The 72,089-nt window shown below is 37.1% G+C and overlaps 1 pseudogene; it reads right to left on the bottom strand.

The window, feature by feature from the left end:
- Positions 1-36,101: 36,101 nt before the first annotated feature.
- LOC111749873 (U6 snRNA-associated Sm-like protein LSm3) lies at positions 36,102-37,360 on the bottom strand (annotated as a pseudogene).
- Between the last annotated feature and the right edge of the window lie 34,729 nt (positions 37,361-72,089).

The raw sequence follows: 72,089 nt of genomic DNA, 5'->3' as shown, positions 1-72,089 counted from the left end.
CAGGCATTGTTTCATTCTGTTGTGCATATGGTCACTATGAGGCGAAACCGACTTGACAGCACCTAACAACACAACAACAGCTCTGATGTGTCTTGATCATCTAATTCAACAATGAAAATGTTAAAGGAATTACGTGGTTGAGAGGTCAGGTTCTGGGTCAGACTTCTACAGTTCCTAATTTTGAAGGTGCCCCTCACTCCTGCAAATTTAAAATCTATGGCAATGCACTGAGCTCTTTCTGTGCTTCATTGACATTTCTAAAATGGTGGATAGTAATAGTTGTGAGGACTAAATAAGATGATGCAAGATGCTTAGAGGGATGGCAAACATACAGTAAGTACTCAATTATCACTATTTTCATCTCCTAGATACTGTGTATTTTCTACTTTTGCAAATAAAATGCCAAGAAATTATTTGATGAAGGTTTCATATTTAATCTGTGTCATAAATAACATTTTCCACAAAGTCTATTTGAATCTCAGAATTTATGCTTGGTTTATGGTGATTCTCAGGCTGGTAGCATAGCTATTGACCAACCTGAAAGGCAAAAAAGGTGAAAGAAGAGAAGTCAGACATCTGGAAAACCCACAAACAGTGATCTGTTTCTGAATAAGCAGGGTGGATAAAAGTTGTGTTTGAGAAAAGACTGCTGCTCAGTGGATTTCATGTTGCAGTAGCAAAAGAAATTTTTGTAAGAGGCTCGTGTTGGGCTTATTTGTGGAATTATACTTAAAAAGTGCCATTTGAATTGTGGCAGTATTTTGCTGTGAAAGCTTGGTACAAGAGAAATAAATATAGTTTTCTATGAATATCTTTGAATGCAACAAAATGACATGGACAATTTTAACATCTTTACTGTAAACCACAAATACCTTATAGCTATTCCATATAACAGAAATATATATATTATTTGGATAAATGGCCAGTTCTTTCCAACAGATTTAAATGCAATATCTGTCAGCATTTAAGGCAGCTGCAGATGTATAAATTAAACACTCTGATCTGTTCTTCTGTTTATGTTGTCAATTTCCCAACAGATCCGCCTATTTAGCATTTTTCCACCTTCCCTATTTGTGATCAACACATAGCCTAAAAAGAGGCTTCTCTGAGATTTGAGGTTCTGCTCTGTCTTTTGAAGATACTTGTAAATCTTGTGGCATTCTTGTTCCATCTTGATTCAATTTATGACTTTCTTTTGTTTATTTAACAGCTAAGGGATAAAAAGAGTTGCTAAAGGGTTATTTAAATCAAAATTCTTCTTTAAAAACATTTTAAGCCTTTGTAACTCAAATTAATAAATTTCATTTTTCTGTGTAGTTAAAACAACTGTCCAAAACTCAGCATCAAAAAATTAAGTTTTACAAATAGCATATCCGGATTCTTTTGTTTAATACAAAATATTTTTATTTTATTTTCTTCCAATCGTGATATCTATTTATACATGAGATACTGCATGTTGAAATTGCTATGCATAGATGTAAACATACATCAAATTACCTTACAGTATTTTATTTAATGTTTTATTCTCTTGGTTTTCTCAGTTTCATAAATTAAGCTTTTTCAAATTCTGATTATTATACATTTTTTAACTAAGTATGCCCTTTCATGAGCACTTTTTGGCATATTTTGCTGTTATAAAAATAATGCTTTAGTCAGTATTTTTGTCATCCTCATAGGAGAAATCTATAAATTACCAGTAATTTATATGCATATATTTTGTTACTGGTGAGACTGAACAAATTTTTATATGCTACCAACCATTTCTATTTTTTCATTTAAATTTGTATTCATATCTTCAACAGATTTCCCCCCTGAAAGTATTAGTTTTGTTTTTTGAAAAAGCTGTTTATATATTAAGGCTACCACACCCTATTTTGAAGAAAAAAAGTGGTATAAATTAAAACATCCCACCTGCTGCCGTCGAGTCAATTCTGACTCATAGAGACCCCACGGATTTCCAAGGCTGTAAATCTCTGTGGAAGCCGACTCCAACATCTTTCTCCCCTGGAGCCTCTGGTGGTTTTGAACCACCGACTTTTTGGTTAGCAGTCAATCGCTTTAACCACTGCACCACCAGAGCTCCTTCAAATTAAAACATAGTACAACTAAAATTAATATTACAAATTCCTAACCCTTTGTCCTCATGTGTGTTATAAGAATTTTATCTCAGCTCATTATTTGCCTTTCCATTCTCTTTGTTGTGTTACTTGGCATAAACCTTCTTTTCTTCCTTTGTTTTTTTTTTTTTTAATGCAGTCATGACTAACATTATTTTATTTTATGGTTTCTTCTTCTGACTGTATATATGAAAGGAAATCTACTAAAGCAATACCAAAGAAATAGCGACTTATGTATTAGGTTTCAACGGCTTTATTTTCATACAGTTCTTATATTTTAATTAATTCATCTTAAATACTCATTGGCTTAGTGATAGCTATTTACTTTCAGGAGATCACAAAGTGAGATCAGTGGGTGGGTGATTAGTTGGAAAAGCCTTTCTGGAGAAGGTCATTAATTAAAAATTAATTAGATAAATAATAGATGTAAAAAGCATTTTATAAGCTTGAGGGCACCCTTTAAATGTTATTTATCATTATTATCAATGCTATTAAAACTCTTTTGTTTCTTCTCATATCATCAGCAATCTATGCCTGCAGCACTGAATAGTAAATCCTTCTGTGTATTAGCATCAAATGGAGAAGTTACAAATACTTATGAATAGAATAATGAAAATCAGTATAAGGCATTCGTAGCAGGGCTTATTTTACTTACTCCTTTGCAATGGACAGGTATACGTGTAACCTAGGTTAATGATTTTGCTTTATATAAATTGTTTCATCTATCTGTACTTTTGTTTTTCTACATGTAACACTTTTTTTAAAAGGTGAAAGACTAAGCAATTTATGTGCAGGACAGCATTCAGAACGTTCATCAGCTGGTATCACACCCTGTATTTGTTTATCACCTTTGTTAGTGACAGGCAAAATGAAAGTCACTTGTGGATATAGATTGAATTTAATTAAAAATTGTTGTTGTTGTTAGGTGCCATCAAGTCGGTTCTGGCTCATAGCGACTCTATGCACAACAGAATGAAACACTGCCCAGTCCTGCGCCATCCTTACAATTGTTGTTATGCTTGACTCTATTGTTGCAGCCACTGTGTCTTTTGAGTGCCTTCCAACCTGGGGGCTCATCTTCCAGCACTATATCAGACAATATTCCACTGCTATTCATAAGGTTTTCACTGGCTAATACTTTTCAGAAGTAGACTGCCGGGTCCTTCTTCCTAGTCTGTCTCAGTCTGGAAGCTCAGCTGAAACCTGTCCTCCATGGGTGACCCTGCTGGTATCTGAATACTGGTGGCATAGCTTCCAGCATCACAGCAACATGCAAGCCCCCACAGTACGACAAACTGACAGGCACTTGGGTGTAATTAAAAACAAAAGTCATTAAATAACCCAAATATATTAACAATGAAATTTTACCAACGAAGGTGAAAATTGATATTTAAAAAGAAATGGTATTTATATTGAAGGAACCATGGTGGTGCAATGGTTAAAACACTCAGTTGCTAACCAAAAGGTCACAGGCAGGCAGTTGAAAACCACTTGCTGTTCTGTGGGGGAAAAGACCTAGGAATCTGCCCCTGAAAAGATTAACAAAAACCCAAAGCAAACACATCACTGCCATGGAGTTGATTCCGATTCATACTGACCCTCTAAGGACAGAGTAGAACTGCCCCATAGGGTTTGCAAGGCTGTAGTCTTTACAAAAGCAGATACCATATCTTTCTTCCGTGGAATGGCTGGCAGGATCGAACCACGGACCTTTTGGTTAGCAGTTGAGCATTTAACATTTGCACCATCAAGACGTTTAACCACTGTGACTCCAGGGCTCCCCCGTAAAGATTATTGTTGTTGTTGTATGCTGTTGAGTCTATTCTGACTCATAGCGACCCTATAAAACAAAGTAAAACTGCTCCATAGGGTTTCCTAGGCTGTAAATCTTTACTGGAGCAGATTGCCAGGTCTTTTATCCTTGGAACAGCTGGTGGGTTCGAATTTATGACCTTTTGATTAGCAACCAAGCCCTAAATCATTGCACCACCAAGGCTCCTTTGTAAAGATTACAGCCTTGGAAACCCTATGCGGAAGTTCTATTCTGTCTTACAGGGTCACTATGAATCAGAATCAACTAGACAGCGGATAACAACCTTTGAAGAACTTTTATATACTTTCATATGCTTAATCTCAAAATGAATGACTCCGAGCTTTTGTAGTTATTAATATACAAAAGTTAAGACATTTTTACAACTCTCTTAACTGCTAACTATAAAAATGAATCAATATTTACTCACACATTCACTTTGTACAGATACAGTTCTGAAATAGTAAAGATATAGTATATTTTTTAAATTTAATTTAAAATTTAATTCCCCAGTAAATAGAGCATATATTTGACTATATATCATATATTGCCCCTCTACAACTGGGATATGAAACCTCTTGATAAACATAACTGTGTTTTCATCTTTGTATGTTTCTCTCCACTTTCCAAGGGCTTACCAGCCCCCAGGAATTTGAGAGTCTGTTTTTTTCTCTAAGGTCTTTATAGCTGGCAAAACTTCCATCCTTAGAAAATAACTAACGTTTAATGGAAAAAAAAATAATTAAAATCTACAACCTCTCATCTTTAAGATTTAAGTGAGTATTATCTTTACAATTATCTTTGGTGAAGAAATTATTTCCCCAACTGCACTCTGTGAAATCAGGAACAATAGCAACCTGAATAATACTTTGCAAAATGCTTATACCTAGACTAGTTAGGCAGATACGATAAATGGTGTGCAAAAAAGCTTTTTTCCTCCTAATTCAGCAACTTGTGAAAATTTGAATTTTCTGAACTTGGTATACTCATCATCATATAGGGTCGATATGTGTTGGAATTGACTCTATGGCACTGGGTTTTTTTTTTTTTTTTTTTTTGAACTTGGTATTATCCTATAGCAATATATTGTACATGGTAATTATTTAAAGCTATATCAACTCAACAGCACCAGGTTTTTAATACATATTATGATGTCTGCTGCATGCTTTTTCTAATATTTGTGTCCCTAGGACCTGAGTCCCTGCTCGATACATAAATTCTGAACAAAATACTTAAACTTTTAAAATTTATAGAAAAATGGTTTTAACTTCTTTTTTGAAGTACCATCTTTTATTCATTGTATCCATGATTTTCAGCTAGATTTTTTTGAGGCCTAGCATATATACTGGAGCACTGGTGGAGTACTGGTTAAGAGCTTGGCTGCTAACAAAAAGGTCAGTAATTCTAATCCACCAGTCATTTCTTGTGAACTCTGCAGGGCAGTTCTACTCTATTCTATACAGCCACTATGATTCGGAATCGACTTGAAGGCAACTGGATTGGTTTTTTGGTTTAGAGCACATATTGATCATAATCTTCAGTCACACAAAAAGAGTTCCCCAAAAGCCTATACCACACACTAGGTGACCCACAATCAGGACACCTGAGCTGATTCTACTCAAGAATAGTGAATGGACTCATAGGCTCATATACTGGGTAACAGCTGAAACCAGCTAGTAACAGGACATAAGAGATTCAAAGGCTCCAACAATTAAGTTAGTACACTCTGGTAGCCCATCTGGGTGTATTGAAGCAAAACAAAACAAGAAGATAAGACTCAGTAAGCCAATATAAGATAAATTATTACAATAACTTATAGACGGCTCAGAGACAGCAGTAGATATCAACTCACATAAAGAAGCAGACAATTATTTCTTCTATACAAATCCCCAAATCAAAGAATCAAAATCTTTCCCAAATGAAGACACATTTCTGGAATTGCCAGAAGTAGAATATAAAAAAACTAATATACAGAATGCTTCAAGACATCGGGGATGACCTCAGAAATGAAACAAGGCACTCTACAGAAAAAAACAAGGAACACACCAATAAAGCAGTTGAAGAAATCAAAAAGATTATTCAAAAACATAGTGAAAAAATGAATAAGCTGCAAAAATCCATAGAGAGACAGCATTCAGAAATCCAAAAGATTAACAATAAAATTACAGAATTAGAAAACTCAGTAAGAAGTCAGAAGAGCACAATCAAGGAATTAGAATACAGACTGAGGGAGTTGGAGGATAAGGCAATTGATACCAATACCAAAAAAAAAAAAAACAATACAGTTGAAGAAAAATCAGATAAAAGAATTAAAAAAAATGAAGAAACACTAAGAATCATGTGGGACTCTATCGAGAATAATAACTTGTGCGTGACTGGAGTTCCAGAATAAACAGGGATAACAGAAAATACAGAGAGAATAGCTGAAGATCTGTTGGCAGAAAACTTCCCTGGCATCGTGAAAGATGAAAGGATATCTATACAAGATGCTCATCGAACCCCATACAAGATAGATCCCAAAAGAAAATCACCAAGACTCATTATCATCAAACTTGCCAAAACCAAAGATAAAGAGAGTATTTTAAAAGCAGCCAGGGATAAATGAAAAGTCACCTACAAAGGAGAATCAATAAGAATAAGTTCAGACCACTCATGGAGGCATGAAGGCAATGGGATGACATATACAGAACTCTGAAGGAGAAAAACGGCTAGCCAAGAATCACATATCCACCAAAACTCTCTCTCAAATATGAATGTGAAATTAAGACATTTACAGATAAATACAAGCTTAGAGAATTTGCAAAAACCAAACCAAAGCTACAAGAATTAACCCAGAACTCAAAAACTAAAGGAAATTCTTTGGTCAGAAAATCAATAATATCACATACCAACACAACACAAGATCACAAAACAGAACTCCCTGATATCAACTCAGATAGGGAAATCACAAAAACAAAATAAGATTAATTAAAAAAAAAAGGCTCAAAACAGGGAATCATTGATGTCATTATGTAAAAGATTACAATAATCAAAAAAGAGGGTCTAAATACAGGAGACATAGATCGTCCATATGGAGAGGAAACCCAGGCAATATAGGATGATACAAGTTAGGTTTTTACTTAGAAAAATAGGGGTAAATATTAAGGTAACCACAAGAGGTCTAACAATTCCATACTTCAAAATAAAAAACAAGATAAACATAACAACTCAGCAAAAATAAATTCAACTACTATGAAAAGGAGGAACACACATTCTACAAAGAAAAACTTCTCAGCACAAAAAAGTAAGTGGAAAAATGAAATTGTCAACAACACACACAAAAAGGCATCAAAATGACAGCACTAAACTCATGTAAAAAAAAACTCATACTTATCTATAATTATGCTGAACGTAAATGGTCTAAATGCACCAATAAAGAGACAGAAAGTGGCAGACTGGATGAAAAAACATGATACGTGTATATGCTGCCTAAAAGAGACATACCTTAGACTTAGAGAAGGAAATAAATTAAAACTCAAAGGATGGAAAAAAATATATCAAGCAAACAACAATCAAAAAACAGCAGGAGGGACAATATTAATTTTTGACAAAATAGACTTTAAAGTTAAATCCACCACAAAGAATAAAGACAGACAGTACATAATGATCAAAGGGACAATTTACCAGGAAGATGTAACCATATTAAATATTTATTCACCCAATGACAGGGCTGCAAGATAGATAAAACAAACTCTAACAGAATTGAAAGTTGAGATAGACACTTTCACAATTATGGTAGGAGACTTCAACACACCACTTTCAGTGAAGGACAGGACATCCAGTAAGAAGCTCAATAAAGACATGAAAGATCTAATTGCCACAATCAACCAACTTTATCTCATAGACTTATACAGAACACTCCATCCAACAGCTGCAAAGTATACTTTATTTTCCAGTGCACATGGAACATTCTCTAGAACAGACAACATATTAGGTCATAAAGCAAGCCTTTGCAGAGTCCAAAATATTGAAATATTACAAAGGATCTTCTCAGACCATAAGGCCATAAAAGTAGAAATCAATAACAGAAAAAGCAGGGAAAAGAAAGCAAACATAAATAAATAAATAAGTGGGTTATAGAAGACATTAAGGAGGGAATAAAGAAATTCATACAATGCAATGAGACTGAAAACACTTCCTTTCAGAACATTTGGAACACAGCAAAAGCAGTGCTCAGAGGTCAATTTATATCTATAAATGCACACATCCAAAAAGTATAAAGAGCCAAAATCAAAGAAGTGTCCCTACAACTTGAACAAATACAAAGAGACCAACGAAAGAAACCGTCAAGCACCAGAAGAAAGCAAATAATAAAAATTAGAGCAGAAATAAATAAATTAGAGAACAGAAAAACAATTAAAGAGTTAACAAGGTGAAAAGATGGTTCTTTGAAAAAATCAACAAAATTGATAAACCACGGCCAGACTGACTAAAGAAATACAGCAAAGGAGACAAATAACCTGAATAAGAAACGAGATGGGCCATATCACAACAGACTCAACTGAAATTAAAAGAATCATATCAGATTACTACAAGAAATTGTACTGTAATAAATTTGAAAACCTAGAAGAAATGCACGAATTCCTAGAAATGAATTACCTGCCTAAACTAACAGAAATAGAACAACTAAATAGACCCATAACAAAAAAAGAGATTGAAAAGGTAATCAAAAAACTCCCAACAACAACAAAAAAAGCCCTGGTCCTGATAGCTTCACTGCTGTTCTACCAAACTTTCAGAGAAGACTTAACACCACTACTACTAAAGGTATTTCAAAGCATAGAAAAGAACAGAATACTCCCTAACTCATTCTATGAAGCCAGTATATCCTTGATACCAAAACCAGCTAAAGACACCAGAAAAATAGGAAATTACAGACCTATATCCCTCATGAACATAGATGCAAAAATCCTCCACAAAATCCTAGCCAATAGAATTCAACAACATATCAAAAAAATAATCCACCATGACCAAGTGGGATTTATACCAGGTATGCAAGGTTGGTTCAATATTAGAAAAACAATTAATGTAATCCACCATATAAACAAAAGACAAAAACCACATGATCTTATCAATTGATGCAGAAAAGGCATTTGACAAAGTCCAACACACATTCATGCTAAAAATTCTCAGCAAAACAGGAATAGAAGGAAAATTCCTCAACATAATAAAGGGCATTTATACAACGCCAACAGCCAACATCATCCTTAATGGAGAGATTCTAAAAACATTCCCCTTAAGAAAGTGAACCAGACAAGGATGCCCCCATTATCACCACTCTTATTCAACATTGTGCTGGAGGTCCTAGCCAGAGCAATTAAGCTGGATAAAGAAATAAAGTGCATCCAGACTGGTAAGGAAGCAGTAAAAGTATCTCTGTTTGTAGATGACATGATCTTATACACAGAAAACCCTGAAGAATCCTCAAAAAACCTCTGAAACTAATAGAAGAGTTCAGCAGAGTATCAGGTTACAAGATAAACACACAAAAATTAGTTGGATTCCTCTACACTAACAAAAAGAACATCAAAGAGGAAATCACCAAATCAATACCATTCGCAGTAGCCCTGAAGAAGATAAAATACTTAGGAATAAATCTAACCAGAGACGTAAAAGACCTATACAAAGAAAACTACCAGGTACTACTGCAAGAAACCAAAAGGGACCTACATAAGTGGAAAAACATACCTTGCTCATAGATAGGAAGACTTAACATTGTAAAAATATCTATCCTATCAAAAGCCATCTATATATACAATGCAATTCCAATCCAAATTCCAAGGACATTTTTTAATGAGATGGAGACAAAAATCACAAACTTCATATGGAAGGGAAAGAAGCCCCAGATAAGTAAAGCATTACTGAAAAAGAAGGACAAAGTGGGAGGCCTCACTCTTCCTGATTTTAGAACCTATTATTCCGCCACAGTAGTTAAAACAGCCTGGTACTGGTACAACAACAGACACATAGACCAATGGAACAGAATTAAGAACCCAGATATAAATCCATCCACATATGAGCAGCTGATATTTGACAAAGGCCCAGTGTCAGTTAATTGGGGAATAGATAGTCTTTTTAATAAATGGTGCTAGCGTAACTGGATATCCATTTGCAAAAAAATGAAACAGGACCCATACCCCACACCATGCACAAAAACTAACTCCAAATGGATCAAAGACCTAAAGTCTAAAGTGATAAAGATCATGGAAGAAAAAAATAGGGACAATGTTAGGAGCCGTAATACAAGGCATAAACAGAATACAAAACACTACTAAAAATGTTGAAGAGAAACCAGATAACTGGGAGCTCCTAAATATGAAAAACCTATGCTCATCTAAAGACTTCACCAAAAGAGTAAAAAGACCTACAGACTGGGGAAAAATTTTCAGCTATGGTATCTCTGACCAGCACCTGATCTCTAAAATCTACATGATTTTGCTAAAACTCATTCATAAAAAGACAAACAAACCAATTAAAAAATGGGCAAAGGATATGAACAGACACTTCACTAAAGAAGACATTCAGGTGGCTAACAGATACATGAGGAAATGTTCTTGATCATTAGCCATTAGAGAAATGCAAATCAAAACTACAATGAGATTCCATCTCACTCCAAAAATTAATCCAAAAAACATTAATCCAAAAAATACAAAATAATAAATGTTGGAGAGGCTGTGGAGAGATTGGAACACTTATACACTGCTGATGGGAATGTAAAATGGTACAATCACTTTGAAAGTCAATTTGACACTTCCTTAAAAAGCTAGAAATAGAACTACCATATGACACAGCAATCCCACTCCTCAAATATATCCTAGAGAAATAAGACCCGTTACACGAACAGGTATATGCACACCCATGTTTATTGCAGCACTGTTTACAATAGCAAAAGATGGAGGCAACCAAGGTGTCCATCAACTGATGAATGGATAAATAAGTTATGGCATATTCATACAATGGAATACTATGCATCGAAAAAGAACAGTGATGAATCTGTGAAACATTTCATAACATTGAGGAACCTGGAAGACATTATGCTAAGTGAAATTAGTCAGTTGCAAAAGGACAAATATTGTATGAGACCACTATTATAAGATCTTGAGAAATAGTTTAAACTAAGGAGAACATATTCCTTTGTGGTTATGAGAGGGGGAAGGGAGGGTGGGAGACGGATATTTATTAATTAGATAGTAGATAAGAACTGCTTTAGGTGAAGGGAAAGACAACACTCAATACATGCAAGGTCAGCACAACTGGACTAAACCAAAAGCAAAGCAGTTTCCTGAATAAGCTGAATGCTTTGAAGGTTAGCAAAACAGGGGCAGGGGTTTGGGGACCATGGTTTCAGGGGACATCTAAGTCAATTGGCATAATAAAATCTATTAAGAAAGCATTCTGCATCCCACTTTGAAGAGTGGCATCTGGGGTCTTAAATCTAGCAAGCGGCCAACTAAGAAGCATCAATGAGTCTCAACCCACCTGGATCAAAGGAGAATGAAAACACCAAGGACACAAGGTAATTATGAGCCCAAGAGACAGAAAGGGCTACATGAACCAGAGACTACATTATCCTGAGACCAGAAGATCTAGATGGTACCCGGCCACAACTGATGACTGCCCTGATAGGGAACACAGCGGAGGACTCCTGAGGGAGCAGGGGAACAGTGGGATGCAGACCACAAGTTCTAATAAAAAGATCAGACTTAATGGTCTGACTGAGACTAGAAGGACCCCAGTGGTCATGGCCCCCAGACCTTCTGCTGGCCCAGGACAGGAACCATTCCAGAAGCCAGCTCGTCGGACATGGATTGGACTGAACAATGGGTAGGAGAGGTATGCTGGTGAGGAGTGAGCTACTTGGATCAGGCAGACACTTGAGACTATGCTGGCACCTCCTGCCTGGAGGGTAGATGGGAGGGTAGAGGGGCTTAGAAGCTGGCAACATGGGCTCAAAAAGAGAGAGTGGAAGGAGGGAGTGAGCTGTCTCATTGGGGGGAAAGTAATTGGGAGTATGCAGCAAGGTGTATGTAAGTTTCTATGTGAGAAACTGACTTGATTTGTAAACTTTCACTTAAAGAATAAAAAATTATTAAGAAAAAAGAGTTCCCCAAAATATAGGTACTTAGTCAGTTAATAAACATTCCCTAACCCCCATGGAAGGAGCCCTGGTGATGCAAAGTTTAGAGTGCCTGGCTTCTAGCCAAAGGGTCTGTAGTTCAAACCCACCAGCCTCTCCACGAGAAAAAAGATGTGGCAGCCTGCTTCCATGGAAATTCTATGGGGCAGTTCTACTGTCCCATAGGGTTGCTAGGAGTCAGAATTGACTCAACAGCAGTGGGTTCAGTTTTTTTGGTTTTTAACCCCCTTGGCTTACCTCTTTCAAAGTTGGGGGAAGAAAAAGAAGGATATTATGAATATGCCCAAATATACTCTGCACTGAGCTCATTCCTTCAGGCTCACACTCATCCACAACCAAGTTTTCTGCCTTAAGTCGGATATAGAACTTGCTGGCATCTCAGGGATGCCAGGGAAGTTCCAGGGAACTAGATATATAAAATCTACAGATTCTTCCTCCTCCAGAATTTGACTCTGCAGTATGCAAGCTATGACTACCATTTTTTTTTTTTTTGCAAATAATGCACTCACATAAATAACTTGCCCACACATGTAACACGTGGAAATGATTAAACAGTTCTGACATAGCATGCCCATACATGTCACTACATATATCATGACATTTCTAGAAGTGAATTTCAGCCTCATTCGTCCATCCTTTCACTTAACAGGTGAATCATGTCATTCCATTCATTTTCTTTAATCTCCTGCTTATGTGTATACAAATAGTCAGAAAATGTTATTTTTTATCATAATTGCATACTAAAGGTATACACCATGCTCAAGTGGTCATGGATCAAGTTTTGTCCTCCCCTCCACCCACAGTACTCGGAAAATTAAAAACCTAAATTGTGTGTTTCTTTCTATTAATTTAAGTTGATAATTAAAGTGCATTCACTCAACAGTTGAATGGGAAAACCTTATCAGATTGCATTCTCAGAAGTCACAGAAGAGGTCTGCAAGCAGCTCTGAGATACTTCAATAATGTTAGTGATGAGGAATTCATCTTTGAAGGCTCCCAGGAGTCAGATGATGATGATAACGAATAAATAATCTAAAATGGCCTATTTTAATATGAAAACACAGTTTCTTCTGGAGACTTCATTTTTTTAATTCAAAAACTGATTATTCAATATTATGCTTCAGTTTAAGATTTACAAAAGCAATAAAATATAAATAACATCTTGTTCTTTTAGTTTTAAGCCTAGGGTCATTTCTTACTAATTTGTAGTTCTTCATGAATTCAACATGGACTCCTATTACTCCATTCACAAGAATGACAATGATAATTTTTCAGGAAATTACAAAAGTTTAATTTGTTTATCATTTTTGATCTACTGGGAAATACTTTTGGCTTATATATCAAGTAATATAAAATCAATGTCTACCTTAAGTGAAGGAAGTTTCCATATGATCAGAAATAGAAATCAAAGTTAGCAACATGTAAATCAAACTGGCATAGCGCACTTATGAACGTAACGCGCAGGGGGTGGGAGTAGTTTGCGAGGTTGGCAAAAATGTATAACGTGTGTTATATGTGTAAAGATATGGTAACTAACATTTTTATTTTTATTCTGTAGGTGAAGGGAAACTTTTAAAGGAAATTTAAGCAGGAGAATTAAAAGGTCCAATTTATGTTTTTTGAAAAGTCAGTTACTATGGCTACACTATGGAAAATTAATTTGGGTGGGTAAGACACCAAGTAAAGAGGCCGATCAAAAGAAAAAATGAGGGCCACACTGAGACAGTAGCAATGTGAATAGCTAAAAAAGAAAAACAAAAAAGGATGAATGTGAGAATGCCTAGGTGATCACAGGAGAAGTAGGAGTCCATGTTCTATCCCAGGTCTTTGATTCTATTTATAATTTGCAAGTGAGCAAAGGCACACAAATGGGGAAGAGAGTTGATGAGACAGGTGATCACTTCAGTTTTAAATGTTTATAGAGGTTTGTGCATTGCAGACAATATAGACCTTACTGAGAGTAAACATAAAAATCACACGTAATCTCACTATCCAGAGAAAATCCCTATTTTTTATGTGGATGCATTTACTTACATTTACTTTTACATATTATATGCATATGTTTTAAACACAATTGTGATCATACTGCACAGACAGGCTTATAAACTGCTCTTGTCACAAAAATTATATCATAAACATTTTAGCTGATAAAGAATATGCCAAGTTGGATTATTGACTTGAAAGCCTATAAAGTAGCCCGTTATCAATGTCCAAAAAAGGAGCATGGATCTCAGGGAGAAGAAATATATTTGAAATTGATCATCATAAAGATAATAATGGAAATCTGAGAAAATTTTATACAATGTGCATAGAAGATCATAGGTTGAACTCTAATTCCTATCAATATATAAGGGCGATGAGAAAGAAGAGTTAGCGCGAGGTGGGTGAGAAGGAAGAGTTTGAGCGGTATAAGAGCCAGGTAAAAATGTCATAGGTGGAAAAGGGCTCATAAAAACATTCTTTTGCTGGAACATGACAAATAATATAATTTGTCCCTGAGCCTCAAGGTGGATAAAACCTAGGAATCATGTCCTAATGGCTTAGAAACAGAGATGGATTCCTTTCATTCCTTAATAGAGCATGAGTTTATATTGAATGTTTGTTATGTAAAACACAAGATACTTTTTTTTTCACTCATTTGGTTCCCCTAAAATATTATCACTTTAATTAAGAATATCATCCCATTTCCATCTCTGTGCTCCAGGTTAAATAATCCTAATAACCTTCTAGGCTAAATACCTCTCTAAAAAGGATGCATTTGGATTACAGTGTTGGTAAAGAATATTGAATATACCATCACCTGCCAGAAGAATGAACAAACCTGTCTTGGAAGAAGACTAGCCAGAACACTTCTTACAGGTAAGGATGGTGAGACTTCGTTTCACTGACTTTGGATATGTTATCAGGAGGGATCAATCCCTGGAGAAGAACATCATGCTTGGTAAAATACAGGAAGACCCTCAACAAGATGAATTGACACAGCAGCTACAACAATGGGCTCAAACATAGCAACAATTTTTAGGATGGCTGAAGACCGGGCAATTTCATTCTGTTGTACACAGGGTTCCTATGAGTCGAAATTGACTGGATGGCATCTAACAACAACAACAAATATATTGACTTCTCCTGCTATCTGAATCTAATCATTCCTAAAAATATGTTGCATAGAGGATTTTCACATGACAAAACTTTAATATACTTATTATTACCCTTCTACTCTGCAATGATTTTGTGTTGAAATACAAAGTAACAATGAAACCAAATTTAAAATATTACACATAAACCATTTAAATTGAACTCAGGTTGTCAGTGCTCCCAGGTATCTGGCAGAAGCCAATACACATGCGAGACACATGCGAGACACATCTTCAGGAAAAGAGGGGGATAGGATAGTGATAGTGAACCACATACTTAATGTAGGCATTTAACTTGATTCTATTAGAACAGCAAAATAGGAGGATAACTTTATCAATACACTCTCACCTCTACACATATGCAACTTAAATTTTTTGCTGGTGCACATGCGGGTTCATTAAGTGAGGTTTTAGATGACATAGTAAATTTTGGGTAAATATATTTGAAAATTAACTCTACAGCAAACATTCAGATGGCAGGCGATAAATGTATACTGTTATACCCCAGAACTTGCCATGTTCAGAATTGAAAGAGAAGAGTATATTTTACATTCAGACAGGTATACTAAAAGTAAGACAGTTGTTTTTCTTTTTTGGTGAAATCTTGGAGTAAGTTATTTCTTAAAGTCTATTGGCTAAAGATAACCAGGAACCCACCCATTGTCAAAGTGAGTTTTATTACCATGCTTCAGCAAAGGAAATACTATCAGTGGAACACTGTGGTGTAAAAAAGGGGATCCAGGGACAGCGCTTGCAAGATGTGTGTGTGTGGAGGGGGGGGAAGGATGGAGTTAATCATAGGTAAAAACCAACCCAGTGCCATCGAGTCGATTCCGACTCATGGCGACCCTATAGGACAGAGCAGAACTGCCCCATAGAGTTTCCAAGGAGCACCTGGCGGATTCGAACTGACGACCCTTTGGTTAGCAGCCGTAGCACTTAACCACTATGCCACCAGGGTTTGCAATCATAGGTAGTCAGAATATTAAGTAGATAAGTTGGAAGGGATGAGTCAGAATTTGTAATCTACATCAATTGAAGCTGTCAATCTCCTTATCTCAGAACACCTCAGTCTACATGCAGTTACTCCTAGATCAACTTCTCTGTGGTCTTATCTTAGCACATACGTGTCTGAAGGAGCCCTTAAAATAATTTGAACTTAGATGGCCTCTGATCACGGTTTGGTTTGCTGCAATATATCTGTTCTATGTGTCACAGTGTAATCTGCTTTGAAAGTTGTGGTTTGTTTTGATTTCCAATTACCCTGCCAGAAGGGCTGGTATCACTGTCTCATGTCCAGTTACTCTGTAGCACATGAATACATTTCATAGGATAAAGATGCTGCCGTGAAAGCTGGTTTAGAAACCTATATGCCATATTATTCTTTGAGTTTGTTATTACTGTAAATCTATTATTTCCTTTATTATGCTCTATTATATTTTTTTATTATATATTCAGAATATCTACTAAATTGTGATCTCTAAACCAAAATTTAAAAGTAAATGCCTCCAAATGCTTGTACATTTGCCACATTTAATTACTTATTGCAGTTTATTTGCATACATAAATGCCACTTTGAGAATATGACTTCATACCTGCAATGTGCACAACTATTTACATAACAAATCTATTGTGCATTTCAAATGCTCAGATAAGCCTAACACCTTTATACAATAAAAACTCAAATAAATACATCCAGTACTCATGAATGATGTGCTCCAAAAGGGAATAAGGAGAGCAATGACAAAACAGCTTCCTAGATTTATTTAGAACTTATGCAATTTTGTGGCCATATTATTGAAACTTCTTGTACAAGGGGAAACTTCCAATCCCTTTAATGAAAGAATCTTGTCAGGCATAAATGGAGAAACAGGTTGTTAAAAGGGGCCAACAGGAGAAGTCACTTCATTCCATAGATGTGTGATTTGATTTATGAGAAATGTTATTACCATACAAGGAATGTAATAACTGGGTATTAAATTACCTTCCTCAATTTCAAGGGAAATGGAACCAACAAGGACTGAAAAGTATGCAAATTAGGGGAAAAAAAAAACAAGAAGTAGTAAGTTATTTTATTCATTTTATTCAATTTCTGTTTCTTAGAATTTGTTCATAGAATGCAATATTTCTGTCTCAGACACATGCTATCAAATGTTGTTAGATGCCCTCGAGTTGGTTTAAACTCATAGTTATCCTATGTACAACAAAACAAAATACTGCCCTGTCCTGCACCATCCTCACAAGCATTGGTGTTTCAGTCCATTGTTGGAGCCACCGTGTCAATCCATCTCGTTGGAGGTTTCCAAGGAACGCCTGGTGGATTTGAACTGCCAACCTTTTGGTTAGCAGCCAAACTAGTAACCACTATGCCACCAGGGTTCCATCCTAGGCATTAGCAAGCTGAAATGGTCTGGTATTGGCCATTATGAATCAGACAATCATATGGTCTACTATGCCAGGAATGACAACTTGAAGAAGAATGGCGTTGCATTCATCATCAAAAAGGACATTTCCATATCTATCCTGACGTACATTGTCAGTGATAATATCCATATGCCAACAAGGAAGACCAGTTAAAACAATTATTCAAATTTACACACCAACCACTAAGGCCAAAGATGAAGGAATTGAAGATTTTTACCAGCTTCTGCAGCCTGAAATTGACTGAACATGCAATCAAGATGTATTGAAAATTACTGGTGATTGGAATGCAAAAGTTGGAAACAAAGAAGGAGGAATGGTAATTGGAAAACCGGGCCTTGGTGATAGAAACGATGCTGGAGATCACATGATAGAATTTTGCAAGACCAACAACTTCTTCACTGAAAATACCTTTTTTCAACAATATAAATGGTGACTGTACAAGTGGACCTCACAGGATGGAATACACAGGAATCAAATTGACTACATCTGCGGAAAGAGACGATGGAAAAGCTCAATATCATCAGTCAGAACAAGGCCAGTGGCCAACTGGGGAATACCATCAATCACTTAAATGCAAGTTCAAGTTGAAGCTGAAAGAACTTAGAACAAGCCCACCAGAGCCAAAGTATGACCTTGAATATATCCCACCTGAATTTAGAGACCATCTCAAGAACAGATTTGACACATTGAACACTAATGACTGAAGAAGAGGTGACTGTGGAATGACATCAAGGACATCATACATGAAGAAAGCAAGTGGTCAATAAAAAGACAGGAAAAAAAAAAAAGACCAAAATTAATGTCAGAAGAGACTCTGAAACTCACTAAACCAACCCAATTTAAAGGTTAGATGATATACTATAATGAAATCATATTTCCATCAGGTGCTGGCGAGTAGAACTGATATAAAATAGCAATATCTTATCTCATAAAAGTAGAGTTTGTAATACGTGTACATATTTTAAGAAAAAGGATGGATAGTTTATTAAAAAACTCAAGTATTTTTTGGTTTACAGAATTTTCTAAAATCTCTGATGTCATAATGAGACTATACATATATGTGTATGCATGTGTGTGTGTATGCATATATTTATATACATATATATGTATATGTATTTATATAGATACGTGTGTATACATATGTATGTACGTATGAAATATTGTTTTAGGAAATTTGGGAATGATGTAAAATAAGATTATGTTCTTTATTTTTGGAGTCATTATTTTTTCAGAATTATAATGAAAGCAACAGGCAGAATGAATTGTGTATCTGGAGGTGGATAGAGAAGACATGTGATCTTATAATTATTGAGCACAGTGAACAGCTTACAATGACAAATGTTTTTATACAATCACCTGAGAGCATTAAAATATGAATTAAAATGCCTGATGTTTGATCCAATGTCACATTTCAGAGCTGAATGCATGTCTTTAGTTGGGCTGTTCTTGGTTATGGAAACTACAATCTACATCACTCAGCATAGGCAAAGTTAATATAACACGTCATTTTATCATTTAAAATCAACCACAAAATGCGTGTGAGAAAATGTTGGTCTAAAATCTACAAACGTTAATCTCCAAAATTGTTGTATGTATGGAAGCAAACGATTATTTGAAATAGCAGCATGAGAGATACAACTGAGATTTGTTTTCTTCAGTGGTACTAAGGGTTTCCATAGGGCTTTTAAGGAATACCTCATGTTACAGAAATTGTAACATTTGAGTGTCAAGTCATCTGATATAATCTTTTATGAAGCTAAATCAATTCAGAATGTAATTCAAATGATACATTTTGCAGCAAGTTCAATGGTCTCTAGAGGGAATGATACACAAGTGTCACTGTCTTGAAGACTTAGCCATCTCTCAACTTTGTGTCATTTTCTCCAGGGATTCCTTGTTGGCAAAAGGCCATTCCTCTTTTGGACAAGTCTAATCTGCAAAATGTACTTAGATACAGACCAAAAACCATCATTTTTAACTACTCTAGACAACAGTCACAATTCATCTTGTTCATTAATTGCGAAGCGCTCATGAAAAACAAATTTCAGTATTTAATAGAACGGTCCTTAATTGAGAGAACAGCTCCCTCTAGAATTGTTTTGGAAATCTTTCCAAATGGTTTATTTCTCACGATGAGGTGGGGGGGCACTAATGGCATTTTTATGGTCAGGTGCCAAAGATGTCAGACAGGCACAAAGGGCAGGATATTCCTTCCTACAAAAGGAAGAACTGTCCCATGTCCCATACAGTTTTTGATTGTCCCACTTGACATTCATATAGGTGAACACAAACTGTTAATAATTATCTTGTTCCTTATCCTAACATATATAATCACAAAATACTTTTCCACGGCTTAATATACACTTTATTCTCCAGCAACATAATGGAGTATTATGCATTTGTAAAAATAATAAGAACAAAACTATATATTCAGATATGGACAGATCACCTGTATTTATTTTTATATGAAAAAAAGCTAGGTATAGAACAGCATGTATTCTAGGCTGTACTTTGTTGTAAAGGCAGGCTTAAATACAAATATATTTGTATTTATACACATTGTATCATACACAAATACAAAATATATTTGTATAATACACATTTATATATTTGTATATACACATAAATATATAAGCAAAGGCTGAAAAGATACACAATAACAGAGATTTACCTGTGGATTATCTGTGGATAGACAAGTGGGAGAACTGGACACATGAATGGCATTAGGTGTGAGAGAAAATTATAAATAAATAAATAAATAGGTATATGCGTATATATATGCACCTATGTTTTATGAATAATGTGCTGCTTTACATATTAGAAATTAAATAAAAATAATATGCATTAGACCTATCTTTAAAAATTTTTGCTTTATGTTTTGTCTTACTTGGTGATCAAAAAAAAAAATAAATATCAGGCTTCTCAGTAATTCTGAATTCTAGAAGAACAATATAGTGTTTTAATGAAAAATATGTAACCCAAATGTGCTTCCTGATTCAAGTGTTTTCTTACATGTGACAGCAACAGAATCAATTCAACAGCACCTAACAACAAAACAATTCAAAATCCAAAAATATACTTTTAAAAAATTCTTTAAGCGTATCCTGGTTTTCTAAGAGATAAAGCAAAATAAGAATTCAAAAAGGGAAAAGGCATGACTTAGATGGACTGATTTTTTTTTTTTATTGCATCACAAATTTATACCAAATTAACACTGGAGAACCAGAAAAATGTAAAGAAAAGAGAACAAAATTAGAAATTCAAAACATCTGGATTTGACTCTTCATATACTGTTTACATGCAGGAGAAAGATGTGGCAGTCTGCTTCCATAAAGGTTTACAGCCTTGGAAACCCTATGGGGCAGGCAGTTCTACTCTGTCCTAAAGGACCTCTAAGAGTCAGAATTGATCCCACGGCAGTGGGATTTTGATAATAACAGTAGACATCATTGATGATTCATAACTGCCTTTTATAGTAACTGAATCATGCCATCATATAATTTATTGTACTAGTTTATTATGAGTATATATATAATCAGTTTATTACCTCCCTCTAATTACCTTATAAGAAAATAATGCCTACGAAGAATTTCATGGATATGGGGAAAAGCTTGTGACATAACATCTTGAGAAAATAAAGTTTTCAAAATTGTTTAAAGAGAATGTTTCAGTTATGTTAAAATATATCCCTGTGATACTGTTCATAATAATAGTCTCAATCTAATTATCTGAAAACATTCATAAGTACTTGACCAATACTCTTCGAAAGAGAATATTATGGAATACAAGGAAAGACTAAGAACCATTACAGATTGCTAAAGATTAAGGCCCCCACGTGTCTGTCAGTTTGTCATACTGTGGGGGCTTGTATGATGCTGGAAGCTATGACACTGGTATTCAGATACCAGTAGGGTCACCCATAGAGGACAGGTTTCAGCTGAGCTTCCAGACTAAGACAGGATAGGAAGAAGGACCCGGCGGTCTATTTCTGAAAAGCATTAGCCAGTGAAAATCTTATGAATAGCAGCGGAACACTGTCTGATATAGTGCTGGAAGATGAGCCCCCCAGCTTGGAAGGCACTCAAAAGATGACCGGGGAAGAGCTGCCTCCTCAATGTGGAGTCGACCTTAATGACGTGGATGGAATCAAACTTTCTTGCTGATGTGGCACGACTCAAAACGAGAAGAAACAGCTACAAATATCCGTTAATAATCGGAACCTGGAATGTACGAAGTATGAATCTAAGAAAATTGGAAATTGTCAAAAATGAAATGGAACGCATAAGCATTGATATCCTAGGTATTAGTGAGCTGAAATGGACTGGTATTGGCCATTTTGAATAGAACAATCATACCGTCTACTATGCTGGGAACGACAACTCGAAGAGGAATAGTGTTCCATTCATCTTCAGAAAGAACGTTTCAAGGTGTATCCTGAAGTACAACGCATTCAGTGATAGGATAATACCCATACACCTACAAGGAAGACCAGTTGATACAACTATTATTCAAATTTATGCACCAACCACTAGGAGCAAAGATGAAGAAACTGAAGATTTTCATCAGCTGCTACAGTCTGAAATTTATTGAACATGCAATCAAGATGCATTGATAATTACTGGTAATTGGAATGTGAAAGTTGGAAACAAAGAAGCATCAGTAGTTGGAAAATAGGGCCTTGGTGACAGAAACAATGCCGGAGATCGAATGATAGAATTTTGCAGGACCAACGACTTCTTCATTGCCAATACCTTCTTTCACCAACATAAACGGCGACTATACACATAGACCTCGCCAGATGGAACTCACAGAAATTAAATTGACTACATCTGTGGAAAGAGACGATGGAAAATCAATATCATCAGTCAGAACAAGGCCAGGGGCCGACGATGGAACAGGCCATCAATTGTTCCTATGCAAATTCAAGCTAAAATTCAAGAAAATCAGAGCAAGTCCACGAGAGCCAAAATATGACTTTGAGTATATCCCACCTGAATTTAGAGACCACCTGAAGAATAGATTTGATGCATCAAACACTAGTGACCGAAGACAAGACGAGTTGTAGAATGACATCAAGGATATCATCCATGAAGCAAGAGGTCATTGAAAAAACAGGAAAGAAAGAAAAGACCAAGATGGATGTCAGAGAAGACTCTGAAACTTGCTTTCAAATGTCGAGCAGCTAAAGCAAAAGGAAGAATCGATGAAGTAAAAGAAATTAACAGAAGATTTCAAAGTGCGTCTCGAGAAGACCAAGTATTATAATGACATGTGCAAAGAACTGGAGATGGAAAAACAAAAGGGAAGAACAGGCTTGGTGTTTCTCAAGCTGAAAGAACTAAGAAAAAAATTCAAGACTCGAGTTGCAATAGTGAAGGATTCCATGGGGAAAATATTAAACGACCCAGGAAGCATCAATAGAAGATGGAAGGAATACACAGAGTCATTACACCAAAAAGAATTAGTCGATGTTCAACCATTTCAAGAGCTGGCATATGATCAGGAACTGACGGTATATAAGGAAGAAATCCGAGATGCTCTGAAGGCATTGGCGAAAAAGAAGACTCCAGGAATTGACGGAATATCAATTGAGATGTTTCAACAAACAGATACAGCGCTGGAGGTGCTCACTCGTCTATGCCAAGAAATAGGGAAGACAGCTCCCTGGCCAACTGATTGGAAAAGATCCATATTTATGCCTATTTCCAAGAAAAGTGATCCAACCAAATGTGGAAATTATAAAACAATATCATTACTATCACACACAAGCAATATTTTGCTGAAGATTATTCAAAAATGGCTGCAGCAGTATATCGACAGGGAACTGCCAGAAATTCAGGCCAGTTTCAGAAGAGGACGTGGAACCAGAGATATCACTGCTGATGTCAGATGGATCCTAGCTGAAAGCAGAGAATTCCAGAAGGATGTTTACCTGTGTTTTATTGACTATGCAAAGGCATTCGACTGTGTGGATCATAACAAACTATGGATAACACTGCGAAGAATGCAAATTCTAGAACACTTAATTCTGCTCATGAGGAACCTTTACATAGATCAAGAGGCGGTTGTTCAGACAGAACAAGGGGATACTGATTGGTTTAATATCAGGAAAGTTATGCTTCAGGGTTTTATTCTTTCACCATACCTATTCAATCTGTATGCTGAACAAATAATCTGAGAAGCTGGACTATATGAAGAAGAACGGGGCATCAGGATTGGAGGAAGACTCATTAACAACCTGTGTTATGCAGATGACACAACCTTGCTTGCTGGAAGTGAAGAGGATTTGAAGCATTTACTAATGAAGATCAAAGACCACAGCCTTCAGTGTGGATTGCACCTCAACATAAAACAAAAATCCTCATACCTGGACCAATGAGCAACATCATGATAAATGGAGAAAAGATTGAAGTTGTCAAGGATTTCATTTTACTTGGATCCACAATCAACAGCCATGGAAGCAGCAGTCAAGTAATCAAAAGACACGTTCCACTGGGTAAATCTGCTGCAAAGGACCTCTTCAAAGTGTTGAAGAGCAAAGATGTCACCTGGAAGACCAAGGTGCACCTGACCCAAGCCATGGTATTTTCAATCGCATCATATGCATGTGAAAGCTGGACAATGAATAAGGAAGACCAAAGAAGAATTGACACCTTTGAATTGTGGTGTTGGAGAAGAATATTGAACATACCATGGACTGCCAAAACAATGAACAAATCTGTCTCAGAGGAAGTACAACCAGAATGCTCCTTAGAAGCAAGGATGGCGAGACTGCATCTTATATATTTTGGACATGTTGTCAGGAGGGATCAGTCCCTGGAGAAGGACATCACGCTTGGCAGAGTACAGGGTCAGTGGAAAAGAGGAAGACCCTCAACAAGGTGGATTGACACAGTGGCTGGAATAATGAGCTCAAGAATAACAAGGATTGTAAGGATGGCTCAGGACTGGTCAGTGTTTCGTCCCGTTGTGCATAGGGTCGCTATGAGTCGGAACCGACTCGACGGCACCTAACAACAACAACAAAAAGATTAAGAAGAAATAATAATTAAAAAGAATTTATTGTTTTAAAATGCAGGAACAGAAAAAAACACATTAGTGGAAAAACTGGTGACACCTGAATAGAGTCTGAAGTTTAGTTAATAGCATTGTACCAGTGCTTATTAAATAATTTGACCATTGTACTATGGTGATATAAGATGTTAACATTAGGGGAAGCTGGGTGAGGAGTGACCCCAATTTTTCTGGAATTGCAGGATTTCAGGTAATATCAGAGACAGTTTTAATTCCTGAATTTCTAGTCCATTTGAAGAAGTACCCTGCGGGCCCTAGATCTTAATTTCAGAAGATTCTAAATTAGGTTTTACCTTTTATTATGCAGATTCAACTTGTGGCTCTTAGACAGAAAGGGTTTGAAACACTTGGAATGTTTCTCAGTAAGGGGGAATGGCTGTTGGTGCCCTGAAATTAAATCTTACAACTGCCTCTTCACTCTAACATCTAGGGAATGGTTCCATGCACTGCCTTCTACTGCGCCCTCTTAAAACATTTTCTCCATGTGAGTGTTCTCTATTGTATTCTACTGACCTTCATGGAAGAGAATGTGCTGTGTTACTATAATGGTAACTCTCTCAAAAATAAGCCTGGTTTTGTTTTTCTGAGACTCATCTTACTTCCTCTACCTCTACTTACTTTATTTTATTTATTTATTTATTTTCTAATTGTGTTCACTGGTGTCTCTACTCGCATGCTCAGTTCTACTCTAGCTCTCAATCCAATTACGGCTAAAATAAGAAATATATTAGCAGATTTAGTCCCAATCTCAATTTGGTATCTCATTTAGATTGTCCATTTAAACTGTGATTCTGTTGGATCCCCACCAACATTGCTATATTCATTTACGAAGCCATTTTGATTTTTCCACATGATATCTCAGAATGAATACTGTCAAGCCTCACGTTTGGTGTCAACCTTTGCATTCGAGTCAGTTTGTTTAATCCTGGTTCACTATAGTTTGCAAAATTCATACCAGATTCACGCTCCTTCCTCTGTAACATCTTCTCCATCATAGCAAAAGTGACCCGTCATATTTGGACTGAGCGTTAACCCAAGATAAGGCTCATTCGGCATGAAAAGTTCCAACAGACATATTCAATCGAACATTTTCTTCCCCTGAAGTAAAGCCAAAATTTGTTCACCTTTGCTTATGCATCTGAAATACTGCTGCCAAACAAGTGTAATTAAAGTTACTGTGCAACAATTTCAGTCAATGCTACTTCTCGATCTAGTACAGAAAATTAAGCCAACCAGGGAAAAAAAGGCATGTCACACACTATCTTTAAAAATAAGGCCAAGATTCCACTGGTGGAAAAAAATTTTTTTTTCTTTTTAGCACAAGTCCTTCAAAGTGAAAACCCAACAGGTTTCTATGTTGGCAGCAAAGTGGGTACTGTTAGCTATGTTCAGCCAAAAGTGTTTAGCTTTAACCTTTATTTTTAGTCTTAAATTGTCCAAACTTCAACTGTTAGCATGAGTATCACTTTATGCTGAAGCAATTGCATTTCAAAAGCTGTTTGGTTACGTGAAAGTTATTAATCAGTCTTCAAATACATTTTCTCAAAAAAGCACACGTTTTCAGATCCTTTTATTGGCTATCAAACCCTGGTTGCGTAGTGGTTAAGTACTATAACTGCTAACCAAACTGTCGGCAATTCAAATCCGCCAGACGCTCCTTGGAAACTCTATGGGGCAGTTCTACTTTGTCCTATAGGGTGGCTATGACTTGGAATCTACTGGATGGCAACGGGTTTTTTTTTTTTTATTGGCTATGATTAACACCCATATGCATAAAAGTGAACCACCATTGAGTTATGAAGAGAGAATAACTTGTTGCTTTGATTTCAAGATCATACTCTATTGATAGGAGAGTTAGGATAATGTTAAATGTTAAATAGTGCTGTTATCTGTAATTTATTTTTATTACTCCAAACTGGATATCGATTGTTGCTTACCACATACCTTACTCCAAAATGACCTTTAAATTCTCTCTTTCTTTTCGGTACTTTAAAAAAAGTTGTTATGACAGAAGCAATATATATGAATTACGGACAAATAGAATATTTTGATAAACAAAAATAAGAAAACTAAAGACCTCACATTTCCATCATGGAAATATCATTAGAGAAAAATCTATATAAAGTTCCTAAATGTGAGCATGTACACATAGATACATTTAATTTCAGAAAATAAGATCATATTGAACATATATTTTTATGCTACAATCTCCATCTTTACATTTAAAAAATTATCATAACAAATATTCAGTTGCTATTCAAGTTCCTTATATTACAGTAACAATGTCTAGTATCTAATTTAGTATCTAATCCAGGATAAATTATATCTAGTTGTTATGGCCCTTGAATTGCATAGTCCTTTGTGTGACACAGAGCTGTTGAAGAGACTGAACCAGTTATTCTAAATGTCTCTCTTTTGAGAGCAGAATAAATATTGAAGAAATTTTAAAATACTGTATTATCATGATATCTATAACTGCATTAGAGTGGGGATATTATACTTTTCCATTTCCTTTTATAAACTTTCAATAATATTGTTTCCAAGTTATTACAATAAAACTAACCTGACCCTGTTGTGTTTCTCTTAGTTTAATTATTCATTTTAATAATCTTCCAATATTCCATATGGTGGGAGTAGAATGGCAGTAGAGTGGAGAAGTGAGACTGGCTGCAAAATCTTTGTACAGGAATCGCTGAAACAAGATTAAACTTAAAAATTCCCAATTTATCAATAGTTATTATGAACAAAATGAAGTCAACAAAATCTCCTAAAATTCTGCCTCTTATCACGTGTTTTTTTATGTGACCGTAGGTCCCCAAGGACCATGATACATGCAAGTCTGTTCTTGGTAACTGAACTATTACTGAACATCCATGAAGTTGTTCAGAAGGAACAGAACTGAGCATACTAAAATAGTGAGTTTCAAAAATGAGAAAAGTTAGCTTTGAAAAAGCAAGCATATGCAGCTTAACCAAACAACGAACCAAACTATTACCTTCTGCACTGCAAATTTAACAGAGCAGGATGACTTTCTGATCGGAATACAAAAAAATTTTTCATTTTTGAAGAACTATGTTCAGGCATATTGTACTCTCACCTCAGATAATCTTGCTGTGAGAATCCTACTGCAATGGCAGTTTTCATATGCTGTTAAATATTTAATAGCTATCTCTAAAAGAATGGCTCCATGCAGTATCATATTCCTTTCAGAACTTAGCTCCAACTGACTTTTGACAAGTAAATGAATGAAACCTATTATAAAAAGAATTCAATACTTCAAAACTCTCAGACATGAAATATTTTTCCTCTGAGGTTTTACCACCTTTGATGTGCTGTCATTGTCAAAAATATTCTTTGTTATTAATCAAGCAAGGAATAATACTTTTAAAAACATTTTATTTAAAAAATAAAACATGGATATTATAAAAATATTACAAACACACCAAAATAAGTAAACAAAATAATCACTGCCTTATACCTTCACTTACTATTGTGTTGTGTTTCCAAATTTTTCAGAACACTTTTTAATTTACTCCTATTTTTCAAATTTCCATCTGCCTGATGTATCTTTACACATATCATTTGGTTTCCATTGTGTCAGTCATATTCTGCATTTTGTTTTCTATAAAATGAGGATTTTTGCCATTTCTAGGTTCTTCACATCTACAATTTAATGATATTAATTGCACTTACTAGTGGAGCTAAAGAGATTTGTAACACTTGCCCAAGCAAGACAGAGGCCTGGCCAGCCCAAATGCCCAAAGGGCAGAGGGGATGACGAGACTAGAGGCCAAGGAACCAGGATGCAGAAGCTGAAGAGACAAGGAGCACGAGAAGGGAAGCAGCGCCACCTCGGTCTTAAAGGATAGAGCTACAAACTCTGGGGTCTCCAAGAGTGGAACCACAGCCTGCTGGGTCTCAAAAGGTGAGACCATGGCTTCCTAGGCTTCAAAGAGTCAGATCTTCACCAACTGGGTTCCAGAGTGTGGGGGTGCCTTTCACATGTGCCAGCAGGATGGGGCCAGATCTGCTGTCCAAAGCAGAGAGGCTGCCATGCACAATGGGCAGAAGTATGGGCCTGCCAGACCCAAGGGGGTGGGGTCGACACTCAGATGGACTAGGACAGTGTATCTGCCTAAAGCTGAGGGAACATAGTTGCCCTTGAAGGGGGGCTGGAAGATGGAGCTGAAGCTCAGGGCCAAGGGGCCTCCACCCAGAATTCAGAGAGTGTGGCCAGCACCCAGAGTCCAGAGGGCAGGACCATTCCTAAGCTGTCTCAGAAAACAGAGAATTATTTTCAAGCATTGAGAGCTAATACAATGTGTTCTGCTGACCTGCTTAGTGCCTGTTATTCCTTCTTTCCCTCCAATTTCACCCCTTTGTAATGGAAATGTCTAGCTTTTGCTTGTTCCACCATTGTATTTGGAAGCAGGTAACTTTCATTCTAGGTTTCACAGATGAAGAGGAATTTTTTAGAATTTGCACTTGAAGTTGATTTAAGACTCTTGGGCTGATATGATGGAGTGAATATGTTTTACATGTGGCAAGGACATGAAATTTTGGGGGCCAAATGGTAGAATGTTATGGATTGAATTGTGTCTCCCAAAAATGGATATCAACTTGGCTAGGCCATGATTCTCAGTATTGTGTGATTGCCTGCCATTTTGTGATCTGATGTGATTATCCTATGTGTTGTAAATCCTCACTTCTATGATGTTAATGAGGCAGGATTAGAGGCATTTATGTTAATGAAGCAGGACACAATCTAAAGGAGTAGGTTGTATCTTGAATCAATCTCTTTTGAGATATAAAAGAGAGAAGCAAGCAGAGATGATAGGGACTTCAGTACCACTAAGCAAGACGAGCCAGCAGTAGAATGTGTCCTTTGGGCCGAGGGTCCCTGTGCTAAGAAGCTCCTGGACCAGGGGAAGATTGGTGACAAGGACATTTCCCCAAAACTGACAGAGAGAAAAAACCTTTTCCTAGAGCTGGCGCACTGAATTCAGACTTCTAGCCTCCTAAACTGTGAGAGAATAAGTTTTTGTTTGTTAAAGCCATCATCTTGTGGTATTTCTGTTACAGCAGCACTAGATAACTAAGACATATCTCAACATAAAGAAAATAAAAATCCTCACAACTGGATCAATAAGCAGCATCATGATAAATGGACAAAATATAAAGTCATCAAGGGTTTCATTTTACTTGGATCCATAAATAACGCCCATGGAAGCAGCAGTCAAGAAATCAAAGGACACAGTGCATTGGGCAAATCTGTTGCAAAAGGCCTCTTTATAGTGTCAAAAAGCAAAGAAGTCACTTTGAGGACTAAGGTGTGCCTGACCCAAGCGATGGTATTTTCAATTTCCTCATATGCGTGCAAAAAGTGGACAATGAATAAGGAAGACCAAAGGGTAAAGAATATTGAATATATCATGGACCGCCAGAAGATCTAACAAATGTGTCTTGGAAGAACAGCTAGAAAACATCCAAGAAGTGAGGAGAGACTTCGTCTCACATACTTTGGGCATGTTATCAGGAGGGACCAGTCCCTGGGAAAGGACATCATGCTTGGCAAATCAGAGGATCAGTGAAAGAGAGGAAGCTCTTCAATGAGATGGATTGACACAGTGGGCTGCAACGATGGGCTCAAGTACAGCAATGATTGTGAGGAGTGTGCAGGACCAGGCGGTGTTTCATTCTGTTGTATATAGGGTTGCTACGAGTTAGAACCAACTTGATGGAACCTAAAAGCCAACAACAAGTGTAGGAGATTGAATTACCAGTGATGATAAAGCACAAGCGTTTGCTCATTTAAATGTCTCAAACTCACATGGCCGTAATGAACTCATGATCCTCTCTACCATTTCCATTACCCCCTGTCTTTTTCTCTGTCTCATTAACTGTCACTTTCCTGTGATCAATTTCTCACCACAAATGTTTGAATAACCTTTGACAATTACCTTATCATTCCCTTTCACAACCAATTTATCAACCAGTTGTGTGATTTTGCCTTCTAAATATATTTCAACTATTTATACTCCTCTTTCCATATATTCCATATGATCTTAGTTTAAACCATTTTCTAAGACAATCACAAATGATTCCAAACTGGTCTCTATTTTTCACAGAAAAACATATTGATGTTTTAAATATGAATCTGATCATAATATTCTCTGTTCTAAAACCTTTCAATCATTTCCTATTGGACTTGGAAAAAATCCCAAACGTGTAAGCCATGTATATGTCTGCTTTCCAAACTCCTTTCATGCCACATTCCCTCTCATCAACTAAGCACCATCCAGGTATATTAGCCCTCCTTCATTTTATAAAGTGTGTCAAACTCCTTTCCATCATTGGGACTTTAGAGTTGTAGTTCCCTCTACTTAGCACTGTTCTCTAAAAGATTTTATACCATTCACCTTTTCATTCTTCAGGTCTCAGCTTAGATATCACCTCTGAAGCCTTCTCTGACCCTCAAAATCAGAAGATATCCCCCACCCCGTAATATTCTATCACACCTGCAACATTCCTATTTTTCTTTATGGGACTTACTGATATGTGTAAATTTTTGTACTTTTATATTAATGTCTGTTTTGCTAATACAGTATATGCTTCACTACGATAGGGACCATTTCTTTTCTGTCAAGCCAGTTATACTCAGTAACTTCCTCACATATAGAGGGGACTCGATAAGTTTGCACTGACTGAAAAAGTGGTAACAAAGAGCAAAAAGGCAGCACTGGTATTTATGTTTAAGAATGAAAGTTTTTGCTGCTGTTTTATTACTACATTAGCCCCAAATCATCTCCTAGGCTCTGTTGGAGGAGTCTTGAGAAACAGCAGAAGACAAAGTCTGAGACATACATTTTGTTAAGCTCTTACTGTGTTATCTCATTTATCCTCAAACTAAATTGAGATCAATTATTGTTGATATTACAATCCTATTATTGTTGTTATTCCCATTTTATTGATGGGGAAGGTAAAACTCAGAATGTGTATATGTGTGTTATTTTATCTTTTTATTTTTTATTGAAGTGAAATTCACATATCATAAAATTAACCATTTTAGCACAGATAATTAAGTGGCATCAAGCACATTCATAATGATGTTGTGTAACCACCACCTTTATCTAGTTCAAAAACATTTCCATCACCCCCCCAAAAAAAAAAATTTTTTTTTTTTTAAAAGGAAACCCCATACGCATTAAGCAGTTGCTTACAATTGTACCCTACCCCCAGGCCCTGACAACCAGCAATCTGTGTCCTGTCTGCATGTATTTATCTACTTTGTATCCTGGATATTTTATATAAGTGGAGCCAGACAATACATGACATTTTTTGTCTATGTTCACACACACCGTAGTATACTTCAGTATTTCACTCCTTTATATAGATGAATAATTTCTGTTGTATGTATAAATTGCAATTTGTTTATCCATTCATCTGTTGATGGACATTCGTGCTCTTTTCACCTTTTGGCTATTATAAATAGTGTTGCTATGAACACTTGGGAAACCCTGGTGGTGTAGTGGTTAAGAGCTCAGCTGCTAACCGATAGGTCAGCATTTTGAATCCCTCAGGCTCTCCTTGGAAACCCTATGGGGCAGTTCTACTCTGTCCTATAGGGTCGCTATGAGTCAGCGTCGACTCAACAGCAATGGGTTTTATGGGTTTGTGAACATGTTCGTGCATGTATTTGTTTGAGGTCCTATTTTTAATTCTTTTGGGTATATGCTTAGGAGTGGAATTGCTAGATATACGATAATTCTTAAAAATTCTGAAGAACCATCACCATATTCTAGGCAACACTTGTTTTCTGTTTTTCTTTCTTTTTGTTATTATAGTTATCCCTATGAAGCTGCATCTCACTGTGGTCCTGGTTAACATTCCCCCAATGACTAATGAATTTGTTCCTGGGTGACACAAAGGTTAAGTGCACAGCTACTTACCAAAAGGTTGGCAGTTTCAATCCACTCAGAGGTGCCTCAGAAAAAAGGCTTGACAATCTACTTCTGGAAGATCACAGCCACTGAAAACCCTATGGAGTACAGTTCTACTCTGAAATGAGGTTGCCATGAGTAGAAATCTATTCAACAGTAACTGGTTTAGATTTTTTATTTCATGACTAATGATATTGAGCATTTTCATATGCTGTTGGCCATCTGTATATCTTTTTTGGAGATATTCTATTTAAGCACTTTGTTAAATTTTTTAATTGGGTTTTCTTTTGTTGTTGAATTTGTAAGAGTTCTTTACATATCTTGAATTTTAGACCCTTATCAACTATAAGATTCACAGATATTTTCTCCTCTTGTGTAGGTTTTCATTTCACTTTCTTGGTAATTTCCTTTGATGCACAAATGTTTTTAATTTTGATGAAGTACAATTTATCTAATTTTTCTTTTGTTGCTCATGGTTTGGTGTCATGTCTAAGAAGTCATTACTAAAATTACATACAGATTTACTCCTATGTTTTCTTCGAAATGTTTATGGTTTTGGCTCACATATTTAGGCCTTTGATCTATTTTGAGTTAATTTTTGAGTGTGAAATGAGGTAGGAATCTAACTTCATTCTTTTGCATGTAGATATCAAGTTGTCCCAGTCTTATTTGTTGAAGAGATTATTACTTCTTCATTTCATGGTCTTGGTCCCTTGTCTAAAATTAGTTGGCCATAGGCTCAGAACTTTTAATGATCTGATCAGTGAATATTCTCTTTTACTTATTAAACCTGTTATATCAGTGCAAAGAAAGGAAGAGATTGGAAGAGTACTATGCTACTGGAGAGGGGAGGCAATGGGGAACAAATATTCTCTGTTATTCACTGTGACAGTTAATGCTATGTGTCAAATTGGGTAGGCCATGGTTCTCAGCAGTTTGGCAAACACTATATAATCGTCTTCCATTTTGTGATCAGATGTGAGCAACAAATCAGTTGAAAGGGGAGTTTCCTTGGGTTTGGGATCTGCCTCCAGTATATAAATGGGATGTTCTGGCAAAGCTCCCTCTCTTAACTAGCTGACCTCTAGTTCTCAGAATGTGAGACAATTTTAGCCTGCTATCTGACCTGCAAATTTTGGATTTACCAGCTCCCATGACCTCATGAGCTAGCAGCTTGTTGCCTTACCTGGAGATTTTGGGTTTATCAGCCCCTGCAACCACGTGAGCCAGAAGAAGGCTTCAACTTGCCACTTGACCCATTTGGGACTTGCCAAACCCCACAACTATGTGAGCCATTGCCTTAAAGTAAGTGTCTGTATATGTTTATATATACGCTTCACTGGTTTTGCTCCTCGAGAGAACCCAGCCAAAGACACTCACACAGCATCTCAACTCATGTGGTTCAAGATTTCATCATACAGCTTTTTTACATAAAGCTAAATGGGGCAGTCTTTTTCAACCAAGCTTCATTTTATTGTGTGTTTTGGCATGTATGACAGTTTTTGTTTGTTTGTTTGTTGGAAGGACACACAGTTTCTGAGTTGATATGCTTAAATGAGAGAGAGTATATTTAATGGAACAGTCATGTAGTTGGGACCAGATTTATTTCATGTTGGTGGGTCTAGAAAAAAAATTTTTAGAAGACACAAATTTTTTACGTCCTTTACAAACGGAAAACTAATCGAATTTGAACTTAGAGAAGATCAGAGAACTTAAATCCTAGCACTTCCCTTGGTCAAGAGGGAAAGAACAGAGAAAAAGCCATTCAGATTAATTCCAAAATGGGATCACTATTGGGGATGGGGTTATCCTGCTGATGGAATTTTTTTTTTTAACCAAAAAAAAAAAAAAAACACCAATTTAATTGAAATTAACTTCAAAACAATGGAGCAAACCAACTCCTGGAAAAGAGTTCTGCATTTTCATGACTACATTTATTGAAAAGGTTGGAGAAAAATGAAAATGCCATTTAGCTTAAGAACTTGCAAATTAAGCCTAATATATGCCATAAACAGAATACAAACCATAACTAACAATGCACAAACACCAGAAGAGAAATTAGATACCTGAGAACTTCTAAAAATCAAACACTTATGCTCATCGAGAGAGTAAAAAGACTACCTACAAACTGGGAAAAAATTTTTGGCTATGACATATTCAATAAGGGTCTAATCTCTAAAATCCACAAGATACTGCAACACCTCTATAACAAAAAGACAACGCAATTTTAAAAATGGGCAAAGGATATGAACAGGTACTCCACCAAAGACATTCAGGTGGCTAACAGATACACGAGGAAATGCTCGTGATCATTAGCTGTTAGAGAAATTCAAATCAAAACTACAATGAGATACCATCTCACCCCAACAAGGATGGCACTAATCCAAAAAACACAAAACAATAAATGTTGAAGAGGTTGTGCAGAGACTGGAACACTTATGCACTGCTGATGGAAATGTAAAATGGCACAACCACTTTGGAAATCGATTTGGCACTTCCTTAAAAAGCTAGAAATAGAAGTACCATATAATCCAGCAATCCCACTCCTTGGAATATATTCTAGAGAAATAAGAACTATCATACAAATAGATATATGAACAGCCATGTTCACCACAGCACTGTTCACAATAGCAAAAAGATGGAAACAACCTAGGTGCTCATCAACAGATGAATGGAAAAACAAATTATGGTACACATATACACATTGAAATACTACACGATGTTAAAGAACAATGACAAACCTGTTAAACATCTCACAACATGGATGAATCTAGAGGGCATTATGCTGAGTGAAATTAGCCAGTCACAAAAGGACAAGTACTGTATGAGACCACTATTATAAGAACTCAAGAAGATAACATTTTTTGATGGTTATGAGGGTGGGAGGAAGGGAAAGGGGAATTCAGTAACTAGATAGTAGACATGAATCATCTTGGTTGAAGGGGAGGACAACACACAATACAGGGGAAGTCAGCACAACTGGACTAAACCGGAAGCTAAGAAGTTTTCTGAACAGAACCAAACACTTCAAGGGACAGAGTAGCTGGGGGTGGGGTCTGGGGACCATGGTTTCAGGGGACATCTAGGTCAACTGGCATAACGAAGTTTATTAAGAAAAATGTTCTGCATCCCACTTTGGTGAGTGGTGTCTGGGGTCTTAAAAGCTTGCGAAAAACCATCTAAGATACATCAATTGGTCCCAACCCACAAGGAGCAAAGGAGGATGAGAACACCAAAAATGCAAGGAAAACATTAGCCCAAGAGACAAAAGGGCCACATAAACCAGAGACTCCATCAGCCTGAGACCAGAACTAGATGGTGCCTAGGTACCACCAATGATCACCCAGACAAGGAACGCAACAGAGAGTCCCTGACTGAGCAGGAGAAAAGTGTGGAACAGAACTCAGTTTCACGTAAAATGACCAGATTTAATGGTCTGACTGAGACTAGGGGAACCCCTGAGGTCATGGCCCCCAGATGCTATGTTAACCCAGAACTAAAAGCATTCCTGAAGACTGCTCTTCAGACAAAGACTAGGCTGAACTATAAAACATAAAATAATACTCGTGAAGAGTGTACTTCTTTGTTCAAGCTGATACATGAAGACCAAATAGGCAGCTCCTGTCTGGAGGCAGAATGAGAAGGCAGGAAGGGATAAGAGCTGGTTGGATGGACAAGGGAAACCTGTGGTAGAAAGGGAGAATGTGCTGTCACATTGTAGTGGTTGTAGCTATGTCACATGACAATATGTGTACAAAAATTTTGTATGAGAGATTAACTTGAGCTGTAAACTTTCACTTAAAAAAAGGAACTTACAAATTATCTCCAAATCAGTTCATTTCAGGAGTGGAAGAATCCTTAGTCATTTCTGCATATCAAAATTATGCAGGTTTCTCTTTTAAATATATTGTACATTGAGGAAGAAATTGTATAAAATCTCCTCTTTTCTACACAGGATAAATTCTTTGTTTCAGCCAACTCTCAATAGAGAGGCAACTAGTACAACATCATCTTCCCAGGCAAAGAACATTGGGATATTCTGTCTTAATGATTTATATATCTCTTCAGAAGTTTCTTCTTCAATTTCTATAGTAGTCATACTTTCTTCCATATCTCCCAATATCATATTTCAGTGTTGATCATAAGCATATATACTTCCTCAAAGCTCTTGGTCATTTCACATTTTCACATAAATGTGCTCAGCCAGGAGCCTGCTGAGATCCAGGGGCTCCTTTACAGTGTTGGTAGTTTGCTGCTGGTCCATATCATCCTCCATGTTTCTGCTGATGGAACTTTTTAATGGCACCATAATTAGTAGAAAGTTTACAGGGGTGATAGAAAATTTCCAGTAATCAACACATTTCTCTCATCCAAACAACAGATTTCTCAGGTCACAGCATTGGCTATGGGGCTGGTCCACAACTTGATATTTCAGTATTATCTTAATTAGGAGACACCGCCTTGATGCCCCCAACACACTCCAGGGTTGTGTTCTACCATCTTGCTGTTTCTCTATACTTAAAGGCTTTTTCTCCACTCGACGGCTATTTCTCATCCATTTTGCTGCCACAAGGTTGTAATACATTTTCATTCATGATTCACTACAGCATTGACTTAGTTAGGCTAATCTGGAAAGCGGCATATCAGGATATTTTGGGGTTCAGGGTGGTGAGAAGGGACACAAGTTTCAGGTTTTCCAAGTAACATGCTTTCTACATACATAGCCACACACTTGTGCTCACGTACCTACATACACACGGGAATCATTGGCTTAGAGATGTACTTTCAAGTATTTCAATCCAAAATATTCATATGCAGAAGGTATTCTGGGAAGTACTTGTTTGGTAACTACTTGTGATTGTTAAATTATTATCAAGTTGTTTCCTTAGTATTAAAACCAAATAATAGTGATCATTTAGTGACAGGTAAATGAATAAAAAGAAAACAATCACATCTTCCAAAACTACTGGGAAAACTTGCCATTTCCTGTTTTCTCTTTCTACAATGAAAATAATACTTCTTGAGGGCCTTTAAAAATTATCAGAATTATTTTTTATCTTTCTTAATCATTTTGACTGCCAACACTCTAGAGATATAAAAATCATAAAAACAATAAAGAAATCTGCTTAAGTACACCATACTTTATCATCCTGAGATAACCTATAAAATGTGATTAATCTTGAAAATTTTATTCTGAGCTAGGTTCTGGCTTCCCAACAGAAGCTTCCTACAAGAAAAAAGTTCCATCAGTCAAATGTACATGGAAAGAAATTCAAACATAATTCAGAGTTAATTAATCACAAGGGGATATATGCTTGAGAAAAACCCAGTCAATGTAATGAAAGCAGGAATACCCAGACCAGGAGAACAAAACTTGGAAAGAAACCTAATCAATACAAAGAATAGAAATAAAATAAATTTTGGTGGCATATGGGTAAACAGGAAGAAACTCGGTAGGTTAAATATTTTTTAAAATCAGGACACATTCTCAGGTGCAAGCCGGGTTTCTCATTTTTTAAATGTATATCCTTTCAGAGGAAATCTGAAACTAAGAGTTTGGGGAAAATACAACTTCTCAGATCAGGAATTAATTTTATGCCTTTTATGAAGATTTCAAGACAAAAATTAAAGAAACTTCAGAGGACAGTAGATGTGATAAACCCAATTAAGAGCCAGACCAAAGGGGAAAATAAAGGCCTAGAATTCTCTATGTGCAATTAAAGACTTAGTTGCCACCATGATTTTGTTTTGAGCAACCTCAAATGTAGTCTACGTTATCAGATTATTGCTATGTGTGCTTCTCTTCCCAACAGGATTTTTGCCTTATGAAAATTCTGTTGATAGACACTGAAACGAAAAGGGACACATCTAGAAGAGCATTTCAGTTTTGAATCAGTTGTGAGCTGCTGATGAGATGAGATAGAAAGAACCGGAATAAATTACCATAGGTGAAGAAAAATATTACATTAAAAGTTGGAAATTACCTGAAGAACTTTTAAACTCACAGCTTTAAAAATTTGACATTAATACCTTAGGGAGAGTGATGGTGTGGTTTCTCCTTATTGGCTGATCTTCCTTTTCGATACCGAGACTTGATGAATTTTCTAAAATAAGAAAAAACACTTCTATTTTCTTATCTCTCTGGGATCATCTGCTAATTTAGTTTATGAGGAAAGTGCTTACACCCTCTTTGCAACAGGGCATTTTAGTAGAGGAAACCAAAAACCAAATATATATACATATAAATATATATATTTGGTTTTATTATATATATATAATAAAAACAAAAGTGTATATATATATCACTTAGTGAGACCTACCCTACTCTGTATGAGATGTCCAAACTTATACTACAGCCGATTTCCAGAAGTTTCAGGGAAGGTAAGGGCCAGGAAGCATGGTTTAAGGTAGCATGAATTATAAAGAAAAACTGGGATCTTTCATTGAGTTTAAAAGGCATTTTCAAACAAATGGAACAAAAACTAAACAAACAAATATATATATATCCCAGAGGCAAATTTCTAATATGAAATCTATGGTTGTCCAGAACAAAGGTAAGCATAAAAAAGCATCCAAAGAATTTTCGATGGAACAAACAGGTAACCTACAAAGGAGAGAGGATACACATGGCATTTGGCTTCTTAAAAGCTATCCTGAGACAAGACTACAATCAATCAATGCCTTCAGTATCCTGAGGGAAAAATTATTTTCAGTGCAGAATTCTATATCAAGCTGACTTTACAACCAAGTGTCAGGGTAAAACAAAGACATTTTAAAATAAGCAGTGACTCAGAAAGTTTAACTATGACATGCCCAATATTTCTTGGGAAATTTTCCAGAGGATAAACCTCTCAAAATCAAGAAAAAGAATGAAGTGGAATCATGGGATAAAGGAAGTAGTAAAAACAATTCTGGAAATTAGAGAATGGAGGGGCCAAGCTGACAGCTGTTCAGCACATCTAAAGAACAACCTGTCCAGGTTGAAGGTAGAGAACAGCAGGCCATTGCAGGTAGGTCTCTGAAACAAAAAAGCACTATAGAATGTTTGATTGAATGGAGAAATACGAAAATAAAATAAAAGCCTTAATAATTTTAAATAGTGCCAGAAAATATTAATTTAAAAGTGCCAGAAAAATAAAGCAAAAAACACAAAAGCAGTATGAGAGATAAATACAATAACCACTGGGACTTAGAGTACATAACATTTACCAGTCGCAATATATATAAGGAGCGTTTACAGATTTTTGATTTGTGCAAACTATATTCAAAATTATGAAGTTGAATTATGATTACAGAAGGCATTTTAATTGTTAAACACATGAGTATATATTGAGATAAAAGTACAAAAAACTATAGAAAAGGAAAGAGAGTTAATACCATTCAACAGGTTCTATGCATCATTGTTGAAAGAAGTACATAAAGGATTGGTGAATTATTTCAAAGTTACTAAGATAACTGAGAGAAAAATTCAATTTTAAAAGGTGATAATGGATGAATGGGGGGAAGATGTCTATAAGGTATATCCCATAGCAATAAAAATAATATCTAAAATAAGTAAACCAGAAAAATAGTTGAAGCAGATTAAGTACAGCTGTGTTGTCTAAGACAGTAACCACTACTAAGTGGTCATTTAATTGATTTAAAATTAAATTAAAATTTTAAGTTCTCAGTGTTACTACCCACATTTCAGGGGCTCAACAGCCACATATGTTAATCATATAGAAGAGCAAATACATTACCTACCTATTATTGCAGAAATTTCTGTTGGACAGCACTGAATAGAGATCAAGTGGTAACTACCAAAAGAAAAGGGTGGAAGGGTTGGTAGTTGTTGTTTCTGGCATATATAACTACAGAGTTTGGAAGGAGTGTGAGGTAGAAGAATGTAGCTTTTTAACCATACCCATATATCACTTTGATAATACTTTAATAGTAAATCACTTACAATGAAAACACACAAACACAAAGCAATACAAAGCAGTACTATGTCCTCTTGAATGTCCTGACAGGTGTGTCATAAAGAGCAAGTAAACAATAATAATAGAGAACCACATAAGAGCATAGACAACGTCAGATTTTGTTAAAGTGAATTCACTGGCTTTTCCCTTGAGATTGAAAGTAATCAAAATGCTACAACTGATGTTACTAAAACTGTTTTTGATTTTTCTTTTGGAACTTAATTTAAAGTGTATGAAACACTAAAACAATATAATTGAAGCAATATAATATTAAAACACATAACAAAAGCTAATGATTGGTAGCTTTCCATTGTAGATCTCAACTAATCACATTCTAAAAAGGAAACTTAGTCCTTGAGAGGTGCATTTCAGACAATTCCTCAAGTAGTAAAACTTCCAATTATTGCCCTCGTCATACAGTTGAGATCAAACTAAAGCTTAGAATGCATGCTCAGCAATTACGTTCAATGATTTGCCTTCAATCTGGAAGGACAAACTCACACAAATCAATAAATAGCCTTAAGGTGATTAGGATCTTAAGTTTTTCTGCAACATGTTACTGCAGGAGGATCAAGCAGAGTTCTGAGAACTCTCAAGAAATGCAAGTGCAGTTGTAGATTTGGTACTGGAAGACAAATGGGGATTACCTGACGGTCCCTGCCTTCCGTATGAGGGACCAAAAGAATCGTATCTTCTTGAAACTATATGAGACATAATTATTCACACTGGCCACTGAGAGAATAAATCAAGAAAATATTTTTTTTGTAAGATCTTTGAAAAAATAATGCATATTGTCACTCTAGATTATTCCAATTTTGACCTGAATCATTGACATTTAATTGATATTTCTTCATGTATCTTATTCAGGATTAAAAGGAATTCTGTGTACTTTGAAAGTGTACAATAGCCATATAATTGGCATTTTATAAAAACGTATGCTGTATAACAACAACAACAAAAAAAAAGGTTCAGGAATATCAATTGGATTTTTTTAACAAACATCAAAGTACTAACTCCTCAACCTAAAGGCGGATTGTATTTTAAGCTACTCAAATTATATGTATGACAGGGCATTTACAATGTCCCCAAAGAGAGACAATCATCCTGATTGTCCTAAATGGAATAAAATGCCCCTTTCCTTTCAGAGAAATATATAATGCATGACAACTTGAATTGCTATTGCAGTGATATTAAGTCAAATTAATTTCTCATCTAACATTAAATATTATAAAAAAAATAAATATTATAAAAAAAAAATGAAGCTTGAAATGTAGGGTCAGAGGCCATGCTCTCCTCTCTCTGCATCTCTTTAATTCCAGTATGGTTTTGTGATAAATAATAAATGACAGGGTTATAGTATTGAAGACTTTAGAGATTTAAAGAATAGATCTGCAAGAACAGAAACAATGAAATAAGGCAATATCCATCAGAATCCAGCCTCCTATTTCCATGAGACAAAATTGATGAACAACCCACACCCCTTTCCCTCAGTGAGCTAAGGGTATAGTGAGGGATATCAATAGTAGACAACATTTAAATCATAAGATGATATGGTTAACATTTTATTTTAGAAATAAGTTCAGTGTTTTAAAACAACTCAGTTATGAGCCATTTTAGGCCAAAGAGAATCAAAGATTAGGTGACATTGGGTCTGAGTTACAGTCGTCCAGCAAGTAATAACTAGGTAGAAAAAAAAAAAAAAAATAGGAAGGACATTACAAAAGGAAAGAAAAGGCAACAAATGATTAGGAACCACAAAGAACACTGTGCATTCATAAAATTAAAAGTAGATCCACATGACTAGAGTGCAGCAGGACTTAATAAAACAACAATAGTAGTAGTAGTAATATTATATTAATTCATACAACAAACCTTTGCAGAATGTCTATTATGTGTCATGCCTTGATTAGGAGCTAGGTATAATTCATTGAGTGCTTATTATGTATCTAGTATTATTTAAAGAAACATATATATGTATATATACATATCTGTATATAATTTCATATACCCAGTAAATAATAACATACTACTTATTCTCATTTTAAATATGATAAAACTGATTTCCCAAGAAGTTATGCTAGTCATAGCCTTAGATGATCCACCCAGTAAATTGTTGAACCCATAGTCAAATCTGATACATCTGACTCATAAGCTGAGCACAAAACCTCTGATAAATGTAGTTAGAGAGATAGGTAATTATCAGAGTAAGACTTCAAGGCTCCCATGGATCAATTGCAAGCGAAAAAATGAAAAATTAATGATATAATTAATTTCCTTGAAAGTTATTCTTTGAAAAATATCATCAAAAACTTTTTGTATAAAATTATGTTCGTATGTTAGAGTTTCTCTTCAAATAAATGGTGGGTAATTTGGCATAACTCAAGCAGCAATTTGTCATTTTACTCTCAGGTAATAAATTACCATTATCAGTGTCACGTAATAAATTCTCTAAGAGTTTCTCTTTAAAGGAAGCAAAGGGACTATGCCTTGCCATTAAGACTATGGATGTCTATTTACTTTTACAACAGGTCTAGCTTTAGCAGAGAGTGTCAAAGAAAAAATAGAAATACTTTATATAAATTTGGTTTTATTTTTATTACCAACGTTAATAAGTCACAAAAGTCACAGTGCTCCTCGAGTTCAAATACCTTGTCAATAAAAGCAAAACACTAACAAACTAAAGAATCACTTTAACTGTGTCCATTTTTAAAATCTTTTCTTCCTTCTGAGTGTTTTAGTGAGGAGGAGGCCCAAATGGAAAAGGCTATTATCTTATGAAACTTGAATATAAACAAACAAAAATCATTGCCTCCAAAGCTGCTTTAAAAGTTTATAATTGTGTTGCTAAACAAAATAAATCAGGCACAACTGAGGGCATTTTGATGAAATCAAGTTTTCTGGCAATGGCTGGGGTTTTTTTCTTTCTTTTTCTGATTTGAAGCAGAAGATAGTTAAAAAAAATTTCTCTCAAAAATGATGCTACCAACCTACAATATCTGTCATATATTCCAATATTTTGAAGTAGCCTATGGTGGAGAGAAAAAAGAAAAATGTTCAGTTCTGATCTTTACTCCCACTATGTCATTGTATAATTTTACTGATGGCTTTCAGTTCAGTCAGCAACTGATTTTCAACTGTTGTATATACTGATACCAGCAAAGTAGAATTTTTAATTGGTGCCTTCCTTTTAGAAATGTTAAAGGCCAGCACATCTTTAAAGAGGTGAATATAGTACTTTCTTAGAAAAACTGACTGAAATGAATTCTTGATTCTCTAACCAGAGATGGGGCCCCAGGGATGGTTTTCACCATGAGCAATTTTGTTAATTTTATGCAGAAAAAAAAGCTCAGACATCTCTGTACATTTCAGCCTTCAATATCAGCCAGCTTTGGGATTAGAGGTCTTCAAATCATCTTATTAATTGGCATGAAAATTGTCATCATCACAGCCTGGGCATTTCTAAGAAGTTTTTTCATAAAATGAAAAAAGAACATGTAGCTCTCTACTAAACAAACATTGTATGGCTTTTTCAAAAACTATGTCTTTAAATACTTAGTTGAATTTAGAATGGAAGTTTTTTTTTTTTTTTTGAGAGACAATGAAAACTCACTTTCAGAAAAAGATGAATTTTTACATGGCTTGACCTATTTTATTCAAGATAATAAAATAATGCCTCAAAGTCAATTCCTTTTCTTACCACTATGGATACTTACCACTATGGATGCCATTTGTATTTTTGTCAAGTTGTCATGCAACAAAAAGTGACTGAACGTGGTGGACATTTGGGCAAACTTCCCAGTGCTGGATGAAACATTTGTACGGGCTACAGTTATGACTGACACAACCTTTTAAATTTATTAGATACACTACTTACATCTTTTGACTTTTACTTATAGATAATACAAACACTTAAGTATACATTCATGCTAGATTTCATCACTGGCTTCAATCCCTTACCTCGCCCTATACCCACTCAAATCATTTGTCATGTAAAACTTTGCAGTGTCCCACTGAGCTTGCTCATGTATTCTTTGATCAATGGGATATTAGCAGAAGTGATACAACATAAGTTTGAAGAAGACTAGCCTGTTTCTATTTGTCTTCTTATACCTTTGACATCTCTTTAATAAGAAAATACTCAGATTAGTCACTAGTCTGAGGAGACATATGACAGACTCATTTTACCAGGCCAACCTGCCTCAGCAGAGCCAAGCCTAGATCTCCAGCTGCATTAGCAGTAAATACTCCTAATGTTTAAGGATACTGCTAATGTTTAAGGGGCCCTGGTAGCACACATGGTTAAGCATTAGCTGCTAAACTAAAGGTTGTGGGTTCAAACTCACCCATTAGCTCAAAAGGAGAAAGACTTGGTAGTCTGTTTCCACAGAGATCAGAGCTGAGAAAACCCTATGGAGCAGTTTTATTCCATCACATGGGGTTGCTATGAGTCAACCCAGCAACACCTGATGTGTAATGCTTATTTGTTACTCAGCATTTTTGTGTCAATTGATAACCAATATAGGTTTCACACTTGTTCTCAGGAGGGATCAATCCCTGGAGAAGGACATCATGCTTGGTAGAGTAGAGCGTCAGCGAAAAAGAGGAAGACCTTCAGCAAGATGGATTGACACAGTGGCTGAAACAATTAACTCAAATATAGCAATGATTGTGAGGATGACATAGGACCAGGCAGTGTCTTGTTCTGGTGTGCATAGGGTCACTGAGTTGGAACCAACTCAACAGCACCTAACAACAACATATGTTTCATAAACCTTTCTTTGATGATACACACAGAATCAAATATTTGCTCTTTTCAAATATGGCTGCTTTTATTTTTAAGACAAAAAAAAATTCTGCAACATAAATTCAACATAGCATTTTAGGCAATCTTAATGTGCTGTGAGATAGGCCCAAGTTTTTACTGGTAAAGCATATAGTGAGGGCAATTCTCAGAGTTCAAATTTGGCAGGGGGACACTACTTTTGAGGGAAGAAAAAGGTGTCCTTTTTGTAGGGAGAGTCTGGTACCAGTTTGCTCAAGTAAGGAAGGAGAGCACAGGCTGAGTTAGAGACTCCACTTGCCCCACTGCCCAGTACTGCAAAGCAGTACCTGTTGAGAAAAAAAAAATCCATTGCAGTCGAGTTGATTCTGACTCATAGTGACCCTGTAGGACAGAGTAAAACTGCCCCATAAAGCTTCCAGGGAAGGTCGGGTGGATTCAAACTGCCAACCTTTTGGTTAAAAAAAAAAAGGTTAGCAGCCATGAAAACCCCAATCAACACCCTTTCCCGCCTTTCTTTGTCTTGCTAACCACAAGCTTGTTTTGAGCAACATTTTTCAGGAAGTCTCAACAGGTAATGGCTCCATCCACTGAACTAGCCCAAGCTACACCTTGAAGCATGCCCAGATTGAAGAAATCACATCCTTCAACTGACCCCCAGACCTGATTGTCATCGGTAGGAATGATAATTTCCCAGCCCGTGATTTCACCTGATTCCATTTTAGAAGTGAGGGGTCCCACTACACACACATCCGAGGGAAGATGATTCAATACCCGGGCCCCCAAATATGGTAATGAGAGGGCTAAGAGCAGAAAGTTCCAGGTACCAAACCCAACCTCTAACACCATTGGACACAAAAAGCTCCCCAGCCACCTTTGACAGCCAAGCATGTGGCCTTATGGTTGCTAGACCCCAGGCACTCCTTGTACGCGCAGAAAATAAACTTGCCACTTTCTGTTTCCCTTGCAATTAGTGTCCCATCTTATTTCAATCAGCTTTTTTAATAAGACAGGACAAGAACCCAAGTGGCGTTCGGTTACCACCGGAGCACTTAACCCCTGTGCCACCAGGGTTTCCAGTACCTGTTAGGCCTGTTATAAAGATTGCCAAACAAGACATTTAGCTGCCATTCAATTTAGAAGTCAAAATGTAATGAATGTCAAGGATAAATTTACATTACAATACTAGAGATGGCGTGATAATTCACTCTACTTTTTCAAGAAAAACAAGGATGAATTTCTTATTGAAGTTGATTTGAGTAAAAATAAAATTTGACTTTTAATTAGCACAATTTATGTTTATTTCTTTTTTTAATTAAGTGGCTATTAATTTTTACTAAAATGAGATATAACTATGCAAAACTCTTTTAAAATATTGTTTACGAAGTCCATATAAATGAAATCATTTTCAATGTATTGTATATACATTTTTTTCTGAGTATATATTTATTTATTTTAGGGGAAAAAGGCCATATTTTCATCATCTTCTCGGAGGGCTGAGGGCTCAAAACACTAAAGTCTATGGACTAGAATTACCTAGAAAACGCTGAGGGAGAAAAGTGATAAAATTTTATTTCAGATAGTCTAATATTTACGAGGGTGGATTCAGAATTGAGTGGGGAAGGAAAAAGAGGATGGTTCTAAGGGCTTCAGGCAGGAAGGCAAGCAAGAGGCCCTTGCATTAATTCAGGAAAAATGAGGTCTGCATTATAATTGCAGCTGGTGGTTGGAAAGATAATTACTTTTATCTGCAATTTATTTTCTGTATCCACTTTTAAGGGTGGATGACAAATATGGGAAAAGAAGCGTGATCAGGGAGATCAGGCAGCAGCCAGGCACCAAAATCATGGTATATGTACAGTCAGTTGAGCACCACCATCTTGCTGCTACTGAGTACTACATGTCATAACCTCCACCACTACCATAGTCCAGAATCTCCCATTAGGAATCCTGCCCCGGTTCTCCAAGAAGACAGATGCTATTATGTGCATTTTCAACTAGCAGGCCTGCATTTATAGTTCAAACAAGAGGGTAAAAAAAAAAAAAAAGAGGGTATATGTGTTTAATTTAGCTGGTCATATGACCAGTTGCAAGGTTGGGCATGAAAGTCAGTGTCTGTTATTTTTTTAAGTGAAAATCAGGCTCTGTGTTGAACCAAGACTTGTAAAGTGAGATATTCACAAAATAAAGGGAGGCTTTCCAATGACAGGAAGAAAAAAATCAGGGAGAATAGGGACCCATAAACACATCTCATCACTTAATCCTCTTATGAATTCCACAAATATTTTCAGAGCTCCTACTATGTTTTAGGAACTGTGCCAGGAACTGGGACGTCAATAATAAACAAGAAGAAAAGGAAACTGCTCTCTTGGAGCTTTCATTTTCCTAGAAGAAAAATAAATAGTAAATGAGTAAAGGTTAAAGACTGTCATATGGTGATATGCTCTAAAGAGAAAAATAAATCTGAGGAAGGGGATAGGAAGTGTTGGGAGAAAATGCAACTTTAATCATGGTATCAGTGAGAAGAGAAGAAATTAACACCGAAACAAAGACGAGAAGGTGATAAGGAAGCAAGTCATTTGGATATGTGAAGGAAGAATAGCAGGCAAAGAGAGCAGCAACTGCAAAAATCTCAGTGGTGTGACTGTACCCAGCATGTTCAAGAAAGAGCAAATGGCCATATTGGCTGGTGTGGATGGAGGACAAAAACAGTAGACTATGTCAGAGAGATTAAAGAGGTGGGGAGTGGAAATCTTGTGATACTTTGTAGGACTTTCCGAGTGAAATAGAAGCCATCTGTGTAACTTTGTGCCAGGCATCTTACTAGCCACTTAGAATACAAATATGATGGTTCCATGACTTCAAGGTGTGCTGTGCTAAATTTTGTGTGTGAGATATATGCATTGCTTATAAACACAATGATCCCTGACTTCAGGGTCTCCAAAATGTATTTGAGTCAAAAAATAACACATGTGAAAAAATGGGCAGACAAGGTACTATTGCAATAAAAGCTGAGAGAAATGAAATAGTATGGGTTCGAAAAGACATGGAATATTTTATAGAGAAAGAATGATAGGTACTGGCTTTAGATAATGGATAAAACTAAGATAAGAGTTCCTGAATTTTTACCAATATCTTTCATTATTTTCTCTCCTCTCTTTTATCTCTCTCTCTTTTTTTTTAATAAGAAGGATACTGATGGTCAGGAAGTTTGTCTAGAATAAGTAGAAAAATGTTAGCCCGGTAACCAAGAGAAGAGTATTTCAAAAAGAGGAGCATAGTCAACTGTGCTCTATGATGACGAGAGGATGATTAAAAAGGACAAAGAAAAGTCAAGTAGGCAAAGGAGCTGTCATCAAAGAGCTCACTGGTGACTTTGACAGGGCATTTTCATTATAATTGTGAAGAAAGAAGCCAATTTCAGGGGGTTGAAGAATGAATAAGGTATTTATCTTCCCACATTTAGTAGTAGATATTTAGAAAAGCTTTTATGTGGCAAAATATATGGACATTGAATAAATTAGCAAAAATAATTAAGATTTAAAACGTATTGCTAAAGTAATAGAAAAAATGAGTAAACAAGGGCCAGAAACAAGAATATAAAGCCAAAAAGAGATCCGAAGTGCCATGGGGAAAATTACCAGCCTTTGGAATGTAGATCCTTAGGGACCTATCACATAAACCAACAGCTGAACCTGATAAAGCTTTCTTGCATTGGCTACAACCTCAGTGAAGGCAAAGGTTAAATCTGCTAGCTGTCAAAGAGAATTCATAAGGACCTTGTCTGATTTTGCCGCAACTCCAGATGGAAACAAAAGTCCCTTCTGAGAATAAGTAATGATAGTTTGCTTTCACGTGGTTCTGAAGATAGAATGCTTAATACCCTTGAGGTCAAAACCCCAAGCTAAAATATTAAATGAAAATGATAGTAGATCGCTAAGCCTAATGAAACCCAGCAGAATCAAATTCAGACTCCTTCCAGAGGAAATCAACTCTAAATAGATTATCTCTGCACTTAATCTCTCAAAATTAAATACAAAAAACAACACATTAAGACACCAAGTAATCCAAATAGTCAGATACAAAATATAAAAGAACTGAGTATAAAAGATGTAAAGAAATAAAAGACCAAACAAATAAATGAGGTATAGAAGGCATCAAAATGAAACAGACGAATTAAAAATCAAAGCAAAATTTCCAGCTTATACTCCAAAATAAAAGGAGTTTCGAAGATGTAATTCCCATTCTTACAATCATAAACGCTGGGCAAACCAAAAATCTATGACCTTCCTTGAACTCGTCAGAGAATTTAGGGTGCAAGGTATTAAAAATAATCACAACTGTCCACAATTTGAACATAAGGTTTACTCTGGGCAGTTATTCTAAATGCATATAAACCCACTGCCATCAAGTAGATTTCAACTCATAGCAACCGTATAGGACAGAGCAGAACTGCTCCATAGGGTTTCCAAGGAGCAGCTGCTGGATTCGAACTGCAGACCTTTTGGTTAGCAGCCTGAGCTCTTCACCACTGTGCCACCAGAACTTCTATATGCATATGGGAAGACCATTTTGATTCCAGAAACAGCGAATGACTCAAAGAAGCTAGGTACAATGGGGCTTATAAAGAGAATACCCACCATTGGTTAACACTAACATGATCGATTGAACCCTACCCTCCCCTTTAACTGAGATAAATGGATAACAGTTCTCAAGATAGTCTCTCCCCCTCCTCCACCCACCTGTATCTTTTGAGATTCAAATTTAGAAAGCCTGACTTCCAAAAGGAAAGAAAAGATTTGCAATTTAGGGTAAAAGAAAAGCTGCTGGCCGATTGATTTTGATCAGGGATTTCTTTAAAGTGAACTTTTAGTTTCCTGGGCAAGAAAACCCTAAAATCAAAGGAAGATATCTGTTATCAATTTCTCTATGACAAATGCAAACTACCACCTCAAATCAGCAGCCACAGGTATATCCAGAGAGATACAACCACCAAGATCTGACCTGCAGCAGAACCATCTGGAACCATAAACTGATAGAAACACTTAAACGGTAATTTTGTTAAATTATTGGAGCCTGCATTTGGGCTAACATGAAAGTAAGAAACTTCTAGTGGCTGCTATCTTAGAAACCTCAACCTCCACATTTTTGTGAACTTTATGTTGAAACACCACCTGGTTCTCATGGTGAATACTGGAGAAATCACCCCTCCTGTCTCTGGCAGCGAGAAGGGATGGCTATTATGCCATATTCCCAGAGAATTCTCTACACCAAAGACCTATTTTCCAAAGAAAGGTATTTTGCCAGAGCCTTATTCCAGCGGGGGAAGAATATGCCCCTGACTCCACCCTCTTCTATACTTCCTGTCTGACTAACGGGGGAAACAAGTTGAAAAAACAATTGCTAAGGGTACAACCCACTAAAAGTCTTCAATTTAATCAATTATTATTGAACTCTCCCATCCCACATAATTTACTACCACGTCAACAGAGCTTCAGTAAAATAAAAGTGAATTACACTTGAGAAAGCTTCAAGACATAGACTCTTTCTGATGAGGAGCTCTTATAGAAGTCAGTCAATAAAAAGAAAAAACCAAACCCAGTGCCATCAAGTCGACTCCGACTCATAGCAACCCTATAGGACAGAGTAGAGAGGGGACAAAATTAAGGATAGCAGACTCTGGCACCATTATCTACAAAAGATATTTAACACAGCCCAACTCTAACCAGATTAACATAAATGCTACCACTGGACTATGTGAAGAAGAATATGGCTTCAGGATTGGAGGAAGACTCATTAACAACCTGTGTTATGCAGATGACACAATGATTGCTTCCTAAAAGTGAAGAGGACTTGAAGCACTTACTGATGAAGATCAAAGATCACAGCCTTCAGTATGTGAATCAGTATAAAGAAAATATAAAGAAAACCAAAATCCTTACCACAGGACCAATAAGCATGATAAAGGGAGAAAATACTAAAGTTATCAAAGATTTCATTTTACTTGGATCCACAATCAATACCTGTCATGGGTTGAATTGTGTCCCCCCAAAATATGCATAACAATTTGATGAGGCCATGATTCACAATATTGTGTGATTGTCCATCGTTTTGTCATCCGATATGATTTTCTTATGTGTTGTAAATCCTATCTCTGTGTTGTTATTGAGCTGAGATTAGTGGCAGTTATGTTAATGAGGCAGGACTCAATCCACAAGTTTAGATTGTGTCTTAAACCAATCTCTTTTGAGATATAAAAGAGAGATGCGAGCAGAGAGACAGAGAGACACTGGGACCTCATACCACCAAGAAATAAGATCCAGGAGAATAACGCATCATTTAGACCCAGGGACCCTGCATTGAGAAGCTCCTCGACTGGGGAGATTGATGACAAGGACCTTCCCCTAGAGCCAACAGAGAAAGTCTTCCCCTGGAGCTGGCACCCTCAATTCAGACTTCTAGCATCCTAGACTGTGAAAGAATAAACTTCTGTTTGTTAAAGCCATCCACTTACGGTATTTCTGTTATAGCAGCACTAGATAACCAAGACAAAGCCCATGGAAGCAGCAGTCGAGAAATCAAAAGACGGATTGCAAAAGGCAAATCTGCTGCAAAAGTCCTCTATAAAGTGTTAAAAAGCAAAGATGTCACTTTGAGGACTAAAGGGCTCCTGATTTAAGCCAGGGTATTTTCAGTTTTCTCATATGCATGCAAAAGCTGGACAATGAATAAGAAGACCAAAGAAGAGCTGATACATTCGAATCTTGGTTTTGACAAAGAATATTGAGTATGCACTGCCAGAAGAATAAACAAACCTGTCTTAGAAGTACAGCCAGAATGCTCCTAAGAAAGGAGGATGGCAAGACTTCATTTTACATATTTTGTACATGTTCATGAGGAAGCAGTTCCCGGAGAAGGACATCATGCTTGGTAAAGTAGAGGGCCAGCAAAAAAGACGAAGGCTCTCAAAAAGATGGATTGACACAGTGGCTAAAATAGGCTCAAACATAGTAATGATTATGAGAATGGTGCAGGAAAGGGCCATGTATCATTCTGTTGTACATAGGATCTCTATGAGTCAGAACTGACTTGAAGGCACTTAACAATGACAAGAAGGCCTATTTACAATATCAAATGGCTAAAAAAGAAACATCATATGGCTATATCAGTTGATGCAGAAAAAGGGTTGAAAGTAATCCAAAAGCCATTCATGACAAGAACTCTCACAAACTAAACAACAAAAAGACAAACAACTGAATAAAACATGGGTAAAGGACTTGAACAGACATTTCACCAAAGAGGATATTCAAATGGCCAATGAGCACAAGAAGAGAAGCTTAATATTATTAGTTGTTAGAGAGATGCAAATCAAAACTACAGTGAGATACCACTCTACCACTATTGGAATGACAGTGATTAAAAAAAAATGGAAATAGTGTTGGCAAGGTTCTGGAGAAAATGGAAACCTCAACCATTGCTGATGGGAGCGTAAAATGGTACAGCCACTGTGAAAAACATTTTGGCAGTTCCTCAAAAAGCTGAACATAGAACTACAATATGACCCAGCAATCTCAATCATAGGTATATATCAGAAGTGGAGCCGGGAACGCAAACAGAAACCCGTACACCAATGTTCACTGCAGCACTTTTCACAAGAGCTAAATGGTGGAAAAAACTGAAATGTAGCTCCAAAAGGAGAAAAATAATCTCATAAGGATGTTCTGGGATTTAAGTAGAAATAATGAGAAAATAAAATAATAACCATGAATTTGAATGTATGTAAACTTTTACTATATAAAGTGATAATGTCAATCTCTGATTTAAGGGGTTAAAAAAGGAAGACAGAGCTTAAATATTGAACAACTAAACTATGGTGTGTAAATTGGAAGACACTGATAGGTGATAAAGCATTCGAAAACTCATAAGAGTCCCAGATCCACAGAACATTTTTATTTCTTGGATAATTCAAACCCTTCTGATTTACTTTTTTTTTTGTCTTTTTACATTCAGGTATAATTTTCACATATTGAAATGCCCAGATATTAAGGGTATATTTGATTTATTTTTACTGATGTATATTGTTGTTATTGTGTGCCATCAAGTTAATTCCAACTTATAGAAACGCTATAGGACAGAGTAGAACTGTTCCATAGGATTTCCTAGGCTCTAATGGCACCCACTCATAAAAATGGGTGCCACCACTAGTTTGTCACTTTGTTGTACTGTAGTGGCTTGCACGTTGCTGTATGGCTGGAAACTATGCCACTGGTATCTCAAATACCAGCAGGGTCACCCATGGTGGACAGATTTCAAGGGAGCTTACAGACTAAGACAGATTAGGAGACAGACCTGGCAATCTACTTCTGAAAAACATAGCCAGTGAAAAGATTATGGATAGCAGCAGAATATTTTCTGATATAGTGCTGGAAGATAAGCTGGTGGAAGGCGTGCAAAATGTGACTGGGAAAGAGCTAACTCCTGAAAGTAAAGTTGTCCTAAATGATGAGGATGGAGTAAGCATTCAGAACCTTCATTTGCTGATGTGGCAAGACTTTAAATAAAAAGAAACAGCTGCAAACATACATTAGTAATCAGAATGTGGAATGTATGAAGTATGAATCAAGGAAAATTGGAAGTTGTCAAAAATGAAATGGAGAAAGATGGCGGACTAGGTGGACGCTACCGCGGATCCCTCTTGCAACAAAGACTCGGACAAACAAGTGAATCGATCACATATATAACAATCTACAAACTCTGAACAACAAACACAGACTTAGAGACAGAGAATGAACAAATACGGGCAGACAGCGATCGTTTTCAGAACTAAGAGCCAGCATACCAGGCAAGTGACCTTTGGAGCCCGGGCTGGGGCAGAGCCCAGGGGGGCAGACGGCACAGACAAGGGGCCCAGCCCTATCCCCCTGAACCCATCCCGGGAGGAAGTCTAGCTGGTTGGCGTGAGCGACGTAGCGGCGCAGCCGGTGGGAGAAACACCCGGGAGGCAGTGACTGATCTTGGAGCAGGGAGAGCAGCGTCCCAGCCGGGGAGCCGTCGCGCCGGGAGTTTGGTGGGAGGCGGGCGAGGCGCGAGCGTGGGGATCACCTATATTTCCCTAAAGCGACCCCGGGGGGGGGTGCCCAGACGTTCCTGAGGACCACGTCCACCCAGTTCGCGCGAGCCATGTGGCGCACTGGAGGGACAAATCCCCGGGAGGAAGTGACTGGTCTTGGAGCAGGGAGAGCAGCATCCCAGCTGGGGAGCCATCCCGCTGGGATCTTGGCGAGAGCGGGGGGGGGGTGTGAGCGCATCCCCCTGAATAGACCCCCGGGGCGGGCCGAGCTGTCCGTGAGGGCCACGCCCACCCAGTTCGCGTGAGCCGTGCAGCGCACCAGAGGGAGAAACCCCCGGGGAGGAAGTGACTGGTCTTGGAGCGGGGAGAGCAGCGTCCCAGCCGGGGAGCCGTCCTGCCAGGATTCTCATGGACGGGGGCTGAGCGTGAACGCGGGGATCAGCTCTATATTCTGTGGTGCTACACGCCTAGCTCTCTGATCCCTCCCCCACCCTCCCCAGGTGGCTCCATTAACATCTGAATACCCTGAGCCAGAAGGAGAATTCAGATAGGGATCTGACTGCATTTTTTTTTAACTGATTACCTGGAAAATCTAGTTTCCCAGTGATGGCTCGGAGACAGCAGTCCATATCAAACCACATAAAGAAACAGACCATGACAGCTTCTCCAACCCCCCAAACAAAAGAATCAAAATCTTTCCCAAATGAAGATACAATCCTGGAATTATCAGATACAGAATATAAAAAACTAATTTACAGAATGCTTAAAGATATCACAAATGAAATTAGGATAAATGCAGAAAAAGCCAAGGAACACACTGATAAAACTGTTGAAGAGCTCAAAAAGGTTATTCAAGAACATAGTGGAAAAATCAATAAGTTGCAAGAATCCATAGAGAGACAACATGTAGAAATCCAAAAGATTAACAATAAAATTACAGAATTAGACAACGCAATAGAAAGTCAGAGGAGCAGACTCGAGCAATTAGAATGTAGACTGGGACTTCTGGAGGACCAGGGAATCACCTCCAACATAGCTGAAAAAAAATCAGATAAAAGAATTAAAAAAAAATGAAGAAACCCTAAGAATCATGTGGGACTCTATCAAGAAGGATAACTTGCGAGTGATTGGAGTCCCAGAACAGGGAGGGGGGAATCTAAACACAGAGAAAATAGTTGAAGAACTCCTGACACAAAACTTCCCTGACATCATGAAAGACGAAAGGATATCTATCCAAGATGCTCATCGAACCCCATTTAAGATTGATCCAAAAAGAAAAACACCAAGACATATTATCATCAAACTCACCAAAACCAAAGATAAACAGAAAATTTTAAAAGCAGCCAGGGAGAAAAGAAAGGTTTCCTTCAAGGGAGAATCAATAAGAATAAGTTCAGACTACTCAGCAGAAACCATGCAAGCAAGAAGGGAATGGGACGATGTATACAGAGTACTGAAGGAGAAAAACTGCCAACCAAGGATCATATATCCAGCAAAACTCTCTCTGAAATATGAAGGCGAAATTAAGATATTTACAGATAAACACAAGTTTAGAGAATTTGCAAAAACTAAAACAAGACTACAAGAAATGCTTAAGGAGATTGTTTGGCCTGATGACCAATAATATCAGGTACCGGCACAATACAAGGTCACAAAACAGAACGTCCTGATACCAACGCAACTCAAATAGGGAAAGCACAAAAACAAACAAAGTAAGATTAATTCTAAAAAATAAACAAAATAATACACATAACAGGAAATCATGGAAATCAATAGATAAATGATCACAATAATCAAAAAGAGGGACTAAATATAGGAGGCATTGAACTGCCAGATGGAGAGTGATACAAGGCGATATAGAACGATACAAGTTAGGTTTTTACTTAGGAAAAATAGGGGTAAATAATAAGGTAACCACAAAAAGGAATATCAATTCCATAACTAAAGAAAAATGTAAAGACTCAACAAACATAAAGTTAAACATTATGAAAATGAGGATCTCACAATCTACTAAGAAAAACGTCTCAGCACAAAAAAGTATGTGGAAAAATGAAAAGGCCAACAGCACACATGAAAAGGCATCAAAATGGCAGCACTAAAAACTTATTTATCTATAATTACGCTGAATGTAAATGGACTAAATGCACCAATAAAGAGACAGAGAGTCACGGACTGGATAAAGAAACACGATCCATCTATATGCTGCCTACAAGAGACACACCTTAGACTTAGAGACACAAACAAACTAAAACTCAAAGGATGGAAAAAAAATATATCAAGCAAATAGTAAGCAAAAAAGAAGAGGAGTAGCTATATTAATTTCTGACAAAATAGACTTTAGACTTAAATCCGCCACAAAGGATAAAGAAGGACACTATATAATGATAAAAGGGACAATTGATCAGGAAGACACAACCATATTAAATATTTATGCACCCAATGACAGGGCTGCAAGATACATAAATCGAATTTTAACAGAATTGAAAAGTGAGATAGACACCTCCACATTTATAGTAGGGGACTTCAACACACCACTTTCAGAGAAGGACAGGACATCCAGTAAGAAGCTCAATAGAGACACGGAAGACCTACTTACAACAATCAACCAACTGACCTTACAGACTCATACAGAACTCTCCACCAAACTGCTGCAAAATATACTTTTTTTTCTAGTGCACATGGAACATTCTCGAGAATAGACCACATATTAGGTCATAAAACAAATCTTTGCAGAATCCAAAACATCGAAATATTACAAAGCATCTTCTCAGACCACAAGGCAATGAAGCTAGAAATCAATAACAGAAAAACTAGGGAAAAGAAATCAAATACTTGGAAAATGAACAATACCCTCCTGAAAAAAGACTGGGTTATAGAAGACATCAAGGAGGGAATAAGAAAATTCTTAGAAAGCAACCAGAATGAAAATACTTCCTATCAAAACCTCTGGGACACAGCAAAAGCAGTGCTCAGAGGCCAATTTATATCGATAAATGCACACATACAAAAAGAAGAAAGAGCCAAAATCAGAGAACTGTCCCGACAACTTGAACAAATAGAAAGTGAGCAACAAAAGAACCCATCAGGCACCAGAAGAAAACAAATAATAAAAATTAGAGCTGAACTAAATGAATTAGAGAACAGAAAAACAATTGAAAGAATTAACAAAGCCAAAAGCTGGTTCTTTGAAAAAAGTAACAAAATCTATAAACCATTGGCCAGGCTGACTAAAGAAATACAGAAAAGGAAACAAATAACCCGAATAAGAAACGAGATGGGCCACATCACAACAGACCCAACTGAAATTAAAAGAATCATATCAGATTATTATGAAAAATTGTACTCTAACAAATTTGCAAACCTAGAAGAAATGGATGAATTCCTAGAAAAACACTACCTACCTAAACTAACACAATCAGAAGTAGAACAACTAAATAGACCCATAACAAAAAAAGAGATTGAAACGGTAATCAAAAAACTTCCAATAAAAAAAAGTCCTGGCCCAGACGGCTTCACTGCAGAGTTCTACCAAACCTTCAGAGAAGACTTAACACCATTACTATTGAAGGTATTTCAAAGCATAGAAAAAGATGGAATACTACCCAACTCATTCTATGAAGCTACCATCTCCCTGATACCAAAACCAGGTAAAGACATTACAAAAAAAGAAAATTTTAGACCTATATCCCTCATGAACATTGATGCAAAAATCCTCAACAAAATTCTAGCCAATAGAATCCAACAACACATCAAAAAAATAATTCACCCTGATCAAGTGGGATTTATACCAGGTATGCAAGGCTGGTTTAATATCAGAAAAACCATTAATGTAATCCATCACATAAATAAAACAAAAGGTAAAAACCACATGATCTTATCAATTGAAGCAGAAAAGGCATTTGACAAAGTTCAACACCCATTTATGATAAAAACTCTTACCAAAATAGGAATTGAAGGAAAATTCCTCAACATAATAAAGGGCATCTATGCAAAGCCAACAGCCAATATCACTCTAAATGGAGAGAACCTGAAAGCATTTCCCTTGAGAACGGGAACCAGACAAGGATGCCCTTTATCACCGCTCTTATTCAACATCGTACTTGAAGTCCTAGCCAGGGCAATTAGGCTAGACAAAGAAATAAAGGGTATCCAGATTGGCAAGGAGGAAGTAAAGCTATCACTATTTGCAGATGACATGATCGTATACACGGAAAACCCTAAGGAATCCTCCAGAAAAACTACTGAAACTAATAGAAGAATATGGAAGAGTCTCAGGTTATAAAATAAACATACAAAAATCACTTGGATTCCTCTACATCAACAAAAAGAACACCGAAGAGGAAATAACCAAATCAATACCATTCACAGTAGCCCCCAAGAAGATAAAATACTTAGGAATAAATCTTATCAAGGATGTAAAAGACTTATACAAAGAAAACTATAAAGCTCTGCTACAAGAAATTCAAAAGGACATACTTAAGTGGAGGAACATACCCTGCTCATGGATAGGAAGACTTAACATAGTAAAAATGTCTATTCTACCAAAAGCCATCTATACATATAATGCACTTCCAATCCAAATACCAATGTCATATTTTAAGGGGATAGAGAAACAAATCACTAATTTCATATGGAAGGGAAAGAAGCCCCGGATAAGCAAAGCATTACTGAAAAAGAAGAAGAAAGTGGGAGGCCTCCCTCTACCTGATTTCAGAACCTATTATACAGCTACAGTAGCCAAAACAGCCTGGTACTGGTACAACAACAGGCACATAGACCAATGCAACAGAATTGAGAACCCAGATATAAATCCATCCATGTATGAGCAGCTGATATTTGACAAGGGACCAGTGTCAGTCGATTGGGGAAATGATAGTCTTTTTAACAAATGGTACTGGCATAACTGGATATCCATTTGCAAAAGAATGAAACAGGACCCATACCTCACACCATGCATAAAAACTAACTCCAAGTGGATCAAAGACCTAAACATAAAGACTAAAACGATAAAGATCATGGAAGAAAAAATTGGGACAACCCTAGGAGCCCTAATACAGGGCATAAACAGAATACAAAACATTACCAAAAATGATGAAGAGAAACCAGATAACTGGGAGCTCCTAAAAATCAAACACCTATGCTCATCTAAAGACTTCACCAAAAGAGTAAAAAGACCACCTACAGACTGGGAAAGAATATTCAGCTATGACATCTCCGACCAGCGCCTGATCTCTAAAATCTACATGATTCTGTCAAAACTCAACCACAAAAAGACAAACAACCCAATCAAGAAGTGGGCAAAGGATATGAACACACATTTCACTAAAGAAGAGATTCAGGCAGCCAACAGATCCATGAGAAAATGCTCCCGATCATTAGCCATTAGAGAAATGCAAATTAAAACTACGATGAGATTCCATCTCACACCAACTAGACTGGCATTAATCCAAAAAACACAAAATAATACATGTTGGAGAGGCTGCGGAGAGATTGGAACTCTCATACACTGCTGGTGGGATTGTAAAATGGTACAACCACTTTGGAAATCCATCTGGCGTTATCTTAAACAGTTAGAAATAGAACTACCATACAACCCAGAAATCCCACTCCTCGGAATATACCCTAGAGATACAAGAGCCTTCACACAAACAGACATATGCATACCCATGTTTATTGCAGCTCTGTTTACAATAGCAAAAAGCTGGAAGCAACCAAGATGTCCGTCAACAGATGAATGGGTAAATAAATTGTGGTATATTCACACAATGGAATACTACGCATTGATAAAGAACAGTGACGAATCTCTGAAACATTTCATAACATGGAGGAATCTGGAAGACATTATGCTAAGCGAAATGAGTCAGAGGCAAAAGGACAAATATTGTGTAAGACCACTATTATAAGATCTTGAGAAATAGAAAAAACGGAGAAGAACACATACTTATGTGGTTACAAAGGGGGAGGGAGGGAGGGAGAGGGTTTTTTATTGATCAATCAGTAAATAAGAACTGCTTTGGGTGAAGGGAAAGACGACACACAATACAAGGAAGGTCAGCCTAATTGGACTGGACTAAAAGCAAAGAGGTTTCCGGGATAAAATGAAAGCTTCAAAGGTCAGCGGAGCAGGGGCTGGGGTCTGGGGAACATGGTTTGAGGAGACTTCTAAGTCAATGGGCAAAATAATTCTATTATGAAAACATTCTGCATCCCACTTTGAAATGTGGCGCCTGGGGTCCTAAATGCCAACAAGCGGCCATCTGAGATACATCAATTGGTCTCAACCCACCTGGAGCAAAGGCAAAGGAAGAACACCAAGGCCACACGACAACTAAGAACCCAAGAGACAGAAAGGGCCACATGAACCAGAGACCTACATTATCCTGAGACCAGAAGAACTAGTTGGTGCCCAGCCACAATCGATGTCTGCCCTGCTAGGGAGCACAACAGACAACTCCTGAGGGAGCAGGAGGCCAATGGGATAAACAGACCCCAAATTCTCATAAAAAGACCATACCTAATGATATGAATGTAACTAGAGGAATCCCAGAGACAATGCTCCCCAGAACTTCTGATGGCACAGGACAGGAACCATCCCCGAAGACAACTCATCAGGCATGAAAAGGACTGGTCAGTGGGGGGGAGAGAGATGCTGATGAAGAGTGAGCCAATTAAATTAGGTGGACACGGGAGAGTGTGTTGGCAACTCTGGACTGGAGGGGGGATGGGAAGATAGAGAGAGAGGGAAGATGGCAAAATTGGCATGAAATGAGAGACTGAAAGGGCTGACTCAATAGGGGGAGAGCAAGTGGGAGAAGGGAGTATGATGTATGTAAACCTACATGTGACAGACTGATTGGAATGGTAAATGTTCACTTGAAGCTTAATAAAAATTAATTAAAAAAAAATAAAAAAATAAAAATAAAAAAATGAAATGGAATGCTTGAAGATTGATATCCTAGGCATTAGTGAGCTGAAGTGGACTGGTAATGGTGATGTTGAATTGGACAATCATATGGTCACTATGCCGGGAATGACAAATTGAAGAGCAACAGCATCTCATTTATTGTCAAAGAGAATATTTCAAGAACTCTCCTAAAGTACAATGCTGTCAATTACAAAATACTATCCATATGCCTACGGGGAAGACCAGTTAATTATTCAAATTTACACATTAACGATTTCATTAAGGCCAAAGATGAAAAAATTGAAGATTTTTACCAACTTCTGCAGTATGAAAACAATCAAACATGCGATCAAGATGCATTGATAATTACTGGTTTTTGGAATGTGAAAGTTAGAAACAAAGGATTAGAAGTTGGAAAATACAGCCTTTATGATAGAAACAATGCCAGGGATCGCATGATAGAATTTTGCAAGAACAATTATTCAGTGCATATACCTTTTCCCACAACATAAACGCTGAATATATACATAGAACTTGCTGGACTGAATACACAGGAATTAAATAAACTACATTTGTGGAAAGAGATGATGGAAGACACTCAATATCATTAGTCAGAATAAGGCCAGGGTCTGACTGAGGGACAGAACATCAATTGCTCACATGCAAGTTTAAGTTGAAGCTCCAGAAAATTAAAACAAGTCCTCCAGAACCAAAGTATAACCTTGAGTATATCCCACCTGAATTTAGAGACCATATCAAGAATAGATTTGACGCATTGACACTAATGACCAAAGACCAGATGAGTTGTGGGATGATATCAAGGACATCATACATAAAGAATGCAAAAGGTACTTAAAAAGACAAGAAAGAAAGAAAAAAAAACACAACCAAAATGGATGTCACAAGAGTCTCTGACACTTGCTTTTGAACGTAGAGTCGCTAAAGCAAATTAAAAAAATGATGAAAAGAGCTGAAAAGATTTCAAAGGGCAGCTGAAGAAGACAAAGTACTATAATGAAATGCACAACGACCTGGAGTAGAAAACCAAAAGGAAAGAACATGCTTGGCATTTCTCTTGCTGAAAAACTGAAGAAAATACTCAAGCATTGAGATAGAACACTGAAGGATCGTATGGGCAAAATGTAGAACGATGCAGGAAGCCTCAAAAGAAAAGGGAAGGAATACAATGAGTCACCGAACCAAGGAGAAATGGTTGATGTTTTGCCATTTCAGGGGTAACATCAGATTAAGAACTGATGGTACTGAAGAAAGATGTCCAAGCTGCAGCGAAGGTTCCAGGAATTGATGGAATACCAACTGAGATGGTTCAACAAATGGATGCACAGCTGGAAACACTTATTCATCTATACCAAGAAGTTTGGAAGACAGCTACCTGGCCAACAGACTGGAAGAATTCCACATTTATGCCCATTCTAAGGAAAGGTAATCCAACAGAAGGTAAAAATTGTCCAATATCATTAATATCAAACTTAAACACAACTTTAAAAACACATACACACATAAGTAAAATTTTGCTGAACACAATTCAAAAATGGTTGCAGCAAGACATCAACAGGGAAATGCCAGAAATTCAAGCTGGATTCAGAAGAGAACATGGAATGAGGTATATCATTCCTGATGTTACAAAGACATTGGCTGAAAGCAGAGAATATTAGAAAGATGTTTACCTGTGTTTTATTGACTATGCAAAGGCATTTGACTGTGTGTATCATAATAAACTATGGATAACGTTGCAAAGAGTGGGAATTCCAGAACACAACTGTGCTCATGAGGAACCTATACATAGACCACTAGGCAGCTGTTACAACAGAACAAGGGGATTCTGAGTGGTTTAAAATCAGGAAAGGTGTGCTTCGGCATTGTATCTTTTCACCATACTTATTCAATCTGTATGCCGGGCAAATAATCTGATAAACTGGATTGTATGAAGAATGTGGCATCAGGACTGGAGGAAGACTACTTAACAACCTGCATTATGCAGATGACACAACCTTGCTTGCTGAAAGTGAAGAGGACTTGAATCACTTATTGATGAAAATCAAAGACTGCACCTTCAGTATGGATTATACCTCAACACACACACACACACACAAAAGAATCCTCACAACTGGACCAATAAGCAACGTCATGATAAATGGAGAAACATTTGAAGTTATCAAGGATTTCATTTTACTTGGATCCACAATCAATGCCCGTGGAAGCAACAGGCAACATATCACATTGGGCAAATCAGCTGTAAAGGACCTCTTTAAATTGTTTTTTTTTTTTTAAAAAAAAAAGGTAAGATGTCACCTTGAGGACTAAGGTCAGCCTTATCTAAGCCATGGTATTTTCAATTGCCTCACATGCATGCAAAAGCTGGACAATGAACAAGGAAGACTGAAAAAGAATTGATGCATTTAAACTATGGTGTGGCTATAAATATTGAATGTACCATGGACTGCTGGAAGAATGAACAAATCTGTCCTAGAACAAGTACAGTCAAGAAGGAGGACCAGTATGGTGGAGTAGTCAGACTCTTCCTGTGGTCCTTCTTACAACAAAGACCTGAAAAAAACAAGTGAATCGATTATATATGACAATCTAGGAGCCCTAAACATCAAAGATAAAGTTGAGGAGCCAGACTGGGTGGCAAGAGGGCAAGGGGAGGGAGGGATAGTTCAGAAGTACAAAGATTTGCCAGACCTGACCTGGCCAGCACTCTGTAGGTTGGATTGGCTGGTGTGTGCCAACTGACACAGCAATAGCACTTGGGCCACATTTTCCACATGGGGAGAAACCAAGCAGCTGAGAGCCTATTCAAGCCTCTGGAACCAGGGAGAAGTGGCACTCAATCTGGGAAAAATAGCTGATTAATATACTGTGCAAATCAAAAAAATCCTTCCTCCTTTTGGGAAGTACCTCTCTCCCATTTATCTACCCCCTTCCAGCTCTGCGCCAGGTTCCAGTTCGGCTTCAGTGATTGCTGCGCCCCCTCAGCAAGTGACCAAAACAAAGAAACCTCCTGGAGGAAGAAAAATTTTGGGAATTACCGGAGGTAGAATTCAAAAGATTAATATACAGAGCTTTTCAAGAGATCAAGAAGGAAATCAGGGCTATGGGGACCATGGTCTTGGGGAACATCTGATCTGGCTCAACTGGTATAGCATAGTTTATAAAGAAAATGTTCTACATTCTACTTTGGTGAGTAGCACCTGGGGTCTTAAAAGCCTGTGAGTAGCCATCTAGGATATTCCACTGGTCTCACCCCTTCGAGCAAGGAAGAATGAAGAAAACTAAAGACACAAAGGAAAGATTAGTCAAAGGACTAATGGACCACATCTACCACGGCCTCCACCGGATTGAGTCCAGTACAACCAAATGGTGCCAGGCTACCACCACTGACTGCTCTGACAGGGATCACAATAGAGGGTCTTGGACAGAGCTGGAGATAAATGTAGAAGAAAATTCTAACTCAAAAAGAAAGACCAGACTTTCTGGTTTGACAGAGACTGGAGACACCCTGAGAGTATAGCCCCCGGACACGGTTTCAGCTCAGTAATGAAGTCACTTCTAAGATTTTACCCTTCAGCCAAAGACTGGACAGACACATAAAACAAAATGAGACTAAACGGGCACACCAGCCCTGGGGCAATGATTAGAAAGCAGGTGGGGACAGGAAAGCTGGTAATAAGGAACTCAAAGTTGAGAAAGGAGGGTGTTGACATGTTGTGAAGTTGTTAACCAATGTCATAAAACACTATGTGTACTAACTGCTTAATGAGAAACTAGTTTGTTCTGTAAACCTTCATCTATAGTACAATAAAAAGAAAAAAAAATGGGTAAAGGATATGAACAGGCATTTCATCAAAGAAGACATTCAGGTGACTAACAGATACATGAGGAAATGCTCATGATCATTAGCCATTAAAAAAAAGAGAAATGCAAATCAAAACTACAATGAGATACCATCTCACCCCAACGCGGATGGTACTAATCCAAAAAACACAAAATAATAAGTGTTGGAGAGGTTGTGGAGAGACAGGAACACTTACACACTTCTGGAGGGAATGCAAAATGGTACAACCACTTTGAAAGACCATTTGGTGCTTCCTTAAAAAGCTAGAAATAGAAGTACCATAGGATCCAGCAATTTCACTCCTTGGAATATATACTAGAGAAATAAGAGCCATCACACGAATAGATATATGCATACCCATGTACTGCAGCACTGTATACAATGGCAAAAAGATAGAAACAACCTAGGTGCCCATTAACAGATAAATGGATAAACAAATTATGGGATATTCACACAATGGAATACTACACAAAGATGAAGAACAATAATGAATCCGAGAAACATCTCATGTCATGAATGAATCTGGAACACATTATGCTGAGTGAAATTAGTTGTAAAACAACAAATATTGTGTGACACCACTATTATAAGAACTCAAGAAAAGGTTTAAACACAGAAGAAAACATTTTATGATGCTTATGAGGGTGGGGAGGGAGGGTGAAGGGAATTTACTAGCTAGACGTTGCTGTTGTTAGGCGCCATGGAGTCAGTTCCAACTCATAGTGACCCTATATACAATGGAATGAAACACTGCCAGGTCCTGCACCATGCTCACAATTGTTATTATGCTTGAGCCCTTTGTTGCAGCCACTGTGTCAATCCATCTCATTGAGGGTCTTCCCCTTTTTTTGTTGACCATGTACTTTACCAAGCATGATGTCCTTCTCCAGGAACTGATCTCTCCTGACAACGTGTCCAAAATATGTAAGACGTAGTCTCACCATCCTTGCTTCTAAGTAGCATTCTGGACTAGCTAGATAATAGTCAAGAAGTTATCTTAGGTGAAGGGAAGGACAATATACAATACGGGGGAAATCAGCACAACTGGATTAACCCAAAAGCTAAGAAGTTCCCTGAATACACTTCAAGGGACAGAGTAGAAGGGGCAGGGGTTTGGGGACCATGGTTTTGGAGGACATCTAGATCAACTGGCATAACAAAGTTTACTAAGAAAATGTTCTGCATTGCACTTTGGTGAGTGGCATGTGGGGTCGTAAAAGCTAGCCAGTGGCCACCTAAGATGCGTCAATTGGTCCCAACTCACCTGGAACAAAGGAGAATGAAGAATACCAAAGACACATGGAAAATATTAGCCCAAGAGACAAAAAGGACCACATAAACCAAAGACTCCATCAGCGTGAAACCAGAAGAACTAGATGGTGCCTGGCTACCTACCACCAATGACTGCCTTGACAGGGAACACAACAGAGAGCTCCTGACAGAGCAGGAGAAAAGTGGGGTGCAGAATTTAAATTCACATAAAAAACTAGACTTAATGATCTGACTGAGACAAGAAGAACCCCAGAAAACATGGCTCCCGGACTCTCTGTTAACCCAGAACTAAAACCATTCCAGAAGTCAACTCTTCAGACAAAGATTAGACTGGACTGTAAGACATAAAATCTTGTGAAGAGTGGGTTTCTCAGTTCAAGTAGATACACGAGACTAAACTGACAGCTCCTGTCCAGAGGCAAGATGAGAAGTCAGAAAGGGATAGGTGCTGGCTGAATGGATGTGGGAAATACAGGGTGGAAAGGGGCAGTGTGCTGTCACATTATAAGGATGGCAACTAGGGTCACATAACAATGCGCATATAAATTTTTGCATGAGGAACTAACTTGAGCTGTAAACTTTCACCTAAAGAACAATAAAATAAATTAAAAAAAAAAAAAAGAAGTACAGTCAGTATTCTCCTTAGAAGTGAGAATGGCAATACTTCGTCTCACATACTTTGCACATGTTATCAGGAGGGGAAAGTCCCTGGAGAAGGATATCATGCTTTGTAAAGCAGAAGGTCAGGGGAGAAGAGGAGAACGCTCTACAAGATAGATTGACACAGTGGCTACAACAACTGGCTCAAACAAAACCATGATTTGAGGAAGGCACGGGACAGGCAATGTTTCTGTTGTACATAGGGTTGCTATGAGTTAGAACTGACTTTAGGGCACCTAAGAATGACAACAATCTTTATGGGAGCAGATCGCCAGGTCTTTTCTCCCAAGGAGCTGCTGGGGGCCTCAAACTGCCTACCTTTTGGTTAGCTGTCAAACGCTTAACCGTTAACGCCACGAGGATTCCTTCACTTGTGTATATACCAATTATTATACAAACATTGAAGACTAGATGTATAGACAAGTGTGTGCGTTGTTTTACCTTATGATGGTGGTAAATTACATTTCCCAGATGCACAATAATGTTGAGTATTTTTGTGTATGCTTAGTGTGCATAAGAATGCTCTCTTCTGTGAAGTGTCTCTTCAAGTATTTTGCCAATTGTAAAATCACATTCTAATTTTATCTTATTGATATATAGTCATTATTTGTACGATCTGAAATCAGAGTTCAAATATTTTCTCCCCCTCTGTGGTTTGTTTGACTTTTCATTTTTCTATTCCCAACATGGCACGAAAAAAGAATTTGTTTTCACTTTTGTTGTTTTCTTTAAAATATACACAACTCACATTTTTCATCAGATAATGTATTATTCAGTTTTATGTATCAGGTTATGGGTAAAATAGATGATATTTGACCAAATCCTTGTATATTCAGCGGTTACACAGATAATCCAACATAAAAAGTTATACATCATCTTTTTTTAACCTTTACCTATTTTTAGCTCAGTAGTATTGTGATTTCTCTTATGATTTCTCTAAGAATCAACTACAGGGAGATAATTCATAAAAATTGGCTGTTTTGCTTTATATCTAGAACTGTAAACATTAAGCTTGTGGCTATATATCCATTTTCTCAATCACTATGTTTGTTAAAAGTAAACCGGAGATATCTCTGCAATGAAAGTTCTATGAGCTTTAAATCCAGGTGTTAGTGTTTTAAGAAAGATGCAGAAAATACTTGAAAAATCCTAACGGGAAATAAGGCGATCTCATAGCTGGCAAACTACTGATTTATGACTTTCATTACGCTTTCACTACTAGAACAAAGATCTGACAGTTTGTGCTTAAATTATTAGTCTTTCTATGACCAGATTTATTTGTAGATTAAAGTCCATAAAATTGTCATGTTACTAATCTTACACAAAAAGGAGAATCAATACAAAATTCCCAGTGAGGTTTGCTTTGTTTCTGTCACATCCTTTTGCATTTCCTTTCTTGAGGAGACAGAAGACTAGAATAATTGAAACTAAATAATTCATGCTTTTCCTACCTCAGCTAATTTTTCAATAAAACCGCTGGAATATATAAAACATGCATATAATTTCTCTATGAATAGTGATGTGAAGGCAGAATTGTTAATACTTTTTTAGCAATACCATTTTTTCTGGATGTTTCATAAACTTCCTAGCAACTATAATTATTCAGCAAATATTTATTCAGTGCCTAGTAACTTTAAGGTCTTATGAGAGCCATAAAGATAAAAAGATAATTTTTAAAAAAATTTTATTGTGCCTTAAGTGAAAGTTTATACAAGTCAGTCTCTTATACAAAACCTTATATACACCTTGCTATATACTCCTAGCTGCCCTCCCCCTAATGAGACAGCACATTCCTTCTCTCCACCCTGTGTTTCCGTGACCATTCAGCCAACTTCTGTCCCCCTTGGCCTTCACATCTTCCCTCCAGACAGGAGCTGCCCAGGTAGTCTCACGTGCCTACTTGATCCAAGAAGCCCACTCCTCACCAGTATCATTTTCCGTCTTGTAGTCCAGTCCAATGCTTGTCTGGAGAGCTGGCTTTGAGAATGGTTCCTGTCTTGGGCTAACAGAAGGTCTGGGGGCCTGGACGTCGGGGATCCCTCTGGTCTCAGTCAGACCGTTAAGTCTGGTCTTTTTACTAGAATTTGGAGTCTGCATCTCACTGCTCTCCTGCTCCTTCAGGGATTAAAAAGATAATTCTTTTTTTTAAGAAAAAAATTAATACTTAGCTAAGGGCATAAGATTGCACAAATTAAAACATACGGAGTGATATAGGAGAGATGGTGTCTCTGGGTGCTGCAAATGGTTAATATACTTGGCTGTTACCCGAAAGGTCAGAGGTTTGAGTCAGAGGCACCTCAAAAGAAAGACTTGGTGATCTACTTCCAAAAAAATCAGCTACTGAAAACCCTATGGAGCATAGTTCTACTCTGACACACATAGGATCACCATGAGTCAGAGTTAACATGACAACAACTTGCATGGTATCTACAAGATACACAAACAACAACTGTATAGAAAAAATATGTACTACAAGAAGAAATATGCACATTTTACAATGGGGACACTAAAGGGAGAAGCTGACTCAGCAAATCTAGAAAATAAAGTCAGGAGATTCTTCCAGAGGAGGAGAGGCTTGACTCATTTTTGGTTGTCATTAGGCAGACTGACTTAGAGGGGATGTTCTATTTTTTTTTTTTCTATCTAAGCAAGAGGGCATGTGAAAAGTCACAAGGGTAAGGACAAGAATTGAAATCTTAGGATCTTACAATTAATTTGGTGTATCAGAATATATAGGTCTGGTGACAAACAAGGAAATGAGACTGAAGGTGCTGTACGTGGCCAGTCCGGATTTTGGCCTCAAGAAGATGGGGGTATTGTTATGTAGGAATATGACTATTTACTTTGTAATTTTAGTAAGATCACTGTGGGCAGTGGCCAGTGAAAACAACAGGGATGATAAATAGGATGCTGGATGTCCACAGAAGCGAACACTTAAAGTTTATCTTCCCAATTCATGACCCAAGCCTTACATGTGACAGAATGATCGACTCACCTATCTGATGCTGTCCTGCTGACACAACCATTAAGACTTAGCTATTTATGTAATCCTACACATAAGAGGCATGTCCAATGGAAGTAGGTCCCTTTTTTCTGGGTTCCAGCACCCCTGCCTAATTGCTATTAACTAGACACTACCTCATTCCCAACAGTCTACGCTGGTTTTTCTGGTGACCGCTATGCATAAGTACTTAAGCACGTGCCACATGCAGGAGTGATGGAATTTTATAAAAAGAGTAACGACGATATCAAAATAAAGGGGGAAAAAAAAACATAAAGAAAGTGTGGCAGTAACAGAGTGATCCTAAGTAGTGACCACAGTTTGAAAAGCAAAGGTTAGAAAAGGTAGAAGGGAAGACTGAGAGAAGCTAAACGACAATTTAGCAAAATGCTGGACTTTTGCTTACTCTTTAGACTCAAAAGACAGCACACTCACGATCACCTGGACTTCATTGCTCTACCACACAATCTTGTTGCCCTATGTTCCACTGTCACTCAGTCTAACCTGCAGAAACAGTTAAGAGGAAAATCTCCCTTGGAAAAGGAGTAGATTAAAAGAACAATACAAGGATCGAGGGTGAAAACCACTGAGGGTATATGAATAGAGATTGACTGCCACGGTCAAGGGCATGGTTCTAGGAACCAAAGGAGGAAGAGTAAGAAGGACTGCTATAGTAAAGCTGAGATATGTGGAGGTGGAGGCCCATGCTCGTTCATCTTTTTGTAACCCAATATCTAGCATAATTCCAGGCGCACAGAAGGTGCTCCACAAGGATGTGCTGAATGAACAAATTTGAAATGTTCTAAAGTATACTGAATAAACCTTTGGTACATTTAAGCATGACTACATTGTTTTTACTGTTGTGTTTGAGGGAAGGCAGGGTACGACATGTCTGATAAAATTGCATTTGTGAAGCTCTAGTTACTACAGAGTTTGGTTTGTTTCTGTTTTTTTCATTGGGTTTTTGTTTTGTTTTTGCTATAATATTACATGTAAGTTTTAAATGGACGCTTATTTTTTTTTTTAATTCCTATAGAGAAAGGATATTGCTTTTTTCTTAAATCAAATAAAAAACACAATAAGCTGGTATCTTTCATTGCCCCACATGACTCAGTCTTTTTTTTTTTTTAACACTTTATTGTGTTTTACATGAAAATTCATACAACAAATTAGTTTCCCATTCAACAATTCATAGGCAGTTTGTTCCGTGACATTGGTGACTATGCCCACAACGTGTCAGAATTCTCTCCACTTCCATTAATCCCACTTACATTCCTCCAGTTTCCCTGCCCCTCCTTGCCTTCTCACATTTGCTTTTGGGCACAGGTTGCCCATTTGGCCTCATATAATTGATTGTTCTAAGAAGCATATTGCTCACAGGTGTTATTCTTTATTTTATAGGCCAGTCCCATTATTCGGCTGAAGGTGATCTCCAGGAGTATGACTCAGTCTTTATCATCCTACTCTGACCCAGAAGACTGACCTATATTGATTAAATCATCTAGTTCTCCTGCCCTCTGACTTCCTATCTGACCAAAGGGGAGAACAATTAAGAAATGTTGATAAGGAGGAGGGAATTAGGTCAGCGTACTTATACCTCTGGCACCTTCCCCACAGGTCCTCTAGGACTGGATGCATTCCTGTCAGGTGGCCATCTCCACACTCCCCTCTCTCCATCCCTCATCTTTTCAGGCCTAAGGGTGATAACAGAGTTCCACTAGCTAGCCAGAGATTACTGCACAATTGTGATTTCCCTACACTCTGCACACACATTATAAACAGTCCCTTTACTACAAACCAAAAAAAAAAAAAAAACCCACTGTCATCAAGTTGATTCTGACTCCCAGCAACCCTCAGGACAGAGCAGAACTCCTTCATAGAGTCTCCAAGAAGCAGCTGTTGGATTTGAG

The sequence above is a fragment of the Loxodonta africana genome, chromosome 9 (assembly GCF_030014295.1).
Source record: "Loxodonta africana isolate mLoxAfr1 chromosome 9, mLoxAfr1.hap2, whole genome shotgun sequence".
Lineage (NCBI taxonomy): Eukaryota > Metazoa > Chordata > Mammalia > Proboscidea > Elephantidae > Loxodonta > Loxodonta africana.
The sequence above is the reverse complement of the archived record's forward strand: the minus strand, read 5'-3'. Positions and strand labels throughout refer to the sequence as shown.